General features: G+C 44.8%; 2 protein-coding genes, 3 non-coding genes and 1 pseudogene across 5 annotated transcripts; 1 reads left to right on the top strand and 5 right to left on the bottom strand.

The window, feature by feature from the left end:
- The first annotated feature begins 16,021 nt into the window (after positions 1 to 16,021).
- On the top strand, positions 16,022 to 19,940 carry LOC123065699 (transcription factor GTE1). The gene is made up of 9 exons (XM_044488937.1): positions 16,022 to 16,162; positions 16,523 to 16,731; positions 16,829 to 16,990; positions 17,756 to 17,833; positions 18,422 to 18,646; positions 18,744 to 18,836; positions 19,131 to 19,189; positions 19,307 to 19,457; positions 19,566 to 19,940. Exons 2-9 carry the CDS (start codon positions 16,585 to 16,587, stop codon positions 19,698 to 19,700), a joined length of 1,050 nt encoding a protein of 349 aa, XP_044344872.1. The 5' UTR covers positions 16,022 to 16,162; positions 16,523 to 16,584; the 3' UTR covers positions 19,701 to 19,940.
- Positions 19,941 to 20,214: 274 nt separating this feature from the next.
- Positions 20,215 to 20,322, bottom strand: LOC123072604 (small nucleolar RNA Z188). Its single transcript, XR_006435277.1, has one exon. It is a non-coding gene; the product is annotated as a small nucleolar RNA Z188 (small nucleolar RNA).
- A 1,255-nt stretch (positions 20,323 to 21,577) lies between these two features.
- LOC123046227 (60S ribosomal protein L36a-like) lies at positions 21,578 to 22,351 on the bottom strand (annotated as a pseudogene).
- LOC123072539 (small nucleolar RNA R66) lies at positions 22,292 to 22,363 on the bottom strand. The gene has a single exon (XR_006435214.1). It is a non-coding gene; the product is annotated as a small nucleolar RNA R66 (small nucleolar RNA).
- Positions 22,364 to 23,405: 1,042 nt separating this feature from the next.
- On the bottom strand, positions 23,406 to 25,130 carry LOC123065711 (pre-rRNA 2'-O-ribose RNA methyltransferase). Its single transcript, XM_044488944.1, has one exon. The coding sequence runs from the start codon at positions 25,048 to 25,050 to the stop codon at positions 23,563 to 23,565; it is 1,488 nt and encodes a 495-aa protein (XP_044344879.1). The 5' UTR covers positions 25,051 to 25,130; the 3' UTR covers positions 23,406 to 23,562.
- LOC123074020 (small nucleolar RNA SNOR75) lies at positions 23,408 to 23,494 on the bottom strand. The gene has a single exon (XR_006435826.1). It is a non-coding gene; the product is annotated as a small nucleolar RNA SNOR75 (small nucleolar RNA).
- Positions 25,131 to 72,089: the final 46,959 nt, after the last annotated feature.

Here is a 72,089-nt window from a genome sequence, read left to right on the forward strand (position 1 = left end):
AACAAAACAAGAAGGAAATACAAAATAGCAGAGAAAAACAAAGAAACAGAACTTGCGCTTGGTACGGTGTTTTGCTGGCCCGATAGTCACCCACTAGAGGCTGCATCGCATAGCCCTCCTGACAGGGCCGGCCCATGTAGCAAGCCGCATAATAGCGGTCTTTTCCTAAAGCGAGCCCGCGCATACTGAGTGCTCCTAATTGGCGGTTCTGCACCGGTTAGGAGAACTGGTGCTCACCAGCTCCTGTTAATGGGCCGAGCCAATAAAGATGTTGCGAACACTGTTAGGAGAACCCGCTTGCTAAAAAAAAGTCCTGGTTCGCTTCGATTTTTTATTTCCCAGGTCCACTCGGTTTGGTCGGTTCCTAGTTGACCTGCCGTTGTTCACCATTGACCAAAGACCACCCTGACTGTTGTCTTTTTGGATAAGTTCACAAAATTTCAAAAAAATGAAACTAAAAAACTTCATGAATTTGAAAAAGTTCATGCAATAAAAATCACAACAAATGGGAAAAGTTCAAAAATTTAATAGAAAGTTCAGAAAAAAATAAAGTTTTCAAATATGAAAATAATTCAGGAAATAAGAAGTTCATGAATCTGAAAAGGTTCACTAATTTGAAAGAAAGTCACAAAAACTGTTCATGAACTTTGAAATAAGTTAATAGATTTTGAAAAAACTTCCTGAATTTCAAGAAAAAAAATCATGGATACAAAAAATATCAATTTGAAATGAAAAAAGTTCAAGAATTTAAGGAAACAAATTCACAAAATGGAAAAACTTTCACGAATTTGAGGAAAAGTGCATGAATTCGGGAAAAATCATGTATTATAAAAAAGGTGAATACATTGTAAAAAAAGAAAGTGGAAAATAAAACAGGAAAAGGAATACAAAAAAATAACAAAATCATGTAAAACAGTAGAAATGAAAAAAATGGACAGGAAGCTTCGAGAAGCATAAAAAAACAGGGCTTAGAGCTTCCTAGAATCAGCAAGAGGAGCACCCGACCAAATCGCGATACTCTAGATGGGTCGGCCTTTTATTGAATTAAGCGATCGAAGGGGTTTGCAAATCGTACTAGAAGTGGCGCATAAGGCGCCAAATAGGATCAAAGGTACACATTGTAACTACTTTAGTAGTACGCTCATGTGCGAACCATTTATTGTAGTTGTCGCTGCTGCAGTAGTTCGTGTACTTTATCTTTCGTTTTTTAATAAAACAAATCTTTAAAATCTAAATATTACTTGATTTGTTTTCAATAAATATGAATATTTTTTAAAATCTTGAACATTTTATGAAATCATGAACTATTTTTGAAACATTAACATTTTTCAAAATCCTTGGCATTATTTTGAAAATATGATTTTTTTTTCAAACACATGAACATTTTTTAAATGCAAATATCTTTTTTAAAAGCAAAACGTTTTTTGGAGTACCTCCATTGTGTCCACTTCCGGCCACCTAGAGATTCATAAAAGTTAACCTTCACCAGAGCTTAACTTAATCCCGACATACCTGTTGTGGCTTGGGCGGGGCTTTCTTCAGCGTGGTGGCAATCTGCGGTGTTGTGCTTAGATGGTTGTGATGGTTCTTGTGATGGCCACTCTGGCCTGCGGTGCCGCCCTTGCCGCAAATTGCGGTGGCCGCCGAAAGGTCTTCCTAAGGTGCGTCTCATCAGATCCGATGTCCGATGCCAAAGGCTCATAGTGGCGATGTTGCGGGATGCAACCGAAAGGCTCCTTTGTTGGTTTTGGTGGTTCTCACTTCTTCCAGCTTGCCATCGACGATAAGATGCAACCTATGAACGATGGCTTCACACGGAGGGTATGATTGTGCAGGGACAACCATGGAATTTGCCACATGTAGCTGGTGGGATCGTGGAAAAGTGATGCTGACAAAACATTATCGACTTTGATCTGATGGTGCTTCTAGAGTACCAAGTCTCGAGCTCCGAGGTGAAAACACTATGTTTAACCTAAGTTGGTTTTACCTGGCAATGACAATGTTTTTGTATCACTACCTTTTTGAAGGGATTGCTCGGATATGCTCACACTAGTTATTCAGGGTGAAAACCCAGAGGATGGCTGGGATCCGGTCAGTGTAACCGATGAAACAAAGAAGAAAACAAAAGGAAGAAGATGAAAACCAAAGAAGGAAACAAAAAAGGGAAAACAAAAAACAGAGAAAATCAAAGAAAACTCAAGGGAAAATCGTAGTACAAACAAAACTTGCACTTGGTACAGTTTTTGACTGGCCCGATAGGGCGATACATAGCCCCGACGCCGAACCTCTTATATACCACAGGTTGCATGGCATAACGCTCCCGACAGGGTCGACACATCTATCTCGGTCCGAGCCACATACCAGTGGTCTGTTCCTAAAGCGAGCCTACACGTACTAAGTGCTCCTAATCAGCGCCTTCTGCGCCGGTTAGGAGAACCGACACTCACCAGCTCCCGTTAATGGGCCGACCCAATAAGATCTTGCAAATGCATTTAGGAGAACTCGCTCGCTAAAAAAAAGGTCCTGATTCGCTTGGTTTTTTTGTTTCCCGGGTTCACTCGGGTTGGTCGGTTCCTCATTGACCGGCCGCTGTTGACCATTGACCAAAGTCCACCTTGACCGTTGACTTTTTGGAAAAGTTCACAACACTTAAAAATATGAAAAATAAAAAGTTCACAAATTTGAAAAGTTCATGCAATAATAAAATAACAACAAATAGAAAAGGTTTATAAATCTGAAAAAACTTCTCGAATTTAATTAAAGTTCACAATTTTTTTAAGAAAACTTTGTGAATTTGAAAATAAATGAAATAAAAAGTTTCTGAATCTGAAAATGTTCGCTAATTTGAAAATAGATCACAAAAACTGAGATAAAGTTCATGAAATTGTGAATACATTAATGCATTTTAGAGAAAAGTTCATGAATTTGAAAAAAAATAATGGATTAAAAAAAGCATCAATTTGAAAAAAAATCAGGGAAAATATACCTTTTCCTTATTTTTATGTGTCCCGCGGGCCGAGGTGTCCAAGAATATTTGACTGTGGAAGGTGGAGAGGATTCAACCAAGCCAACTTTTACTTGAGGTGACACTGCGTTGGGTTCAACGTCCAGCGACCCTTGCCTGGGTGCGTGCACAGAACATTCAGCTGACTCATTTGGAGCCACATACATCGAACCTTCAGAAGAAGAATTGTTCCGTGCTCTTAACAGCACAGACGTAGACTCTGATCATTTTCGGAAGTGGTCTGAAACCCTGAACAGTAAGTCTTGGAGGGGGATGTCAAACCCCTGTTGCTTGCAAATTATGCCCAGTTGAAAGAAAAGGTCCAACGGCGCTTTGCTCTCTGTTCCAGGCAACAAGGTCAACTTGCAAACTAATCTTTCTTTCTACGAAACTAACCTTCTTTCTATAGGAAAAGGGTGTCAACGTCCTCTAAAAAAATGGGCAGGTTCAGAGAAAAGGGCTGAAGCGCCGAACTTTGATCTTGAGGCAGGTACGTATATCGTTGACATTTAACTTGGAGCTCTGGAGTAGTTTAATCTGGGAAGAGGTTCACCAGCTGAAGAGACGGGGCCTTTTTTGGTGTGGTATATTTCATGGAGTAGCAATCTTCCTTTGACATAAGTTGTTTGCAAGTTGGGATGTTGGATAAGGCAGTTGGCTAACCACTGAGCACCTTACGTGAAATAACTAAGTACTGTAACACACTGTTCAGATTAGCACTATATCCTCTTTTCAATGACAACAGTTATACTTTTCATCTGATTTGACGGCTAGCTACTCAGAATTTAGCAGGGATATGGTTCTTCGCCACAACGACTAGAGACAGGTGAAGCAATTCAGAAGAGAGATGCTCCCTTGCCATCCTTGCAAAAACTAATTAACAGAGGTGTGAAAAAAAGGAGTTTGGCATGGGTGTGTGGCAATTTGTCCGACCGGACGAGGGCTACGGCCGGGGGCGTAAACCCCGCGGCGCAATGCCCGTCCAGGCATTTTGGCCCGGAGATGGCTCCCCGCAGGAACCTTTCTCTGGAAAGATTCAGAGACATTATCATGAGCGTAGCAGATATTAATTAGCGGTTTATATGCCGGCGTACGCCGTGCTCGCCTACCGATGCGGTACTATTAATTAGCGGTAATTTCCTCAGTTTGCAGCGCGAGAGCTTTAGCCTAGATGGGCTGCGTCATGGAACTGGCCAGCCAGGCCACCATAGGTGCGCGCGGCCCAAGAGCCCACTCGTATGACACAGCCGCGAGCCGAAGGAGCAAAAAAGCCCTTGTCCACGGCGAGTAATCCAATGCGAACTGCCTCATCACATGTCGAGCTGAAAATCAACGAAAAGTTAACAGAAATGTATCATCGGGAGGAGATCATGTGACGGCAGAGGTCTAGGTTGGAATGGCTCTCACAGGGAGATAAAAACACAAATTTTTTTCACCTCCGGGCTTCTCTCAGGAGAAAAAAGAACATGATTAAAGCTCTCCAGAACTCGTTGGGTGCCGAAATAAATGATCCAGGAGAGTTGAAGGCCATGGTTAATGCTTTTTATCAGAATCTTTATGAGTCTGAGGGAACCCAGAATATGGATGAGGTCCTTGATCATGTACCGCGAAAGGTTACAGAAGAAATGAATGCTTCTCTTTGTGCGCCATATACCCGAGAGGAAGTAAAAACTGCTTTGTTCCAGATGTTTCCAACAAAGGCACCGGGTCCGGACGGTTTTCCGGCTCATTTTTATCAGCGTCACTGGGATATTTGTGGAGAGGAAGTAACACAGATAGTTCTGCTGATTGTCAGAGGGGAGGAGAGTGCACAATGCATAAACGAGACTATTCTTGTCCTCATCCCAAAGGTAACTAATCCCACAAATCTGTCTCAGTATAGGCCGATCAGTCTGTGCAACATGTTATATAAAATTACGTCCAAAGTGGTGGCGAATAGGTTGAAAGTTATCTTACCTGAAATCATCTCGGAGGAGCAATCGGCCTTTGTTCCGGGCAGACTGATCACGGATAATATCATAGCCTCTTATGAATGTCTGCATTTTATGAAACGATCCAACTCAAGAGGTAACAGTTCATGTGCTCTGAAGCTTGATATGATGAAAGCCTATGATAGGCTAGAGTGGTCCTATCTTAGAGCTATAATGGCTAAGCTTGGTTTCTCTCGACAGTGGATTGATATAGTTATGGGCATGATTACTTCAGTTTCTTTCTCGGTGATGTTTAATGGTGAGAGGCTCGAATCGTTTAATCCTTCGAGAGGGATCCGACAGGGAGACCCAGTATCCCCTTACCTGTTCTTGATTGCAGCAGAGGGCCTTTCGTGCCTTCTGAAATCCAGTTCTCAGTCATCAACCTTATTAGGTATTAAAGTGGCTCCTTTGGCGCCTACTATTAATCACCTTCTATTTGCAGATGACAGCCTGTTGCTTTTCAAGGCCAGTATGGAGGGAGCAGTTGTGGTGTCAAACCTATTGGACAAGTATTGCAGCGCTTCGGGACAGAGAGTTAATCATGATAAATCCTCAATTTTTTCCAGCAAAGGATGCCCTGGTCAGGTTAGAGAAGATGCGAAGAACTCTTTACAAGTTCATAATGAAACTCTCAGTGAACAATATCTGGGGATGCCCACTGATGTCGGTCATTCTAAGAATGGGACCTTCAAATACCTTCGTGATCGGGTGTGGGAGAAGATCAAAGGGTGGATGGAAAAACTTTTATCGGCAGCAGGGAAGGAGATTTTGATCAAATCAGTGGCACAAGCTATACCTGTCTTCTCCATGTCATGTTTCAGGCTCCCTAGAGGTTTGTGTGAGAGCATTACCTCGATAATTAGGCAGTTCTGGTGGGGATCCAAGCAAGGAAAAAGGAAGCCATGCTGGGTGTCATGGGATATCATGACACGACCAAAACACCTTGGAGGCTTGGGATTCAAGGATTTGGAAATTTTCAATTTAGCGCTCCTTGCAAGACAAGCTTGGCGCATTCTTACAAATGATACCTCATTGAGCGCTAGGATGTTAAAGGCAATTTATTTTCCAAGTTGTAGCTTGCTGGAGGCAGAGTTGGGATCTCATCCTTCTCAGATTTGGCGTGCGATTGTGGATGGCCGAGACATTATGACTCAAGGACTAATCCGGAGGATCGGGGATGGGACGAGTACGGCGATTTGGACACAGAACTGGATTCCTCGAGCTCACTTTAAATCTCCAATAACCTCTCTGGTCCCTAACCCTCCGCTTATGGTTGCTCAGCTTATAGACAACACGAATGCATCCTGGAATGAGAATCTGGTCAGGTCGGTGTTTACTCACTTTGATGCAGAAGAGATTCCTAAAATACCGTTGTGCACACGCACAATTCCCGATTTCTGGGCATGGCATGAGGAGAGCAAGGGAATTTTCACAGTACGATCTGCCTACCGAATGATCTTACGCACAAAGCTTAGTAGGGAGGGCTGGATTGAAGAGGAAGCGAGCACATCAGTGAATCAGTCCGAGAATAATCAGTGGTCCTCTATCTGGCATATCAAAGTTCCATCAAAACCGCGGGTTTTTATTTGGAGACTAGCAAGACAATCGATCCCATGTAAGGTTCTGCTGCACCACCGTAACATGGCTATAGATGAGACTTGTGCTCTTTGCGGCGCTCGGGATACTTGGAGACATGCTCTACTTTCCTGCCCTATGGCAGGCAGTGTATGGGCTCTAGCGTCGGATCATATACTGGAGCAACTTAGTGAGCACATGGAAGATAGTGCAAAGGACTGGATCTTTGCCTTACATAAAATTATGTCCCAAGATGATTTCGTGCGAGTAGTAGTAACTCTATGGGCAATCTGGGGAGCGCGAAGGAAGGCCATTCATGAAAACATCTTCCAAGCACCAGCGACAGTTCATGGTTTCATCAACTCTTACATCATGGAGCTTCAACAGATATTAGTAAAACCCTCACCTGCTGTTGCTCGCACCGCTCCACAGCGCAGGTCACTTTGGATTCCGCCGGCTGCAGGTTTTTCCAAGTTCAACGCTGACGCCGGTGTTTCAAGGCATGGTGTTGAATCTATTGGTGTCATTGCCAGAGATGAGGGAGGTACTTTCCTGGGTGCCTCTGCACTAGTCTTCAGGTTCATATCTGATCCACCCACACTTGAAGCCCTTGCTATATGGGAGGCTTTGGCTCTGACCAACGATCTATATACTCAGAAAATACAGGTGGCTTCCGATTGCAAAGTAGTGGTGGACGACATCCAGAAGCGTAACTTGACTTGTTATGGTGCAATAATTCAGGAGATTAGAGATATGTCTAGTTCTTTCATTTCTTGTAATATAGTCTATGAAAGTACGAGCTCCAATGTTGAGGCTCACAATTTAGCGAAGCATGCACTCACCCTGGGAGGTGGCCGCCATGTTTGCTTAGGCCATCCGGGAAATCTTTTATCCGTCCCTGTAAACGTTGTGACGAACTAATAAAGCTTCGCGGAATTGTCTAAAAAAAAGCTGTTGATGGTCTCTTCTAAAAAAAAAAGAGCTATTGATGGTCTCTGCGGTCCAATGACTTTGGAGGTAATCGCATGTAGGGAGGCTCTTGCACTAGCAGCAGACTTGCATATACAACAATTTGTCATCTCGTCTGACTCGAAACAAGCAATTGGAGACATCAACAAGGGGGCAAGAGGAGACTACGGAGCCATAATCACTGAAATCAAGATTCAAGCGACATCTTTTACTTATGAAAGTCGTGTTGTGAGCCATGAAGCACATAGTTTAGCCAAATCCACTCTTAATCTCGGTCAGGAACGTCATGTTTGGTATGGCCAACCCCATGATCCGAATTGTATCCCACTCTATGTGGTTTTTGATGAACAAAATTTGGTTGAACCCTAAAAAAAACTATTCAGCGCCTTAGGCATCGGCTAACCCCAACTGGCGCTCGCGCGCGCATTATGGGCTGGCTCATCACAGTTGGTTAAACCGGTTGACCGTTGACTTTTGAAAAGAACAAGAACTAATCTTTTTTTTGTAATTCGGAAAATGTTCAGAAAATTCAATAATTTTTTTTGCGAATTTGAAAAAGGTTCATGAAATTGAAAAAAGATCACGAATTTGAAAAAGTTCACAACAATTAAAAAACATCATAATTTTTTTTGGAGTTCATAGTATTTTTAAGAAGTGTGTGAAATCGAAAAAACTTTTATCATTTGAAAAAGTAACGGATATGAAAAAATATCACACATTTGAGAAAATTCACAAAAAAGACAAAAGAAAAAAACCTAACAGAAAACCAGGAAAAAGGGAAAGGGAAAATGGTTGGAAGGCCGAAAGATTCTAGAAGCTTCAGAAAACAGGATTCTAGAAACTTCAGAGGGAGGGGGCGATGGCTAAGAATAATAACTAATTGTCAGAGAATTACCTTCTATGGTAAGCTATGATAGACACCAATTTAGCTATGCATATATAAAATTTACCTACACACGCCTGTTCACAAAATATCATGTATCCATGCCAAGCAATTATTCTGATAGACCACCAAATCACCTGCGGCGGCGTATGTCCTCGCCGAAGGGCGTTGTTGGCCGTGGGTCACCATGTGCTGAAACAGAACCTCGCAAGTGCCCGCGCAACATCCGTCGTTCGTTGCATCCGTGGAAGTGTGCCGGTTCTGGTGGTGTCCTCGCAAGTGGTTCATCGTCATGCTGCCAGTTACCTGCGATTTAGTAGGGCGTCGTGAAGGGTCGTGCCTGGAGGAGTGTCGACGGGGCTCAGGGCCATGTGTGCAGCAAGCTAGGAGACACCTCCACCCTACACTGATGCGATGCCCAGGGCACCTCGGGCTAGAACGCATCCCATTGAGGAGTGTGGCTGGCTGCATCGGGGATGGCGCCGGGTATCACGAGGAGTATCCTTCGTCTGTTGCCTCTGATCTGGACGGGCTGAGGCGACTAACGGCGAAGGATCCAGTCCAACTGGAGGAGGTAGAATGTGTGCTCATGGAGAAGAGCACCTTCTTGCTCATGTGGCCCTTTGGGCTTCGGCGGGTCAGATGTAAGGGCAACGCCCACGGCGATGGTGGTCCCCTCTTGCCAGTGGCGTAGAGGTATCGACGTTGGTCAATTCGGTGTCGACACCAGTCGTGGCAAGCGACGGCGTGCACCAAGCTTACTTGAATTGCCTCAGGGGCAGCGACCTCGGGGTTGTGGTGGATGTTGCAGGTCCTTCCACACTTGTGTGGAGTGACAACGGCTAGATCCACACCGCATCATGGGTGGCCTCCCGACGGTAGTGTCGTTAATGTTTGGTGGGAAGATGTCCCATCCTTTTGCTAGCGTCATTCCGACTTGGCATTGAGTAATGGCTGGACGATTATCGGAAATTTGCCATCAAGATGGTGATTGGAGCATCGCTTCAAGATCGGAACAAGGGCTAGTCGCAGGGGAGCGAGGGTCGGCCATAGCCACGATCTCGGTGGGCAAAGCCTTCGGTGGCACGATGGTTAGTCGCGAGAGCGAGGCAAAGCAACATGTCTAGCTCCGACCTCGTATGCAGGGTGCGGGCTCCTACACACGAGCACCTGTCCGTCCGTGTGCATCCGTCACCATCTTGGGAATGAAACGAAGGGGATGGGACAAAGGAATAGTGGTCGCAAGTAGGGTCACTGGTGGGCTGTAGCTGACGGTGGAGCGTTGCCCGGGGCACGCCCGCAACCCCTCATATTACCCCCATATATAGTCTAGGTTTGAAGAGTGTCGGTCAATGAGGGGTCTAGTGGGTCAACTCTTTTTTACCGGGCACTGATCAGGCGGAAGGCCCAAACATTTAGAGAGGAATAGGGGTCCGAATGTTGATGCTCTAATCTTTCTATAGGAAAGGGATTTGAACGTCCTCTCAAAAAATGGGCACATACATGCAAAGCGGGCCTGAACTTTGATCACGAGGCAGCTACAGTGTGTCCATCGTTGACATCTAACTTTGAGCTTGTATATTTCATGGAGCACCGAACTTCTTTCAGCTCAGATAGATATAATTGCGTTGGCATGAGTGTGATTGGGGAGATCGTTTGATGGGATGGAGATGCAGTAGAGGTATGGCCTTTTTGCCAACTCCACAAGACTCGTCCAAATCTGAACTCTTTCGATGATTCGTTCCATTGGCATAAATTGGTTGCAAGTTGGGACGTTGGATAAGGCAATGGCTAACCACTGGGCAGCTTGACGTCAAGTAATCAGCCCTCCGTAAAGAAATATTAGTGCATTTAAAACACTAAAATAGTAATCTAAATGCTCTTATATTTCTTTTCAGAAGGAGTAATAAACTTGCCAGAGTAGCACCTATATGTATATATCCTCTGTTTAATGACAACACAAGTACTACTGACTTGCCAACAGGCTGGACAGACAAAAAAATCAGTAGCAAAGAGCTATTTAGAACCTAGAGCATCTCTAGCAGACTCCGCACAATACTCCGACCCGTAAAGTAACCGACAAAATACGGGTCCATGTGAAAAATGTTGCCTGATGAGACCCCGCAAACGCGTCGGACCCGTATTTTTTTGCGGGGCCTGACAAAATTCCCACCCAACCCGCGAAAACACGGGTTTTCCCCCTCGCCTCGTCGGTGCCTTGTATATAGCGGTAGCGGTTGGGGGGGGGGGATTTTAGCCTGCGCTTTTCCCCACCCACCGCCGCCAGGCCGCTGCCTACGATTCCGGCCATACCAGCCGTCGGGATCACGCCGGCAGCCCGCCACACGACCGAGATTGTCCTCCATCCTCCTACCTCGGCTGGCCGGAAAGTTGCAGATCGGCGGCTGTTTGTCGCGGCTGCCGGATTTGGCGTTCCGGCCGCCGGTGGCTGCACCAAGCCACGGATTGGTCGGGGAGCACCCCGCACAGCCCCGACAAAGCTCCAGCGCCGCATGCAGGTACTGGTTCTTTCATATAACATTGCTTCATGATATGTTCAGGATGTGGGTAGGAATGACAGTCTTTTCCTTTAATTAAAGATGAATGCACAAGTTTGTAATTTATTATTTGTATTTGTCCGAATTGTAATGCTAGTTGAGTGGGTAGTAGGAAGTTAATGATTCAGTTACCATTTTACTTTGCACTTAATTAATACTATAAAACTGTGTCTTGGTTTGCTTTTTATAATGACCTGCTGTAAGCTGCGTGTGGGTTAGTGTCAGACGAAGCAAGATGGATCCATGGCTGCGGTGGCAAGAGGTAATATATTTCACATGATTAAATTATTTGTAACTGTCTTGGTGATTCTCCTTTCACAATTATGTGTACGGGTTAGCCCGAATATACATATAACTTGGGGATTTTTTGCGTCTCTCCGAAGGTAATTTTAGATGAAATTCTTAAGAAGATTGATGGAAGAAGAGCCGAGTATAGTTGCATGAAAGTTGTTATTATTAGCACAAAGAAAATATGTCAGGTAGGCTTGACCAGGCCGTTGAACACTGATGTGGATGCTGAGGAAGATGCAGCTATAGCCATGATAGGGAAAACTCACTGAATCATATAGGTTTGAGACTGATGATACGATGGAGGAATTGAAAAAGTGAAATCCTTGTGCTTGAAAATCTGAGAAATCAGCAAGTTGAAGCCACGAAGGTGTTGATGAACAAAGATTATATGTGACTTAGAAACAATTCTGTAGAGAAAACAAAATCTTGCATCATGTCCAAAAACTTGACCTCTTTTAATATCATCAGTTAGTTCATCTTGCTTCGTTTTGTCAATGTCAGGCCAGATCTGAACTCAATTTATTTCCGAACAATAAACAACGGTTCTGTTCTAAGCATGTGTAACAATGAACCTGTAGCTGGGATGTAGCCCTACCACATCATGTGTATGGGTTGTATTGGCCAGGTCTGTAATGGCAGCAATATGCGTAATAATCTAGCATTTTAATTATTTTGTGAGCCTTTGGAGGTAATAGGTGAGCATCAATGTATTGAATGCCAAATGAAATTCAGGATCACCATGTGGGAATAATATTGAATACTGTAAGGGCATAAGGGAATGATTTAAGTTGGAGATGTAGTGCAAGCCACGTTGCTTGTCATGCATGATAATATCTCTCTTGAATGTATCAGTTGCGAAAAACACCAACAATTAGCAAAGCAATGTCGTCAGACGTAGGTAAATTGTATTGGACATCTGCATTTGATTGTGGACCCAATATTCTAATGGCTATGCACTGGTCAGGTTAGTCCTTTATTCGGTCCCTAGCAATTCTAAACTGTTATCATTACACAAAGCACATATTCTATTTTCAATTTCTTTGTCAGTCTCGTGATCATGGATATACAGTAGGGCAAATTTAGGCTTCTAGCCTGTTGGAGGAATTAATGAGCCTACCTGTCCGCTTATTCTTCCCACCAGAAAGCTGCATCACAGTGTTGGCATCTAAAACATCGGTGAACCAAGATTTGATCGACCACAGTAAGTAGCTGAAATTCCCAGCAAGAGTGCAAAGTCAGATTTAAACGGGAAAAACAGGTTGCAGAATATTTGTGTAGAGGTCAGTAATCTAGTGAAACCTTCAAGAGTATCGATGAATGGGGTTGTCCATTGGGATCAGATGGTGACCCTTTGCCGAACCATTTTAAATTGGTCCCTTTATTTGATGCAGGCTTTTCCCTTGTGTGTCACACAAAGTAGTGAGAGAAGAATTCATCTCCTGGTTTGTATGGCAGTATAGAAAACAATTATCAAGGAAACAGAAATCTCGTAAAGTAGCACAAGTAATGGTGAATTAACACTATTTGTTTTTGTATATAGTAACCGGTTCATTAATCCTTGTCTGCCTACATTGCGGCAGGACTCCACTTGGTCCGCTAGGGCAATGTAACTGGCACGCATCGCTTCCATGGGCTTGTAATCAAAATGTGTAGGCATTTTTACTCTACTTAGGTCCAGTACGTGTCATAGACAGATTGTATGAAATCTGAAACAAAGAAAAGGAAAGGAAGCAAACAAAATGGATGTGGCCGGTTGGAGTGAAAATCAAACAAATTCCTATGTAACAACTAAAATCACAATAATCAAGAAAACATATTAGATGATCAAAAGACAACCGTATGTAAGAATATTTGTGAGCATGATACATGTCCAGAAGCCATGGTTGTAATTGGGTGTAACGCACACACCCTCAAGCAATTTCAACACGCAAATCACAAGGAATGAGGATTGCAAAACTGCAAGGAAGAAATAGGAAGTCACTTCCATAGATACGAAGACATGAAGGAAAATTAGAGGGAGGAAGATGGATAGTCGGCAAGAACAAACCTAGGTAATAGGAATGGCTGAGAGAGACACTGAAGGTAGGAATGAAGAGATGGCGCAAGGAATAATATACTCCCGCCGTTCGGAATTACTTGTCTCGGAAATGGATGTATCTAGAACTAAAATACATCTAGATACATCCATTTCTGCGACAAGTATTTCCGAACGGAGGGAGTATGAAGCAGAATGGGATATTGGGGTAACGCACCAGGGCAAATTAATCACCATCATCACCCCTGAAACTAATTACCATCATCACCATTATCACAGGAGGTAGACAGTGGACCTTTAACGCGCAGTTTCAGCTTCGGTTACGGGATGGGAAGGGACGTGCAGTACAGTTGCAAGGCATGGAGAAAGGATGCAGGAGGAGGGCAGCCGACGATGGACGCCGACGGCGCGTACGGCCGCCGCAGTCGCCATGGACGAACGTTGCAGGGCACGAAATTGAGAAATAGTGAAGAAGAGATTGCAGATGAAGAGTACGGGGGGGTGGGGGTGTGAACGACACCAGTGCGGAGGCAGTCGCAGCAGCAGCTCGCCGACGGTGGAACGCCGGCGCATCGAGGAGGAAGGAGCAGCGGCTCGGAAGGAACAGATAAATTGTTCTCGTTTGGGGAGGGTGATGCTGGAACAAGGCGTACGACCTGGGCTGTTACCATCGAAATAAAAAGTTGTGGGCCTACGCGGCCCGATTACTGAGAGAAAACCCAACTAGCTCTGCGGAGCAGCGGCCCGCGAGACAGGGCGTGCAGCGCGTTAGCGATCAGGGACGACCAGAATTGATCTAGAGCGTATGTTCGAGCGATCCAACGGCTGAGACACTCAAATCGCTGTGAAGGCTCTTAACTAGCCTTGTTTATACTGTTTCTCAATGGAAACATGATCATTCTCAAAACACAAAATTGGAAATATAATTATCACTGCAGTGGTATCACCAGTCGACAAAAAAATGAAAATATTGCTGCAGGAAAATGGTTTCACACAAAGAAGTAAACATTGAGGTATCAATGAAAACAGCATATTTCTTTCACAACCGCAGCATAGTGAGGACACATAACCACCGGTTTCTCGAAACTCGATGCAAAATTGGCGCAAAAATGCCCGGGCTACACAAGTTTTCGCATATAGTGAATTCAAATTCCTGTAAAAAGGAAATGAAAAACTAGTACACACTTTTTTTTTGAGAAACACATGTAACTTTATTCATACTCATAACAATTACATGTACCCTGATTTGACTTAAGATCAAAAAGAAAATACAAAGTACTCCTATGACTAAGGATTAAAATGAAATCTCTTGAAAACACTTTCTTCGCGGTATTACATGCCGGAAGAAATACTTCAAAACTTTGGTAAAGAGGCTAAAATTGATCTGGAGTTGACATGGGTATATCTGCCGTCGAATCAGTATATCTTAAAAAAATTATCTAAAGATCCAAGGTGAAAAAAAGGAGTTGACATGGGTGGGCAGTCTGAGTTAAGTGGGCCAGTCCAATGGGGCTACGGCCTATCACCAGTTGACAAACAAACTAAAATATTTCTGCAGGAAAATGGTTTCACACAAAAAAGTAAACATTGAGGTATCAATGATAGCAGTATATTTCTTTCCAACCGCAACATAATGAGGACACATAACGACCGGCCTCGATGCAAAATTGGCGCAAAAAAGCCCGGGCTACACAAGTTTTCGCACATAGTGGATTCAAATTCCTGTAAAAATGAAATGAAAAACTAGTACACAATTCCTTTTTTCAGAAATACCTGTAACTTTATTCATACTCATAACAATTACATGTGCACTGATTTGACTTAAGATAAAAAAATACAAAATAACTCCTATGCCTAAGAATTACAATGAAATCTTTTGAAAACACCTTCTTCACGGCATCAAATCTCTGCCCCAAGAAATACTTCAAATACTTTGGTAAAGAGGCGACAATTGAACTGGAGTAACGATGTTGTCACTCTTGCACCCGCATGAACATTACCAATAATGATTTTTGCCTTGAGTCGCCCATCTGAAAAGATGAAAAACCTTGATCGGTGAACGTACTTGGACCGGGAATGATTTCCTAAAAATATAGGGCGTCGAATCACTATATCTTGAAAATTTATTCTCATAAACTATGAGAATCATTAGATGTTGACGAAGAAGATAGTGTTGAAGATCCGAGAGGACAAAAGGAGTTGGCATGGGTGGGCAGTCTGAGTTAAGTGGGCCAGTCCCCCAGGCTATGGCCGGGGCGTGAACCCCGCAGCACAAATGCCCGTCCAGGCCTGTCGGCCCGGAGACGCGCGCCTGCTCGTGCACAGGGAACGCCATGGTATAGGTAGTATATGCTTGCGGTGTCCAATTCCTGCCTGTCTTATTCCCTCTTTCTTCGTATAAATAAGCCCACGAAACGACACCCATGCCACAAGCCCCCTTTAGCCCTCCGCGGCTGGAGTGACAAGCGTGCGCCACCACGCTCGGCGGGTGCGACGGGCAGGTGGTGCGTCTATATGCCGGTCTACGCTGTGCTCAGGTGCCAATGTGGTACTATTAATTTAGTGTAATAGTAATATCCTTCTTTTAGAAGATCAGGGCGAGCTTAATTAAAGGGAGCTAGCCTAGATGGGCCGCGTAAAGGAACCAGCCGGCCAGGCCGCCTCGAGCGTGAGTGCGCGAGCCCACTCAAAGGCCTCGGCCGCGAGGCAAAAAGCCCTAAAAAAACCGCGAGCCAGGAAAAAAATAAACGCTTTCGTCCATCCCGTGGTCTGTCGCCCCGCATCATTCGAAGCGCAACTGCCGCCGCCGAAGCCTACCTCCTCGCGCCGCGCCACCTTCCGCCGCCAACTCGTCATCACGTGCCGGCACCAGAGGTAAGGCAGGTCCTCTCGATTTTATATATGTAGAGGGAGAGAGAGAGGTTGGGGGACGACGTGGTCGAGGATCCACCGCCGCCACGCGCCATCTGACCGGATCTGGCATGGCCGCTCTGCTGTTGGGAGGGCCTCGGTGGGGTAGGAGCGGGGGGAAGATAGATACGAGGAGCTCTCGGTGGGCGAGCTTCTGATTTGCGATTGGGGCCACTACTGATTCTACCTGCTATTGAGTTAGGGTTTGGCTGCTGGTGCTGCTGAATTGTGAGAAAAATTAGAGAGGGGAGGGCCAATGCGGATGTATATGATGATTGATGCTCCTACTGATTTTCTTCCTTTGCTGCTGCTATATGATATAAGGTTTCCTGGAGGAGATCAAGAGTGAAGGTACAGACGCTCCCGTGTCGCTCGCACAACCCTAGATGTCCGTGGTGCGAGGGGCGGCGGTGGAGGGAGCGTGGTCCCTTCCGGCGCCGATGGAGCCGACCGCCGCCGCGGACGGGCCTCAGGTGTCGGAGGTGGACTCGTTCCGGCGCCAGGTCGATGACCTCCTCTCCAAGACCGACGTGGTAACCCCCGCCCCTCCTAACCTCGGTATTAAACTCTGTCTCGCCTCGGCAGTGATCTGCAGAACTGACTCTGGTTGGTGTGGCATGTGTGTTGCAGCTGGAGAAGAGGGTGAACGAGGTGGTAGGGTTCTACAATAACAAGAAGCACAGCAGTGGAGGGCGCAAGGCTGGCGGCAGGTACGCGGCAAACGGTGCCAGGGACAGCCACGGCAATGGCATGCCCGACCTCATGCGCCAGTTTGCCGGTATCATTCGCCAGGTGATGATCTTTCTTCTGCTATGCTTTATCCCATGATTCATTATGTCAATTTATGCTGTTGCTTGTGTAGTCGTGTTTGCTGGCTTAGTCATGTTATATTCTTGCATCCTGGAGCATGTTCTACAAAGTCGGCTTGGTGCTAAGTTTGTAATTCGCAGGTTAATTTAGAACAATTTGCAGTGCTTTTTTCTATCTCACAGATCTTATTAATAAATATGGCGACCTAGATGCTTGTAGATATTGCCAGCACATACTGCCTCTGTTCTTTCCAGCAAGAGAGATTTCTGCTGGAAAATCAAGTTTTCTGTCTCAAGTTTCGAACACTCCTAAATCTGTGTTTGCTTCCATGAACAGGGATAAAGCATACAATCTAGTTCTTTTTGGCTGTTATTGGTACTCCATTCTCTATTTCTGGTCTTATAGCGTAGTGCATGAAATAAGACTAAAAAATTGGTCTCGAGCTTGTGCCAAATGAGATCATCTGAACGTAAACAATTCCTTGTGATGAATTTTAAAAGCAGCTTTTTATTGGTAGTGTATTTGAGATTGATTCGACCACTATATGTGGACAACCTTTTTTAATCTAGTTTTCTACGGCCTAATACTCAATACAAAGTTAATGGTTCTTGGGCACCTTCAAATTTGTATTGAGCTACTGCAGTTAAAATCACAAAATGTGTGATCTCTTTTCCCTATGAAAAGATTTCTGTTGATCTTTACAAATTTTGGCACTTGATCTTCTCTGCTATATTCATTTTCTTCCAGATTACATCTCATGAATGGGCACAGCCGTTTTTGCAACCGGTAGATGTCGTAGGTCTTCAACTTGATGACTATCACCAGGTAATATTGCCAGTACATTTTGGTCTAAATGTAAATCAGTTTTGATTATATTTTTGTGTTACCTGATGTTGGCAAGCAATCAGGATCTGAAAAAAGAAAGCAGGTTTTATTGATATCACCATACTCCTGAGTTGCTGCAGGATTTGTGCTTTTCTGTCTCCAACATACTTTCAGTTGACATGTTGTTGCATTTTATTAGAATATTTTCTATCTCAATGGAAAAACATAATCCTGTATATGCTTTGAAATCCAAATACTGTAAATCTATTTGTTTTATCGCTATTTTTTGCCTTCTTCCGTGTATATGAAATTGAAAACCATTGCTTGGAACTCCAAATACTGTAATCACCCCTAATCTATAGAAGGAAAATCTGGCATATTAGGCTATCTGTTTCTTATGTAACTATTAATTGGTTTGAGACTTGTTATTTACCTTCTTTAGTTTTCTTCGACTTGATGGAGCCCCTGAGTTGTTAGCACATATGTTTCTCTATATTTGGCATATCAATAAGATGGAGTTGCTTTGTTGGTTTCTTTACCTGGATCTTGGTTGTGGTGATTCATATATTTGGTTTCTACATTTTGCAGATTATAACAAAACCTATGGATTTCTCGACCATCCGGAACAAAATGGAAGGGAAGGAAAGTACCACATATAACAGTGTCCGAGAAATATATTCTGATGTTAGATTAGTTTTTACCAATGCAATGAAGTACAATGATGTAGGTCACCCTGTTCACATAATGGCCAAGTTCCTACTCGAGAGATTTGAGGAGAAATGGCTTCACCTTCTCCCTAAAGTTGAGAACGAGGTGGATATTTGTAGTCGCATGTATTACCATTTTTGTTCTGATATGGATATGTGCCATTTAGCGTTTGACAACAGTAAGTTGGGTCCTATTCTTTCAGGAAAGGGAACATGAAGAACCAAATGATGCTCCAACCAAAAACATTTCTCCAGAAGCTGCCATTGCAAAATTAGCTGAAGATACTGGTAATGAGGTTGGCCCTCTCATGTACTGTTATCTCTTTATTGTGTATGTATTGATTGAAGCACTATATACTGACTGGCTCATGTTTAGTATAGATTGTTCAGAAAAATAGGTCCCAGATTTTTTTATCAATGTGTTTCTGTTATTTTTTAGCTTTTGTCTGTTGATGTACCAATAAGAAATCCTTTCTTGACTAAGAGGAGTATACGCCTTGCATATTCACAAGCCAATTGCATACTGCTGCAACCCCTTGTGTTAGCTTGTTTGGTTAGATATTCAGCACCTTTTATTTCTTGTCTTGCAGCTGAATGAGATTAACAAGCAGCTGGAGGAGCTCCAGAAAATGGTGGTTCAGAGATGCAGGTTTGTGTTAGTTGTTCATGTCATGCACATCGATTTGACTGTTTGCTATGTATTTTTTTGCGGGGTGTGCGCTGACCCTAAAAAGGTCATACATTTGCTAAGCTCTTGATATTGCAGGAAAATGACCACGAACGAGAAGAGAAAACTCGGCGCAGGTCTTTGCCAATTGTCTCCAGAAGATCTCAACAAGGCGCTAGAGTTGGTCGCGCAAGACAATCCTAGCTTCCAAACTACAGCAGAAGAAGTGGACCTTGACATGGATGCTCAGGTAAAGTCTTTGTGTTAAGTGCTAACCAACCCCCAAGCACTGCTCCTCCAAGCATCACGCATTGGTTATCATGTTAACCAACCGTGCTTCATGTGTGTGTGGGTGCAGAGCGAGACGACCCTCTGGAGGCTGAAGTTCTTTGTGAGGGAAGCATTGGAACAACAGGCGAATGAAAACACGAAGAGGAAGAACGACATGTACAATGCTCTAGCCAAGACCGATTCGAAACGGATCAAGAGATAACTTTAGCGGCTCGGCCTTTCTGATGGTTCATGGTATTTCTGTAGAAAATAGGGCCATGTTCTCCCTTGTGTGAAGACATGTTGTATATATATACGAAGATGAATCTGCACTAAGATATGCTTGGTCGCACCGGTCTCCTGTGGCATGTGTAGCATGCTATTTGTAGCTATATACGTAAAATAAAGAGCAATGTTGAACTCTGAGAAACAAGAATTGTTCCTCGAAAAAGATAACATCAAATATGGCGAACTGTTTGTTTTGCTACAGAAAATTAACGGTGTGTACTCTGCACATGGCAGTGCGAATGACATGAAAATTCACCAGGAATCCTGACTCAAGAATAAAACAGAGGTGATTGATTTCCCGGTCTTGAGTCTAGATGCCCACTGGTTCACTTGATAGGGCAAATTTTCTAACTCATCAGCTTGCTTGAAGAAGGAATTTTTCTTGGGGGGCTGCACAAAGATAGTCAAAATATAACCCCCCAAAAGAAATGAATCCATGCTTTCGACATGCGTGCCTCAGAGTATTACGCTGCGGATATCACCAGAGCCGCACACTGGTCGTCCGCGGGCACACTCATCCAGAATTCACCGATGCTTTTGCATCATCATCGGCACGCCGAAATCGATCAAACCACGAAGAAAGAAGACATCAACTAAACCGAAAAGAAAAAGATGCCTCGAATCGGAGATCTCACAGGCAAGTCAAGAAGGAGCACAGCGACTGAAACTCACGCAGCTCGACCAGCGAAATAAAACAGAATCACAAATTTCAAAGCGGGATAAGAACTCGGGCAGGCAAAGCTGTGTCATTACAGTAGTAGTTACGTAGAAATCAGCAGGCAGCAGGGCTGCCAGACGGGAGATAGATTTTGAGGCTTTTCTCCTTGGTGCGAAAGCGAAACAAATGGTTGCAGCCGGATCCATCCACGCAACTCTGCCCAACTTGTGTCCACATGGTTTTAATCTGACGTTGCTGCAGCATAGTTTTATAACTAGACCAGTGAATGAAACAACTAGGCTGCTGGGTTCGCCGATTCATCAGGTTTGACCGGTAATTTTTTGATAGGTGCAAATAATGTTTTATGTACTGCTGGCATAATAGAGGCGACAGTTGAGACAGCAGATTTGGTTTATAATCTACACATGAGTCGAACATAGGTGAAATGGTTACGGTTCAAACCGCCATCAGGCCGTTCGGCTGTAAGCCTTATTTCCTTACCATTCGCCAAATACCTTTTTCGAAACTGCAGTGTTGCTATTTTTATAATTCACCAGAAATCCTGAACAAGAAAACAAGAGGATTGGTTTCAGGTGTTCAGTCCAGATGCCCATTGCTTTACACTGCTTAAGTTGACAGCACGGATTCTAACTCATTATTAGCTTGCTTAAAGAAGAAATTATTCTTGGGGGCACTGCACAAAATATAACCCCTGAGTCCTGACTGACTCATTTCTCCAAGGGCTGAAAGGGATATGTATATGGTCAACTACCATTAGGTAGTACTACTCTCATCCCAACGATCAAGCCTCTGTCTTGTCTGCACTTGGCAGATGGTGTCCCTGCGAAATACACAGTCATGCTTAGATACAATGAAACACCAGTGGCATGGAGTACCCTGCTGCGTCTTGGAAGCTCAAGGAGATCGACTCATCGACATGCCGGCTTGGGGATCACAACGCACAATGAATGTGCCTGTGAGAGAAAAATGACAGAATCATCGTTCCATTGAGCAGAAGGGGACAAAGAAATTAAAGATGGTGCGTATTCTGAAATAGCTCATAGTAACATATAGAAAAAGGTCAACAGTAGAAAATTATTCAAAATTTAGCAGGAGTTCTTGACCGCAACGACTATAGACAGTTGAAAGCAATTTCAAAGAGAGATGTTCCCCTTGCCATTCTTGCCTCCACCGACCTCAAAATTAATGCCTGCGTTATTGTTCAAGACAAAAGGTTGAAAGTGCAACACAGAAGGAAAATAAATCTTTAGTTCAAGAGAAAAGGAACAGATCTTGATGCTGCGCTGGGAGCAGTGCTTGCAGCTCTGGCACTGCAGCTTCAGCACAATATTCCTGGCGGTTTTCGCCTGAAAATGTCAAAAAATTAGCGTTGCACATCTGGCTCTAATCTTTATACCAGACGTTTACATCAACAGACACTATAAGTACATGGCATCATGACAATGAACTGATAGGAAAATCAGAAAAATACTGAACTACAGTATATATCATGTTGGCAGATCAATAGATCATCACACCCAACGATATACCTTCCTGTGGAATACAGGACACTTTTCTGTCATAAACGAAACTTTCCCTGGGCAGACAGGCTGTCTTACCCTTCTTGTACTCAGTGATCTTGTGAAGGGTGTGCTTGCTGCACTCCTTGTTCTTGCAGTTCCAGTAGGTATTCTTGGTCTTCGGAACATTCACCTATATAGCATTTGCAGTAAAAATAATGTTAAAATAGGGTTTGCTTGAACAGATACAGGTTCAGATGACACTGCGATAGCTAAAAAAACTCCAGAAACGAGCTCACCAAATGCTCAAAAAATACACGGAAAACCTCTGGTACAAACTTGCGTTAGGTCCTCAGAGACATGCCTATGGCTGCCATCATAAGAATAATCGGGTCTCAGAGATTCCATGCCATCGTAGGACCCCATAATTAAAATATCAAATATTAAACGATAAGGACTGAAAAGATATATCACTTGGCAAGAAAGAAGAATGCCTCATAGGTTCAGGTGAAAATTTAGAAGAAATTAATGACAACTGGTTATCTGCTCAGGGCAATGCATGCAAACAACGGACCTGTCGGATTAGCTTTAGGTTAGCTCGGTAAAGTACACAAGAAGGCTCAGATGTCAAAAGCACCAAACAAAATCACTGGATACTCCACAATATGGTCAACCACATTGGTTTTAGATGTAGTATCATGCAATGTGAAGTTGCATGAAGCACACCCTTCACAATGTCATTTGAATATATGGCACACTCAAAGATGCATGAATACAAGATATAGTCGACCTAACGACAGAATAAAAACTAAACTAGATTTGTTTCAGACATGACGAGGGATCCATTCCATCTAGAAAGAAAGGGCATCTGCCTGATAAGTATAAACTAGTACAGCTGCTTTTAGAACTAATGCTCATCTCATACGTGTAACTAGGAAACTAAAGCAGTATAAATCAAGTGCAAATACAAATAAGTATGCATACAGCTCATCAGTACACAGAAATGTAGTGTGCACATAATGAACATAACGGCAAAACCTGATTACAGTAAACAGAATGGACAGCAATTCAATCCTGTGCTTTTACAATCAGAAGCATTGAGTGTATCATTGGAAATAATCACGTGATTATCAAAAAAATGGACCAATTGTTCTTCATCATATTCCAAACTACTGTCAAGTTTGCTAAAATAATGAGAGAACATAACAAACAAACCCTGCGCATCTAGTTAGTACTTACTGTTTCTCTTCCTGCATCATGGAGATAAGATAACAAGGAGAAAACTGTTGTGAGATGAATCTTTCCTCAAAAAAAGCATGTGTGCTGCTGATTTGACATTCAGGATGAGTACGAGAAATTTATCTCCAAATAGATCAGAAACCAATTCTCTTCCTCATTATGCCAGCGACACAATTATATGAAAAGAAGTGGAGAAAACGGGCAAAGGAACAGAAGGAGCAAATATTCTCTCAGGCAAATGCCACAATTGTCCAAGTGGTTTGATAGAATGGATTACATCAGATTCATCATCTGTTTTCATCATCACAGAAAAGTATGAAAATGCACATAAATGATCTAATCTCACATAATACCTAGTTACTCATCCATGCCTTGCTAAACTAATTCAACTCAATGCAGGGCTCTGCCGCCGGCCTCTTCGCAGCTTTCCCTCGCATGCCCCCTTTCTTCTGGCCGGCGGCACCCATCTTCCCTTGCCCTCCCTTGGTGCCTCCTTTGCCACTCCTTCCCTTCTTCCTGCTTCTGCGAACACATCCTGACTGAACCACTGCTTTACAATCTTGCTCTTCTGTTGGCTTCTCTGTATCTAGACATAATAAAAGGGGGCTAGTCTCTTGGTCTTGATCTTCATTACAACCTTGATCCATGCCAATGTCGCCACCATCATCTTCACCTCCCTCTAACAAACCTGCATCAGCATCAGGATCGATTTGCTTGGCATGTTTGTGTTCTTGTTGTACTTCTTCACCCTTTTTGGTCACATAACGCACATAAGCTTCATCAAGCATCTCCTCCAGTTGGTGTTCTTCATCAGAATCCATTTCTTCCATTTCCTGTAAAAGCTGAACATCATCTTTGACCTTTGGTGTAACCTGCGAAGATGATGGCAGCGCTTTCCTTATGCGTGTGCGCCACTTCAAGATATGCTTGAAGCTATTTTTGTCCAACACCTGCAAATCCTCACAAAGGTATTTTACCTCATCTGTGGTGAGCTCATGGTTCTTGATAGGCAGAGATGCAGGATCATTAAATGAAATCTTAGTAAAAGAACCCAGAAAATCCCGGGGTTTCTGCACTTCGGACCATATAAAATCTGATGCCAGACCGACTTTCTCCAGTACCGTGACTCCAGGCGCATACCCGCCACGAGTTCTCTTCTTTGCATTCTTAGGATCAAGTACATCCGTAGGCATGCTCTTCTCTGGATCCACATTGAACAGGTGCTTGATATCCAGAAGCTCTGGTTGAATCTTTGCGGGGGCTTTGTACTTCAGGCAGATGATGTAAATTTCAGCGGATGTGCCGCGACTCGCTCTAGGTTTAGTCACCTCGACCTTATCAAACAGCTGCTTCAGGCAGAACATGATAGCACTGTAATCCTGAGACCTGAAGACCTTGGTGATGAAGGTGCCCTTGGGGGCGAGGAACACGGTGGCCAGGCGAACGGCGTCGATGACGAGCGCGGACTGCGCGGTGGCCTCCTGCGCCCACGCGCCGCCGACGTTGGGCGAGCCGTCATGGAGGACGACGTCGAAGGCGGCGACCCCCTTGGAGTCCATGAGCCTCCGCACGGCGGAGCGGCACTTGGTGGTGGTGATGTCCTCCGTGAGGGAGTGCGCGCCGCGGACGGGGCGGATGGGCACGAGGTCGACGCCGACGACGAAGGCGCCGACGGGGGCGCGGGCAACGGCCACCTGCATCCAGCCCCCCGGCGCCGCGCAGAGGTCGAGCACGGCGTGCGCCGCCGGGAGGAACCGGAAGCGGTCGTCGAGCTGCTGCAGCTTGAAGGCCGCCCGGCTCCGGTAGCCCTGCTCCTTGGCGAGGTGGTAGTACTCGTCCTGCCGCTGCTTCCCCTTCGCCTTGCCCATCGCCGCCGCCGCCGCCGCCGCCGAGTTCGATTCCTTCTGATACTTTTATCAAAAAAAAAAGCGCGTGATATTATATGGGCCTGGCCGATTTTGCTATGCCAGCGGCTCATCGTGTCGGCCCAGTGCAGGACCGGCCTTCCAAATTCGGACTGAGCCTTCCAAATCCTCAATTATGGCTGCTACGGCGTCGCCGATTCCGGCGCCGTGGTCAGAACTCCCGCACGACGTACTAGACCTCGTCATCGACCGCCTCGTGTCCTCCCCTCCACGGAGAGGCTTCTTCTCCTCGGCGTGGTCGCTAGTCCGACTTCAACAAGGTGCGAAGCTACCATCGTCGTTAGGTCTTTGCTGATCTAGCTCGCTTCCGTGCGGTGTGCCGTTCGTGGCATCTGGCTATGCGCCGGCACCTTTCGTCTTCACGGCAGCTACCTTGGATTGTCATGTTAGACGGCTCGTTCTACACATCTTCGGATGCTGTTTGCACCTCGCCGCCCCGGCTCCCCACCTTGCCCGGCAACACAACATGCATTGGCTCCACCGACGATTGGCTCGCCTCGACTTCACCGACGTCAAGAAGATGCATAGCTACTCCTTGCACAATCCGTTTACTGGCACCACCGTGCCACTCCCCGAGTTGGATGCTGTCGTCGGCGATGTTTACGAGCTTTTCATGGTCCGCAAAATGCTTCTACAGTCAACACCTTCTGACATCATCGCTGTCATGACCAATAACTATAATCACCCTCTCATCTTAGTCCAAACATGGAAGGGTGTGTGGTTGCCTGAGCCACAAACTGCCCCCTTCATCTACATCGTTGACATTGCTTTTCTTGGAGATAAATTATATGGAATTACGGAGGCGGAGGACCTTGTCTCCCTCGGTATAGATTTTGATAGGGATGGTATACCCGCCGTTACTAGCATCGAACGCCTCATTAATTAGACACCCACCAGGTTATTATCATTTCGGCATGTGGAGTGATGATGATGATGACTTTGAGTCCGGAATCAATGATGTGGGCAATAAGGACAAGGTCACGAATATTGATGAAGGCCATATCGAGGTACCAAGCAATGAAAATCCCGAGGAGCACACCTTAGATGAACTTCGAAAGAAAACCGGCGATGGCATGATTCTTGAAGGCGCAACATGCTGGTTAGATGATGAGGTGCCATATGAACCTAAGGATATCGTCACTCTCAATCGGCACTTGGTTAAGTCATGTGAGAAACTGCTAATGGTGAAGCGACAATTGCATTAGCCTTCTTATAGTATCAACTTCACCCGCAAGGTGGAGGTCTAGGAGGCGGATGTCAATGGAGGCGCACACTGGGTGCCGATTTCAGGTGGGCTGGGCAGTCAAGCGCTTTCCATCAGCAGATTCTTCTGCAAGTCCATTTCTACTCGTGAAGACGTGGACCAAGATGCTCTTCATTTTATTGACACGGGTGAGAAATATGATATGAAATCCCAAAGTCTGAGCCCCACCTCGAAAGAGATTGACTACCATGGGTCAACGTGGATATTTTCTCCCGAGCTAGTAGTTTAATATCTTTGTAACAATATATGATTAGTTAGAACGGTGACTGCCAACATATTTTCTCCAAATCAGTGGTTTAATAATTTACTATGTAACGGTATAAGGTATAAGATCAAGTTTTGTTTGGGTGTAAGTTCAAATTTTCATTTGTGTGAGAAAGGTTCACAAGGCTATTATGCTTTTAATATGATAGTAGTATATATAACAAAAGGGCGTTCGCTGCCGACCTGAAAAGGGTATTCTCTACCGACCTACTGCAGAAAGGACCGATTCACGAGGCTACAAAAAAGTCTTATATTTTGAGACAGGGATAGTAGCTTTGTAAGGTTCGAATTCTTCCTTTAGTTTCCTAGAAATCTAGCTAATAACCATGGACCGTACTCCTTCCTCCTATATATACCTACGTACCCCCAAACTACCAGATACTGAGCCAAAACCCTAATTCCACCACCGTAACTTTTTGTATCCACGAGATCCCAACTTGGGGCCTTTTCCGGAGCTCCGCCGGAGGGGGTATCGATCACGGAGGGCTTCTACATCAACACCATAGCCCCTCCGATGAAGTGTGAGTAGTTTACTTCAGACCTATGGGTCCATGGTTATTAGCTAGATGGCTTCTTCTCTCTTTTTGGATCTCAGTACAAAGTTCTCCCCCTCTCTTGTGGAGATCTATTCAATGTAATCTTCTTTTGCGGTGTGTTTATTGAGACCGATAAATTGTGGGTTTATGATCAAGTTTATCTATGAACAATATTTGAATCTTCTCTGAATTCTTTTATGTATGATTGGTAATCTTTGCAAGTCTCTTCGAATTATCAATTTGGTTTGGCCTACTAGATTGATCTTTCTTGCAATGGGAGAAGTGCTTAGCTTTGGGTTCAATCTTGCGGTGTCCTTTCCGAGTGACAGTAAGGGCAGCAAGGCACATGTTGTATTGTTGCCATCGAGGATAACAATATGGGGTTTATATCATGTTGCATGAGTTTATCCCTCTACATCATGTCATCTTGCTTAAAGCGTTACTCTGTTCTCTTGAACTTAATACTCTAGATGCATGCTGGATAGCGGTCAATGTGTGGAGTAATAGTAGTAGATGCAGGCAGGAGTCGGTCTACTTGTCTTGGACGTGATGCCTATATACATGATCATACCTAGATATTCTCATAACTATGCTCAATTATGTCAATTGCTCAACAGTAATTTGTTCATCCACCGTAATACTTATGCTCTCGAGAGAAGCCTCTAGTGAAACCTATGGCCCCCGGGTCTATTTTCCATCATATTAATCTTCCAATACTTAGTTATTTCCTTTGCCATTTATTTTACTTGCATATTTATTTCTCTTTATCATAAAAATACCAAAAATATTATCTTATCATATCTATCAGATCTCACTCTCGTAGCTGGCCGTGAAGGGATTGACAACCCCTTTATCGCGTTGGTTGCGAGGAGTTTATTTGTTTGTGTAGGTGTGAGGGACTCGTGCGTGGCCTCCTACTGGATTGATACCTTGGTTCTCAAAAACCGAGAGAAATACTTACGCTGCTCTGCTGCATCACCCTTTCCTCTTCAAGGGAAAACCAATGCAATGCTCAAGAGGTAGCAAGGTGTTATCCCGAAGGATCTCTCCCGGCCGCGGAGGGGCGGGCGAGGCTGTCGAAAAAGCGCCCGAGATTAATACCTCGGTCATCAAGGACATAGGGGAGGCGACCCCTATGACAACCGACGGGGGGACCCCAACAATCTGGGCCCCAGCCGAACATCATTCCGGAGACCAATGCGGTTTCGGGATCAATTGAGTGGCCCCCTTCAAAAGAGGAGGGAGGAACATCAGCTCCGCCAGTGACCTCCGCTAATCCGAAGGCGCCAAACGCTCTAGCGGAAGCACTGCGACGTGCTTCCATTGTGGAGGAGCACCGCACCTTGATGGGTGCAGTGGTGGAGAAGGTTCAGTCTGCAAAAAGCAGACTGAACGAAGCCTTCAACGGCCTACTGACTGGCTTTGAGGTATGCAACGTAATGTTCCAAACATTTTTGTTTCATATAGAGGAATATACCTGTATATTGACAATTGCCCCTGAGGCTCTGTCCGGCTGGAAAGAAACCGGACAGAGGATCCACATGGTATTCGGGAGTTTTAACATACTACTCTGTTGTTGTAACGGGCTTCCCTGTTGGCGGCGACCGCCCAGGCCGCCGAAGTGACCGTAATCAATCAAAAGCTTCGGGTGGCCGATGAAGAAATCGACCGCATTAACAAGCGGTTCGATGAGGCACAAGGTAAATGTGTAATTTTTTTACTTGAAAGTGATATATATCTTCAGAGGTTAACTCATTTAATGCTTTGATTATGATCATAGTTAGTGCAACCAAGGTCGAGACCCTCAAAGGTGCCCTTGTCCAAGCCCAGAAAGAGGCGAAGGCAAACAAGGCAGCCGCTGACAAAGCGGCTGCTGAACTGAAGACCGAGCAGGCCGCCCGCCATCAACTTGAAGCCCGAGTTACCGAAGTCGAGCAAGAGCTGAAGGATGCCATCAGTAAATGTGAGGATTTGGAGGAGAAGACTTCGACCCAATTGTCCGAACTTGCCAAAGCCCTCCAGGAGGCTAAAGAGGCGCGGGTCGAGTCCTGGAGTGCTCGCGAAGAGATCCGTCAGGCGAAGCAGATAGCGGTTGGTAAGGCCTTTCTCTTGCAGAGTATTTTTGGAGGTCAAAGATATGCTTTTCTCACTCGACTATGGAGTTCTCCATATGCGTTTGCGGATCTGCCGAGGAGCATCATCGATGCCGCACAGTTCTTTCGAGCTCAGGATGGGAATTCGACCGAAAAGCTATTCTGGTCGCAGTATCTTGCGCCGGAACACCCGACGCCCCTGAACGACCAGTTGAAGCAGCTGATGGAGCTGCATAGGGTGGACGGTTTGGCCATGAAGGATCTAATAGTCTAGCCGTGGCCGGCCGAACCCATTCTCAGTAGCTATTTCGGTTTGGTGAAGCTACTCGTAGACGCGCTGCCTCGAATTGATGTTGTGAAGTGCTCGGCCTGCATAGAAGGTGCCCGGATGGTCTTCGCCCATGTTAAGATGCAATGGGCAAAGATGAAGGCCACTGATGTGGCGACCGCAGGCCTGCCCGAAGGCAAAGATCATGGGATACGGAGAGATATTTCGTTGACGTCCTAGAAGGGGCAAGAATAATAGAGGGCCAATGCTCAAAGGACGCCATATTTGAGTAGATGTGTTCGGGTTGTAAAAACTATGTTATGGACCCGCACTCGTAATATATCTATGTGTTGCGCTTTTAATTACAAGCGATTTTTACCTCCTGTGTGGCCGTTTTACTTATAAAAGTTACCAGTCGTCAGCTTCATCCCCCACGTATATACTACGGGGGTGTTCGTCGTTTCGCGTGACCACACTTTATCCAACGTCTTGGTCCGTAAAGAAGGTGTCCGCGAGGTGAGCCAGGTAATCAGACTATGCGGCTTTATCAATTTTACTTAGCCATAGGAGTTTGACGATGGGGCTAAGTACTAGCCCCTAGTGCGTGTGCGGCAATCTGGATTATGGTGCCCTTATAGCATGGCCGGGCGAAGACCAGCCCCTCGTATAACACAGGATAAATCGCTAACGGTTTGTAGTATAAGACTAAGTCGCTAATCGCTAACCAGCTCTCGCATTATCATGACAGTCATTTTTCGACTTTTTCTACTGAGGTATTTTGACCGGACGAACCAGAAATACAATCGCAGTAGTTCTCCCTTTACTACCTTAGCCGAAAAGCGGAACGTAAGGTGGTAAGCACAGGAGCCGGGCAACCCAACTATCGACCAAAGACATGATTTGAAGCCGATGCATATAGTGCAACATTCGGGACGCTGAAGAGTATCCTATAGGTGTTCGGACTTGAAAACATGCAAAGCCGAATACAGCCCCGGTGTTTAAGGCTGGACTAAAGCACATGTGGCAATCTGAAGTAAGTAGGGAGTAGGGAATACAGATGACAAAATAAATCAGTACCAAACGAAAGTGGTGATCAACTGTTTCCTTTATATCCTAGTTAATACGTCGAGACGTGCTATTATTGATAATGCCATGAATATCAAGGCTATTTTACATGTTGAGAGTTTACACAAGGGAAAGTTTTACACAGGGCCTAAAAGCAGTGGTCTTGAAGATCCCAGTGGTTCCCTGCCGCACGTATGTGCCGTTTCTCCTTGGTGAAAAATCCTTTGAGAGGAAAAGTCGACGGTCATCTATAAGGGCTCATTCGGTTTGGAGGAAATCTAAACGTAGGAATTTGGAGTAGTATAGGAATTTGATAGGATGGCATTTGCCACCCTAAGGAATTGACTTGTCTCGTTCCTACGCGCAAAATGAGCTTTGAGTGGATGTGTAGTTTCCTCTAAAAGCATAGGAAATGAATTGTATTCCTACGAAATTCCTTTACGCATTTCCTACAAACCGAATGCATATATAGGAAATTTTCCTTGGAATCCTTGTTCCCACGTTTTTCCTATAAAAATCCTTCAAACCGAATGAGGCCTAAGAAAGGGGAGCCTGGAAAAGAGCCCTTGTACGACCGTAGGGTAGGTAGGTTTTTAATGAACCTGTAGTATAAGAAAAAGATAAAAAAGAGAAAGAAGGTTTAGGTCCAAACAGGGTCAAGCCTTAAACACCGGGGGCTATAGAACTTTTCTGTAGTATGCCTCCGGCGCTGCCCAAGGTATTTTAAGTACGTAGTTATGCACGCGCGGTACGTATGCCGCAATCTTATGGGGCGATCGGTGGAGGCTGGACTGCTATTTAGGCTCTGGATCCGCTGAGCTATCATGATGTAGTGCGGATCAGACTCGCTTGGTAGTGTCAGGGGTCCTGATGACTGGTGAGTTGTTTGATTTATGACGCCGTTCTGTACCTCGGCTACAAGGGCCGCGGTGTGCTCCTCAGTATGGAGGGAGCACTCCATATTTCCACTGACTGCGATGACGTCGTGCGGTCCGGGCGCACAAATCTTGTGCGGCGAATTTTTTCTTGGCTTGCTGGGGAAGACCATAGCTCTCACTTTCCATACCGGTGTTCTATCTAAAATGTTTGCGATGAAGAGCAGCATAAATCCTGTTCGGCACATTTTTCCTTGGCTTACTAGGGAAGTTATCGGTTTGTATATGGGTGTTCTATCTAAAACGTTTGAGATGAGTGTTTTAAATTAAAAAACCATTGACATTTTAAAAAAAGGTTTGATAAGTATGTACATTCAGAGAGAAAAACACAAGTTCATTCAAACCATATCTTTCATTCGGTCACACTGTGACTTTATATTCATACACTCGAGATAAAGTATTAAACCCCCAAAGAACTAATTCCGGCGGCGGCAGACGCAGCGTGCCGAGCCGTCGTTGCCGTTATTGTCCTCCCGGACGCTGTTGTTGAAGTCTTCAAGGCAGCACAAAATGTTTTTCCCTTGGAAATCAAATATCTTGTCGTCATGTGATCGATGGGCAGGGCGCGGGAGGACGGCAACTCGCGGCGCTGTGAGGTGGCGGTCGACGGCGGCATCCCATGACCCAGAGGGAGGGCGCGCACGGGCACGAGCGCGGCGGGTGCATGGAAACGCACGAGGATCGGCGACACGAGCTCACGCGGGTCCGCGACGACCTCACTGACGCCCGCGGCTTCCAACTCTGCGATAGTTCTCGACGACCAGCCTGTCAATGCTACGGGGATGGTCGCTAGCACAAGCGTGGGGATGGGAGCTGGGACAGGCGCGGGGGCAGCAACCATCGCGGCCAACTCGTTCAGGGTCATGTCCATGAGGCCCCATTCCTCCTTATTTTCTATCTCATCCGGCTCGGAGTCGATTTCACTAAACTGGAATACCAATGGCAGATGATCCTTCTGCGCCATGGCATTGGTGGAGGTCTTCAGGAGGGGAATGGAAGGCGAACAGTATGGCCGCCTGTATTAATCAGCGGCTCGGGCGCCATTAATGGAGAGGACGCGAGTAAGGCGGGCGGTCATGGAAGTCAAAGGGCTCGCTTCCCAATGAGCCTCGCAGCGTTCAGGTCGTGTGCTTCTCGGTGAGCCTGCACATTGGAGGACAACTTGCATGCCTCCTGGTCAGCCTGTGCAGCGGACTGCGCTCGCACGCCTTCCATCTACTCAAGCAGCTGTCCGCACGGCACCTTCTAGCCATTAAAAGTGTGACGCGTGACGTCACGTGAATGGTTAACAGCACACACAATTTAAATTATATAAACATTTGAGATGTTAAAGTGGCAACTATTTGTTTCAAAATGCCTTCGTTGGTTGTTATTCAAGTGCGTCTTCTCTCAAATTGGACACAAAAAATACCACAGCATGTCGGGTGCCATTCCATGAAGCATGCCAAGTTTGACGAATTTCAAACGAGTTTTAGATTTACTAGAATTTAAAAATAAAATATCTCACTATTTTGCCGGCAAGCAACGGTGCCATGGTGTTTGAAATTTATTCTCATTTCTTGCATGAGACCTAAGCATGCATCCAAGGACACACATTTGAGTTTTCAACCTATTTTTCTGCATTGGAGCCTATGCATGTAGTTAAAATTTAAATTATACACATGAAATATCTAGAAAACTCAGTTAATATATAAAAATTTCCAAACGAACCCCAAAATTCTAATTTTTAACACACTTCTGTTGCTCTATGTTGGCACTAGGAAAAATTGAAAACAAGAAGAGGCAACGAATATAGTTTCATCCATGAAGGATGCACATATATTCCCTACCAGAACCATGAGGCTTGTTGTGACCAGAACCATGAGGCTTGTTGTGAGAAGTTCTGGTTTCTGAGAAGCTTATACCTAAACCTGCACCAAATGGGACAATTTTTTTATCACGGCATGTTGATGTCGTTCCATGAGAGCATGCCAAATTTCATGAATTTCAAACGAGTTTTGAATTTACTAGAATTTTAAAATCATGTATCTCAATGCTTGCGGCCGAGCGACGATGGCAAGGTGTTTGACATTCATTCACATTTCTTGCAAGGGACCTAAGCATGCAACCAAGGACAGACATTTGATTTTTCAATCCATTTATATGCACAGGAGCATATGTTTGTAGTTCAAATTTGAATTATGCACATAAATGCATAGAAAACTTAATTAATGTATAAAAATGTCCAAACAAATCCGGAAAAATTTCAAAAGTTAACACAACACTCATGTTGTTCTATGTTGACACAAGAAAAAAATTTAGAAGTAAGAAGAGGCAACGAGTATGGTTTCGTGAGACCCTTGCCATCCTAGAACTTTCGATGGAACAGGCCCTTACCCTTCCTCGGTTCGGGTGGAGCCACCCCCCCTTCCCCCGAAAATCAACACGGATGTTGGTATTGAAAGCATCCTAGAGAAAGGGGCATTTGGTGTTACTCGTTCGTTGACAAGGTTTCTAGGGGACTGGTGTAAGCCTCATGATGGTGTCACGGATCCTCTGATTGCCGAAGCGCTCTCTTTGTGTGATGGTGTTATTTATGCAAAACCTAGAGGGCTTACCAATGTCGTCGTGGAGATGCACTGCTTCGAGGTAGTAGACCTCTGAAACACTCGCCACAACTCTCGTTTTGTTGTGGCACCTTTTATTTTTGCAAATTAGGGATTTATTTTCTTGTTTTAGCCCTTTTATTATTCAACATGTTCCTAAATCTTCTGATTTCCCGGCTCACCTTTACGCAAAGCGAGCTTATTCGCTGCAAGTGACCGATGCTTAAATTGATGATGTACCTCCTTTCCTGATCAGTAGCCTAATGACTGACTATGCCAAGTGTGCTTTCTTTAAATAAAGAACCCCAAATTCCAACACCAAAAAGAGAGAGAGATAGTATCCTACCAAGCATCATCTGTTGGTGTTCATTGGCTTCTCAGTGTATCCTAAGAGCATCTCCAACAGACGCTCTACGAAGCCGCACGCTAAATTTTTTTACAGTGCCAAAAAAACGTTTTAGTGCATCGGGTGACCGAGTATCTCCAGCAGACGCTCAAAAATGTATTGCCCAGCTAGCAACAGTAGCATCTCCAACAGGCATCCAAAATTAACCACGCGCGCCCGTACCTAGCTCGCCTCCATGGTCATGGCCATGCCCCGCCGTCCGTGGCCGTGGCTGTGCTCCGCCCCACCATGGCCGACCGCCGCCGTGGTCGCGCCGCCCGCCGCCGTGGCCGCGTTGCTCCCCGCCCCGCCACCGTCGTGGCCGTGACGGCACCCTGCCGCCCGTGGCCGTGGCCACGGTTCGCCCCGCTGTGGTCGTGGCCGCGCTCCTCCCCGCCCCGCCACCTCCGCGACCGTGGCCGTGGCCGCGCCGCTTGTGGCCGTGGCCACGCTCCTCCTCGCCCCGCCGCCGTCGTGGCCGTGGCCGCGGTCCGTCCCGCTGTGGCAGCGCTGCCCGTGGTCGTGGCCATGCTCCTCCCTACCCAGCCGCCATCGTGGCCGTGGCCGCGACCGCGCCCCGCCGCCCGTGGCCGGCTGGAGGGCTGGCGCGCGCGCACGTGAGGAGGCCGCCGGCGGGCGCACATGAGGAGGACGACGGCGGGCACACGCGAGGAGGCCAACGGCAGCTGCGGGCGCACGGGACACTTTTCACGTGCGTGAGAAGTTCAGCGCGCCGGAGCTCAGGCGCTAAATATACGGTTTGCGATCCAATTCCGTCCGGCGCGCTAAACACTTTTTACAGGATGCTTTATTATGTAGCGCACGCTGAAGTGTTATTTTCAACTCCGCGCGCGTTAAACTTGCGAATTTTTGAGCACGGCGCTAATATTGAGCGTCTGTTAGAGATACTCTAAAGCTTCACATGACATAACTTTGGATAAATGATAATAAAATCATTTCATGATAAATAAAATTAGGAGTTGCCCTACTCAGTTCCCTTTTGAGCGTTGAACGCGGTGGCCAAGCGAACGGCGTCGATGACGAGCGCGGACTGCGTGGTGGCCTCCAGTGCCGACGCGCCGCTGACGTTGGGCGAGCCGTTGTGGGGAACGACGTGGAAGGCGCGACGCCCCTGGAGTCCATGAGCTTCCGCACGGCGGATCGGCACTTGGTGGTGGACTGGTGGTGACGTCCTCCGTGAGCGAGTGTGCGCCGCGGACAGGGCGGATGAGCACGACGTCGACGCCGAAGATGAAGGCGCCGACGGGGGCGCAGCCGACGGCCACCTGGACCCAGCCGCCCGGCGCCACGCAGAGGTCGAGCACGGCGTGTGCCGCCGGGAGGAACAGGAAGCAGTCGTCGAGCTGCTGCAGCTTGAAGGCCGCGCGGCTCCGGTATCTCCTTGGGGCAAGGTGGTAGTACTCGTCCTGCGGCTGCTTCCCCTTGTCGTCGATGGGGTCGGCGCGGCAGTGCTCGGTTTCGGCACGCTAATTGGAGTCCGACTCAAACTCAGGCGTGTTCGTTCGCGTTGGGGCCCGTTTCGGTGCGGGATTCCCGTCAAATTCGGAAGCAATCTATCCTTATATATACGTAGGGTAGTACTCGCGGTGCCCCGACTACACGCTTGACACAACACAAACCTACCCGATCCACAGCCGCTTCTGTCTATGGCGACGTCGACTCCGGCGCCGTGGTCAGAACTCCCGCAAGACATACTAGACCTCATCATCGACCGCCTCGTATCCTCCCCTCCACGGGGAGGCTTCTTCTCCTCGGCGTGGTCGCTAGTCCAAGGGCTCCTTGGTTCCTCCGCTAAACCCGCTGACTTCAATAAGGCGCGACGCGACCGTCATTGGGTCTCCGCCGATCGAGCTCGCTTCCGTGCGGTGTGCCGTTCGTGGCATCTGGCTATGCGCCGGCACATTTCGGCTTCACGGCAGCTTCCCTGGATTGTCATGTCAGACGGCTCGTTCTACAAACCTTCGGACCCTATTTGCACCTCGCCGCCCCGGCTCCCCACGTTGCCCAGCAACACAAGATGCATTGGCTCCACCGACGATTGGCTCGCCCTCGACTTCATCGACGCCAAGAAGATGCATAGCTACTCCTTGCACAATCCGTTCACTGGCATCACTGTGTCGCTTCTCGAGTTGGATGCTGTCATTGGCCAAGTTTCTGAGCTTTTCGAGGTCCGTAAAGTGCTCATGCGATCAACGCCTTTGGACATCGTCGCTGTCATGACCAACAACTGGAATCACCCCCTCATCTTAATCCGTCCAGGAAAAGGTGTGTGGTTGCCTGAGCCACAAAGTGCTCCTTTCGTGGACATCGTTGACATTGCTTTTCTTGGCGATAAATTATATGGAATCACCGAGGCGGAGGACCTTGTTTCTCTCGGTATAGAATTTAATAGTGATGGCATGCCCACCATTACTAGCACTGAGTGCCTCATTAGGCACCCATCGGGAAATTCAAGTCGCAGTGTGTGGCGCGAAGTTTACGATAACTTTGATTCCAGCAACAATGATAAGGGCGGTAAGGATGAGGTCACAAATAGTTTTGAGGACCATACCGAGGCAGTGAGCGAGGACTCTGAGGAGCGGGCCTTAGATGAACTTCGGAATAAAACTGGCGATGGCATGATTCTCGAGGGTGCTACATGGTTAGATGATGAGGTTCAACATGAACCCAAGGATATCATCACCGTCATTCGATACCTGATTGAGTCACATGGGAAACTGCTCATGGTGAAGAGACAATTGCATTGGCCTCAATATAGTATCAACTTCACTACCAAGGTGGAGGTTTACGAGATGGATGTCAACGATGAAGTGCACTGGGTGCCGGTTTCAGGTGGGCTAGGCAGCAAAGCACTTTTCATCAGCAGATTTTTCTGCAAGTCCATTCATACTTGTGAAGACGGAGACCATGATGCTCTTCATTTTATCGACAGTGGTGAAAAATACGATATGAAATCCCAAATTATGAGCCCGAGCTGGAGAGATATTGATCTCTATAGGTCCACGTGGATATTTTCTCGGGAGCTAGTGGTTTGATAATCTTTGTAACAATATATCATCAGTTAGCTAGGTGATCCACCGGATCTTTTCTTAAAATCAGTGGTTTAATAATTTCTATAACACCATTTATTTATTTATTTGTGAGAGGCGACAAGGCGTCCTTTTATGCATGAAAAGTGTACACAGTACATACTCGACTTCCATCAGATCAATTTCCATGCTTCATGCAAAGTTGATACATTTCTCAAACGATCAACAGCCTAATGAGTTCTAATGAAATATACATGCCGCCCAGAAGCTATGTATGGACAAAATTGATGCATATATGTAACAATATAATTGGGTTCATCAGAACTAATTAATGTTTGTTTTTATGAAAAATAAACATTTGCACTTGTTCTTCAGTTAGTTGGGTTGTTAGATTGCTCCTTCTCTTTCTGTTGATTGATCATATGAACAAAAGAGCATATGGCAAAATTCTCTGCAATCCCTTGCTAGCATTTGTCTCTCTGAACTGTTTTTGACTTACAGTGTTGTTTTTTTTAGAGAAAAAACTTACAGTGTTGTTTGGCTCATCGCTCTGCTTCAAGCTCTCACTGATGGATTTGCAGTATGCTTGAACTTGGACGTGTCCAAACCAACAGAGTTGTGAATGAGCTCTGTTAGCTATGCTATATATATTTGACCATTTCTAGACTGTCTCAGCTCATGCCATGAGCTAGGTAGCGTGTCACTGTATTGTGTATGTCTATTCCTTCTGCCCTTTTCCTATCTGTACGTTTGGAGAAAAATGCACACGTGTTCTTTCTGCATTTGACAATTCCATTTAGGCGTAAAAACCTGGCTTTGTTTTGTTCCTTTTTGTTTTCTGTATAGTTTTTGCACTGACCAGTGAATTGTGATGTCCATGAATACTATTAAGGCCTTGTTGAACTTTGCCTTTTCCTATCTGTACATTTGGAGAATAAGGCATACATGTTGTCAGAGTGTCGCTTCCCAGGTGAGCTGAGGTGATAACTGAACCCTCTTATACTGTAGAACAGATTCAGTATTTGCCTATATTTTCATGAGCCCAAGGATAGTTTTTTTCATAGTGTTGTGGCTGTGGACAGTTGCCGAAAAAAGAAAAAGACGATGGATGAGACTACTGCAGCGAGATACATCGGCCAACCTTGTGTTAATTGCCTGTTTTATGCAAAACTAAAACAAGTCAAACTAAAATGCTTTGGTACATGAGATTGGCATATGAAGGATAACACTACAAGTTGGCACACCTAGCAATTGATTAATGCTTTTTGTTTTGTCTCTTTGCATAGTGCCCAAGTAGTGTTCATTAGTACGGCGGCAAATTATTTCCTGATATTCCTTATAATTACCGAGAAAGAAGAGATAGGACCAACGAAATTAGGTGCTTCTCTACCTCTCTATCACTCACATTTTATTTTCCTAACATGTGGATTTTGTAAAGATGATATGTGTCATTCCCTCCTCTCGTTTTAATTTCAGCATGCTTCTCTCCATGGTCGTCTCTATTTAGTATGTAGAGTTCAACTAAACCATAGCGAATGTGGAGGTTTATTTTTATCTATGTTTGTACCCATGCAAATCTTGAATTGTTTACTTTGATGGTTTATTGACCGTCAGAATATAGCGTGTTGTAATGCTCACAAAATTGAATAGAAGCCCTTCTGATGTCGAATTCAGATTAAATCTATAGACTAGCTCATTCAAGTATTATAGGGGAAACCAATTTTGGTTTTTTTTGTAAAAAATAGTCGGATAGTGATCTTAATGAAACGTTTTTTTTCATACAAGTCGCTGGTATAATTTGCACATGGCAAATAAATTTGTATCACTATCTATTTTATCAGGTAAAAACATTAACATATTACTAGCAAAAATGCCCGTGCGTTGCAACGGGAGAAAATTTAACTTCCCTAGCATAGACTAAGATATAAACCATTATTTAATTTATGATCCACGACAATTATTCCCAAGATGAAAAAGAATTATGCTTTCAATCATACTGTCTTTGCAAAATGATCACAGTTCAGTTTGCGGCTTCATAGTTTCATTCTCACCTCATGCCACAATCAAATGAGAAGAAAAAAATGTTTCGGAATAGGCCCATCTTGACCGACGTAGGGGGAAAATAGAAACGTATTATTTTTCGCTGCTCCACAATTGAATCGAAGAAAGAATAAGTGTGGAGCAGCCTAGCTCGGCCCACACATGAGAGAAACATAAAAGGTGTGTGGTACATTGGTAGATAGATGACGGCCGAAACTATAACTAGACGGAAGAATTCTTCCTTCCTTTAATATTAGTATATATATAAAAGGGATTAGCGTAACAAAGTGACAGGAAATTTACATCAGGGCAAAATTTCAATGACCTCATCAAGGCGATGACGGAGTTTGCAACATCTCGTTCATGACCATGGATGGCACGGATCATGTTGTGTGCAGCCAACAACAGCAGTCAAACCATCAACAAAATCTAGGAGGTTAACGACATCTTGATGAATATTGTTGTAAGTAATTGAAAATTTTCTTACAGGGCACGATGATTATTTTTTGAATGGATGAAATTTTTCATAACTTACATTTTTTTAATAGGCACACATTGTTGGAATGGGTGAACATTTGTTGAAACTAATGAACAATTTTTGTTTGACGAACATTATTTTTCCATGGATGAAGATTTTGAATCAGCGAACATTTTTTTGAATCGATGAACTCTTTTGATATTCATGATCATTTTTTATTTTTGTGAACATTGTTTAAAAAATTCATGAACATGTTTTGAATTGCAGAATTTTGTTAAATTCATAAACATTTTACTACTTCTGGAATATTTTTCAGAAATCACATTTTCTTAATTTGGAACTTTTCTGAAATCCCAAATTATTTAAAGAAAAAGAAAAGAAAAAACGAAATAAGAAAATAGTGGTGTCCCTCCCGGCTCATGGGCCAGCCTAATAGGGCGCATGGTTTCTAAAACATTTTTCAGTATTCACACTTTCTCTTGAAATTTGAAACTATTTGAAATCCCAAATTATTTTAAATAAGGAAAAATAGAAAAATAGAAATAAGAAAAAGGGAAGCCCCGTCCCGCTAATGGGCCGGCCCAATAGGGCGCGCAAGGAGGAGCCTATAAAAGGAAATATTCCTTTGTGCTTTCGAACAACACTGTGGGTAGGTGGACTGGTTGTTCCATCTTTACCTAATACTCCCTCCATTCCATAATGTAGTGCTTCCTCTATCCTCGTGCTTCAACTTTGACCGTAAATTTAACTACCAAGACCGATGGCGGCGGGAGCAAAAGTTATATTAGTGAATTCGTATTCGAAAGAAGTTTTCAATTATACAATTTTTTATCCCGTCGCAGTCGGTCTCGTCGGTTAAATTTATGGTCAAAGTTAGACCTCGGGAAGCGCGAACGCACTATATTTTGGAACGGAGGGAGTAACTAGTAGAACGCCCATGCGTTGCTACGGGCTATAATGCACATAAATAAATCAAAAAATTATTAAGGTCGTCTTTACGGTCAAAACTCATCTCTTCATCATACATCTGGACGTGTTCGGATATCAAAAGGGTGTGCAGCAGGCTCCCAAAATTCAACCATCTAGATAGTCCATGCTCCCCTAAATCTAGACCATATGTGAAGGAGAAATATAGTTGTCTAGAGACTATCTACATTGTCATCTCCAACGTGTGGGCTGAACATAAAAATCCCCCTCCCCCCCACGCAACCTTCCTTTTTCTTGTCGGACCCTCCCCTTCCTGCTCGATTTCCCGTTGTAGCGGAATATTTCTCGCTAGAAGCCTCTCATGTAGAACTGGATAATGTCCACCTCACATTCACCCTGGCCCCCTCTCTCCTTCACACCGTACTTTCCCAAGAACCGGCAAGGAGTACCTCACCGATCGTCCGGCTCGATCCCCTCCCCCTGTGTTCATGTCGATACGCCACCGCAATCAGGGGACAAGGCGTGCGCCGCCGTGACCTCCCCCCCCCCCACAAGAAAAAGCTTAAAAAACAGATCTGATGTCTCTTGATTCCAGAGCCATTGGCATGTTGTAAAATATAATTGCATGTTGTGCATTACCAACGCTTGCAGGAAGCACCACTAATGCTGTAGCGGCCCACTTCTAATTTCGTTGTCTATATATGAGTATATCGTAAGCAAAAAAGGTGACATACATTTAAAAACATAACAGAGATAACCATAATGGTCTAGCTGAGGGTTGGACAAGAGATCCTGGAGCAACCCTAGTGCATGTTCCATTTGAAAACAAAATCGTAACTATCTGATTAGACTACTTGCCAAGAAATTAATCATCTGCAATAAGAGAATTAGCGCAGAGAGTAACAGATGTATGGATGCTTTTGTCGAGATTTAGCTTAAAAACAAGTTAGAAGAAATATTATCAATACACATACTGATCTTCATTGTAATTTCACATGTTATTCAATGGAGCCTATAAACAAAGGAAGAGGTCTGCAAAATAGAAGGAACCACAAAATGCACAACTATATCACATCTCACAAGCGAGCACGTGAAAATCCAATGGGCTGAAACTATCAAGCAACATGGCAGAAAAAACTTTGACAATCCATGTGCTAAACTAATCAGAAGACATGCTAGCATATTACCTGCAGAAGTGGCTGTGGCACGTTGTATGAACAATCTGATAGCAGATAACCTAGAGTGCAATTAACGAAAATTTATAGTTATTCCAATTGCTTGATTGGCTCACCAACGAAAGCAACAATCTGCTCCCAGATCATAGCAGCAAGTTATTTAATATATCATGATAAAAGATCTAATAAAGTTGTGAAATCCTCAACAATCAAGGCTCCTTTCATATGCTACAACAGGACTCACTTATATTCAGTACCCACATTAGACAAAGAACTCGAGCACCTATTGGTCAAGAAGGAAGAATGCTACATTCATATTAATTCAACACATCCAAAAGTTGAATTTCACATGTTATTCTTCTAAAGATCAACTTGCTCCATATAACTTATGAAGTGTAGACAAAGCTTGTAGTAGTGATTAATTCCATACATGAGACATCCGAAAAGCATATGTTTGGGTTCTATGCATTGGAAATAGAAAGTTTGAGGACATCTAGAAGAATTTGTACTCCCTCCGTCCAAAAATACTTGTCATCAAAATGGATAAGGGATGTATCTAGAACTAAAATACGTCTAGATACATCTCCTTTTATTCATCTTGATGACAAGTATTTCCGGACAGAGGGAGTATGTTGTTTGGAAGTAGTCCTGCATATTACAGAAGAGCCTCATGCTAATGCAACTGTAGTTTAGAAAACAGGGTCCTGGAGGCATGACGCAATAAAATGTAAAGCATAGAAACAAATTACAACATGGTAAAGAAACCAAGAGATTTTCCATGATTTTAAAAAAGTGTTCAGGGGCGACAGATGGTGTCGGCCTCGGCAGCCAGCAATCCAAAGGTGTAGCATGGTGGGGTAGGTGATGACGTGTGGCCTCAGCCAGCGTAGTGCAGCGGCTGATTGTAGTAGCAGCAGACGGATCTGTTGCCTTACCCGTAAAAGAAATGGCCATCATATTGACATCTAAACTGCACAACACTAAAATATGTGAGCCTGTGGAAAATAAGTGCAAGCAAAAGTATCAAGAACTTTGAAGTTTGCTGCAAGAAAATTGATAACATTAAATGCAAGTTCCTCTAGAAGGCTAGAAACGTGTTAAGTTTTGGATTGTTAATATCGAATGTAAAAGGTCCAAGAATATACACAACTGGGCACTGGCACACCAAAAAACATTATCATTATCTAAAAGAACGAAAAGATAAACATTGTAGGGAAAAGGGGATTTCTAATATCCTAATATTAGAAATATGAGGAACATTGATGCAATCCTCCAAAAACTGGTTGACCCCAAATTTTCAACGGATGCATGTTTGACATGGAGACACCTTCGTTCCAATATGTTGGCAAAAAAACGGCATAGTGGGAAAAATTGATCAGGCTAAGGCAGAAGGATGCAGAGGCTGCTAAGTGATTCAGAAAAAAATTATCCTCATTGAGGATTGCATACGTAACTGGATTGAGAGGATAGAGCACAAACGAGTAAAAACCAAGATTAAGAATTTAAGAACACAAATACTCCAAGAAAATGAACCAAAGCATGAGTAGATAGTTGATGCCCTGCTCGGCTTGGTCTATCTATTCACGCAAGAAATTATGAACATAGAAAAATTAAATTAGACCCAGAAAGTAAATTTGTTTTACTTTGCTTTCAAAAAAAATGTTATACTTCCCTAGATCTTAAGCACCCTGTTTTATCATGACCATCTCCTGTAAAATTCTGTGCTCCAGGTTCACCATGACATGACCCAATTAAAGCTCCTTCTTGTCCTTACTCTATTTCTTATCTGGCAAACCACCTCATCTCCCAACTGACTAATATCTGCAAACAATAGGCAGAACAAGTTATCACCACATGACACAGGCAGAAGAAAACACACAACTTAGTCCTAGTCGATGAAGATGCTAGATTTTTGCACAAGTGCCCACGTACCTTGGTGTAGAGTGGACATTGTCATACTTGAAGTGATGCCTGGATGGCATGCTTGCAGCTGCCCATGCAGCTCTGGCCACTGCTTGCGCCGCGCTCGCTGACGCTGCTCTGCCACTGCTGCAAGCACCAGCCGCACGCTCCGCCGCGAGCAGCCGACCAAGATGTTGCATCTTTGCACGAGTGCTGCGTTCAGGTGTGCAGTTCATCTAGTAAATTAAATACATATAAATTATCACTCAACAACATATGGGCAAAATTCATCAGTTCGTATACTTGCAATGAGGATTCTGGGGTTTGAAACTATCTTGCCACTTCACACTAACGGCTGGGGAAAAAGAGAGTACCCATGCAAATTTTTAGTTCAAACTCATGATAGCAAAGAAACACCATGAAAGATAAAATAGGTTCATTATTTACCAGTTCAGGGCACGGCCATTTGTCTGTGAACAAAAAAAAATTGGCTTCAGGCCGTTGTCGACCATGGTCGTGGGTATGCTCTAAATCCCTTATATCACCAAAACTGAGACATTAGCACCATTCTCGGATAGTCAATGACTCCGAAACTGTCAAAAAGTGAAGACGTTCAAACAAATGTGTTTAGTCCCCCCTCCCTTTTGTTCTGCTTTTCCCTTCGATCTGTACAGATTATTCCTCCCAATCTAAACCCCTCTTTCAATCAACTAAGCAGGAAGCCATTTGAAGTGCGAGGAGAGAGAGAGAGAGAGAGAGAGAGAGAGAGAGAGGGCTCCAGGATCGTACCGAATTGCACCTCCTACCCAAGGCACACGTATTCTAGGACATGCGCTGGGCCTCAATGGAGATCGTGGGATCAACAATTGTCCTCCATGATGTGTGCTTCTGGGCAGGCCTAGACCAAGGGACGACGGTCATCTCTCTTCCTCGGCGGAGAGCTCGGCCACTCCCTATCTGTCTCCCGTCTGGCATAATGGATCGGGACGTCGGCGACAAGGCGGTGGCGAGCCTGGCGACCGCGGCGCGCTTACCGCGCGTTGGAGTGGATAGGTCGCGGACGATGGGGCAGGTGCTGGCGCTAGGAGATCCAGGCGGTGCTGCCGGCGGTCGACGCTGCCGCCACACCGAAGCCCCATCGGGCAAAGAGAGGTGAGGATGCTAGGGATTGTGGGACGAGGGATGGGGCGTGCGTTGGGTCGTTTTTTTTCTGAGGGAGCGTTGGGTAGTTTTCTTCTTTGTTTTTTTTCTTGTATGCGTGGGGCGTCGACTTTCCACAGGAAAAATCGGTGGGAGGGGAGGGCTATCTACGGGGGCTGATGGAGTACGAACGAACGAACCAACGATGTACGGACTGCTTCATTAGAAATTAGGAGTACTAGTAAGTGTGCCCGTGCGTTGCTACGGGTGACAGTGCAGTTAAACGAATGACGTTTTTGAGATGAAAAGCATGAATAGTATCATGAGGTGACACTAAGACCTACACAATTTTATTCAACCACCGATAGGGTAGGCGCATCAATTAGTCCTGTTTCAGTTTGATATGTTGATGTCCAAGAGCAGAATTTTAGTTCAGGGATTGCTCGGATCTGCTTCAACTCCATGCTTAACCAACTACGCGGATCGGAGGCCTCTCATAGTATAATTTGGTGAAGTTGCCGAAGCTTAGCTTTGTGAAGTCGAATCACATAGCTTAATATGTTTACGACGACAATGCCATCGTCAAGTGGCATAACTTAGTTCTGAATCCCCCTTCTGAAGAACCCAGTCGAAGCGCTATTCATGATGCCGCCGTTGTTCCCTTCTCACAAGCTCGCCACCGCCAAACCGCCAACCCTCCACCTCACTCTATTTAGCTCGCCACCACTCCATTGCCTCCCTCTCCTACCGCCGTCCTCCTCCCTTCATCACCCTCCTCCTCCCCAGCGTCGCCCTCTTCCCCGACACAAACCACCTCCCCGCCGTCGGCCTATACTACGCTCGTGATCAACCCCTCAAGCAACAGAAGTTAACCAACATGTCCAAAATGGTGCATCTCCTCCACGGATGCTGGAGCGCCGTGCTGAAGCTTCAATATTTATAGACATTTCAGAATAGGCTTATATGTATGTTTCTTGCCCTCAAGTTGCCGCCCAATGAAATATTTTAGCATTGTTAACTTCAGCTAGAAATATAGTATATCTGCTTTGGTAATAGCTCATCTAAATAAATGATGTTTTTCACTGGTATACTCTGCACGCAATCTTTCATCAACCTCCCACACATTAATATAAAATCACTGCCATTTGACATTCAATCACCAATTGTAATGAAACTTTTTATTCTATTTTTTGCTGGCTCTACAGGGAATATCAAGGTCACGGCTACCAGATTTTTAGTTAACATAATGTTACAATAAAGAAATTTAAGGATATGTTACAAACTTCAATGTCACTACATTTACAATCCATATGTGATAAACAATAGTGGCTCGTAGCTCGTACATGTACAATATCCGTGTTAGAAGGTCCAGCACACTTTCCTGCTTCATCCTTACTATAGTTAAGAGAATAGACATACAATGTGTTATCCTTGCAATATGAGAGGCAAAGTACAGACCCACAACAGTATTTCAAGTAGGCATAAGAGAGAATATATTGCATTACTTCTATAAGGCTGCTCCCAGTGCTAAGCTTGACATGTAAGTAGAAAATTGATGTGACAACTTAATCAAGGAGTAGAGAGAATCGTCTGGTAACCCCATGGAGAAACTATACCAGCGCAGGTACCTAGGAGAAAACAGAGTTAATACGATCCCGTGCGCTGAACCGAATGGTCGCCCCAACTCCCCCATGCACAGCCCCATCCGCCGCTTCTTCCTCGCCCCGCGCCGTCGCCCCATTGCATCACTTTGTCCTCGGTCTGCAGCGCTGCCTCGCCTCTGATTGTCGCCCGGAGCCGCTATCCCATCCCCGATTTTAGCTTGCATCATTGACCATCGCCCGGAGAAGGTCGCAGCAGCACCACTGGCTCCTCCGGTAAGTCACCACCTGGTAAATGGTAAGGGCAAGGCTGCATTGTGAAAGTCCATCGATTCTGTGTTTGATATAAACTGTAGTCGTCCATTGATTACATTTTTTCACAAGTCAAGTCCATCGGTTCCGAGTTTCTTGCCAAATTCTCATAAACTACAGTATGTCGATTTCTTTTAAATATCATGCCCATCTAATTTGAGTGTTGGTGAAAGACTGTTGCATATATATAAGTCTGTCACAATCTTTTTTACAGAATCAAACTGAGTTGAGTCCAGTTTAGAGTTAACAAGAAAAATTCAAAGAATCATTGTTTTTAAGGCGTCCTCCCTTGGACGCTTAGGCGATAAGGCGCCCTGGCAGCGCCTTACAAATATGCCCGCCTTAGGCGCTTAGGCGTCGCCTAGGCGCTAGAGCGGGTGGTGCTCGCCTTAGGTCACCTTATCGCCTTAAAAATGGTGTTGAATATAACCCTATATTTTGTAGAACCAAACTGAGTTCAGTTCAGCCCCAACCGAGTTCAGTTCAGTTTAAAACCAAAAGCAATTTTAAAGTATTGCTATCTAGTCATACAGATTGTCAAGCAGCAAGTTTTTGACACAATCAAACTGAATATTATTGATCTTATGGGAATGCACAAGGATGTATTGATCTGAAACCAATGATTCGATCAGATGAGGCTATGATGTATTGTAGATTTACAAGAAATTGGTTCAGACTGATAGAGTTCTGTTAGGATTTACAGAATTACTCTGTTTTAAGAAGCTGAAGCAAAATTTGAGGTACTGCTATTTAGTCATACACAAATTATCAGGCAACAACTATTTTGAAGGAATTAAACTGACTACTTCTATAAGAAACTTACTTGAAGTAGACACTTGAAGAAACATGTTTCCTGTAATCTTGAAGTAGGCAAGCACCTAAAATAAACTGAATATGAAGCTCTGCAATTCCTTCATTGGTCCTGACATATTGGATCCTTCGCCATCCTGGGTTCAGGGCTCTTTCTTTCCAAGAAATTACAAAAAACTTCTTACTTCAGTTGCTTGTTAGCTGGCATACCATGTGTCATCTCATTCCAACAAACGCTGGAGGACTAATAAACATAGTCCTGGTCTAGTTGAATTGGTTTCTGAAAAGGAAAATCATAATATTAAAAATTACAAGTTGTCCAGATAGAAAGATTAGTTTAATTTGACGATTTGACAGAGAGTTACAATACTGGAGAAACTGGGGATTTCCAAAGTCAACTAGCACCAAATAATAAAGCAAAATCAGGTTATACATCCACTTCTTTCTATTATGGAAAATCTATGCATTCTGCAAAACACTAAAATAACCACAGAATTTGCACAATTAGAAACAGCAAGCTTCTGACACACTAATCAGATTATCCCTATGGAGCTCAAACTTGTAATTAGAAATACTGGACTGGTACAGACTACAGTAACCATCTACTTTTGTCAATCATTACTCCAAGATCAAAATGTGATAATCATAACATTAGTTTGCTTCATGGAAAAATTGAAATATTTGCTTGTACTCTGGTGATAGCTATACTCGTTCCTAAGATAACAAACATGTATTTTGACAAACAGATGAGTATTTTTATCCACTTTTTTGTGATCGGATGGTCCATTGAGCAGGCAGGCAGAGGCATACATGGGCTTTGTAGCGCTGGCCTGATGTAATGTAAAGATAGAGGTGCCAACTGTTAGTCACCTGCGAAAGAACATGTGTTCATCAGAGCCTAGACTCCTCTTTTCCCAACCTCTGTAGCAAATTCAGGTTGGAAAATTCGTGAAAAATTCTCCAGTCATCATCTGCATGAGTTTCTTCATTGCTTGCATCTGTATGTATACAGACTGTCATGGAGTAACTCCTCTCTCAGTGCATAAGAGAATGAATTTCAGAAAAGGGCCATTTGGCGATGACTCATGTGAGTTGTGTTCAAGCCACTTGACCAATGGTGCAGCTAAAGCATGTCTGGAGAAAGTAACCACATAGAGATATAGGTCATACAGAAAAAAAATTCAAGCCAAAATTTTAAGATGAAACATGGTAAGCACGATGAGAGTTTTTTCAGTTTTCTTCCCTTAGGGGGCTTACCAGCTTTTTGCCGCAGCAGCCTACTACCATGACTCATGGTAGCAGGAAAATTTCAGTACCACTAAAGTGCAAACAAAGTATTCGCACAACTGGAGCAAAGAAGATCACAAGATGGAAACAGTGATCATCATTATAGATAAAAAATAGGATGGTGAATAAAATAATTCTTTCTCCTCAATCTGACATAGCAGAGCATGAGTACACCCAAATAGTTACGTAATTTGCCTGCTTTCCGTACTACCTAGATAATTAGATTTTCTTGAGGGAATATGTAGAAATTAGAAAACCAACATAAAGTAAACTGACATTGTTCTTACCTTGCAAAATTGAGGTGCATCAGTAAGAAAACTGAAACTTGTTACCATGTTGCTTGCACAAGTAGCAGGCTTCCTAGGTTTGAATCACCCTAAGAAATCAATGGGTAAATTGCAGCCACTGCTCTGTTCTGCTCATTGTGCGGGAGGGAGAAGTGGTTAATACACTGACATAGGGACGGATTACATCGCAAATTCGACAGCCAACAATGACAGGGCCACATCTTTGAAGAAAAACACATCCACGATGTGATCTTTACTCCCTTATAGCCAGTGGAGAAAGTACATGGATAGCGCCATCACCATCACAGACGCAGGGTTCATCCCCAGCACCGGCGGAGCTTTGTCCAGGCTGCAGAGGCAACGACGCGAGGTTCATCTCCGTCTCACACAACTAGGCGTCTACCGGCGGGCGGCATGCCCTGTCGAGCCGGCCCCGGTGCTCCGTCAAGGCTACTATTAGTGCAGTAGCAGGTCGCTGCGCACCTGCTCGCTTGCTTCATGCCCCTGTATCGCTTCTCGACGTAGTATAGTTGTCGCCTACTCGATGTCGCTATTTGCACCCTGCACACACACACCAGCCACCAATTAACATATATGTATACACACAAGCAGCCACGTACCGCATCCTCTACAGACCCAGGATAACATCTTCTACACACCCTGAATTGACGATGTAGCAACAATTCTATAGTCAAATTTCATCAAACACTATGTTTGCCTCGAAATCAGAATATTATGGTAGGGGGAGTGGGATCCAGGGGCTGGCGAGTAGGGGAGGTATACCGGGCGGCAAGTAGGAGGAGTGTGCTGTCAAGGGGGCTGGGCGGCGTCTTCAGCGGGGCTGTGGGACGGATGCCGATGAGCAGCTCGTCTGTGCTCCCTGCATGTCCGACGAGCAGCTCGTTCGTCCTCCCCGCATGGACGACGAGCAGCTACGCGAGGTGCGGCGGATTCTCCCGATCTCGTCCAGATTCGACGATGGCGGAGCGAGGACGGGCACCGAGGAGAGGATGGACGGGGGCGCGACGGCTAGCAGGGTGACGGGGCGTGTGGGACGGACGCCGATGAGCAGCTCGTCTGTGCTCCCTGCATGTCCGACGAGCAGCTCGTTCATCCTCCCCGCATGGCCGACGAGCAGCTGCGCGAGATGCACCAAGGAGAGGATGGACGGGGGCGCGGCGGCGGAGGGATGGGTCACGGCGGCTAGCAGAGTGACGGGGCACGCGGCGGCGGAGGGATGGGGCGCGGCGGCGGAGGTAACCCTCGTGTTCTCGTATGGGCTGTGATGGCAGGGTTTTTTTTTGCAAAAAATGGAACGTTATCCACAATTTAAGTAGGACTGCGGGTTAATTTATCAGAAACGGGGGGACTTTTCTGCAAAAAAGCCTGATGACGAACCACCAGAAGCAATCGCTGGTTTATTATTAGGGAAAGAAGTAGAGAAGATAAAACAAATTGGGTTTTTTTTCGTCCGTCATGATATTTTTCAGAAAAGTTCCTCTATTTTAGAGAATTCAGCCTGCAGTCCTGTTTTAAGTCAAAACGAATCGTTTTTCCGTATTTTACACAAAAGTCCCTGTGTTTTTTTGAAATCAACCCGCCGTCCGGATTTAAGTCACATCCGAACCGTTATTTTACGTTTTTTGAACCCCCCCCCTGACGTTTTAGGTAATTCGTCCATGGATCATATTTAAGTCAAACAAATATTTTTTTAAATCATCCATATCTTTTAAACCGTAACTCCGATTTGAACATGTTATATATGAAAGTTGATTAGAAAAATATGTAGAATATGAATATGAGATTATTTTTACCTATTAAGTATTTTTAAATATTATTTTGGAATATATTTAAATCAAACAAATGATTTTCTAAATTATCTGTATTTTTTAAACCGTAACTTCGATTTTAACATATTATATATTAAATTTTATTATAAAAATGTGTGGAATCTAAATATGATGTTAATTTTACCTGTTAAATATTTTTAAATATTATTTTGGAAGCAAACTTATAATTTCTAGCGCAAGATCCATTTTTCTTTCGTACCGGCGGCGATCCGGATTGCAAATAAACACCCCACTATAACCATATAGGGAAAAGAAAACATCGATAACTACACATGCATACCTCTGAAAAATGTTGCAGGGGAAAACAACAGATTTCTCATCGCGAGAGTGAGAGAGAGAGAGAGATGCCTTAGGATTAACCATATTCAAACACGTTTTTTTGTTGTTTTGTGTGAACACCGAGGCCATCGCCAGCGAGGGTCAGAAGGAGGATAAGCGGCAACACAAATATGATGCCTCGTAAAAATAAAGGAGATGGACCTATTGAGTGATGGTTGTTAGGTTAAGAGCGTGTGTTATGTTTTTTCTCCCGTTGCAACGCACGGGCTCTTTTGCTAGTAGACCAAAAAATAGTGGAGAAACAATCCGTCCTTTAATATTAGGTATAGGTATAGATTTGAGGTGCACCTATCGGTTGTCGCAAAGATGTGCATATGATGATGCATTGCCGACCATGGAGCACGGCAAGGCTTCAGGATGTACCGCAACTTAGGGACTTGACACACTGCCACTTGCTCCTACCACCATGCAAGTGGTTGATGCTCTGGTGTTGAACTATTGATTAATCCACTTTTTTCTTTTATCTGTGTGATGGTGTCCCTGAAGGAAATATGCTCTGGAGGCAATACTAAAGTTGCTACTTATATTTCCTTATATCATGATAAATATTTACTATTCATGCTAGAATTGAATTAACCGGAAACTTGGTACATGTGTGAATACATAGACAATCAGAGTGTCCCTAGTATGTCTCTACTTGACTAGCTCGTTAATAAAAAATGGTTAAGTTTTCTAACCATAGACATGTTGTAACGCCCCATATGTAACTTGCCATATTTGTATTCCAACTCTTGCCATTTTCGGCTCTAAGTTATGATATTCCCTCGTGGTTGGGTTTTGTCTTTGTTTTGCATTTTGTCCATGTCATGCATCTCATATCATGTCATCATGTGCATTGCATTTGCACGTGTTTGTCTCATGCATCCGAGCATTTTCCCCGTTGTCCGTTTCGTGATCCGACACTCCTATGTCCTCCGACGCCCCCCTTTTGCCTCTTTTCGTGTGTGGGTGTTAAACATTCTCGGAGTGGACCGAGATTTTCCAAGCGGCCTTGGTACACTACCGGTAGACCGCCTGTCAAGTTTCGTGCCATTTGAAGTTCGTTTGATACTCCAACGGTTAACCGAGGAACCGTAAAGGCCTCGTGTGTGTTGCAGCCCAACACCCCTACAAAGTGGCTCAAAACCCATCTAAACCCCCTCCATCCTCTCGGCCGTTCGCTCACGATTGCGTGGCCGAAAACTGCACATCATTTGGACTCTCCTAGCTCCTTCTATGTATAAATAGGTGCCTCCCCTCCGAATTTCACGCAGATGAAACCCTAGATCTTCCCCTCTCGCCCGCTGGACATGTCCGTCCCGGACCAGACGTAATCGCACCGTCGCCCTCGCCCAGTCTGGTGCTGCCATGTGTCGCCGCCACTGCCACCAACCGCGCCGGCCCGCCTGGCCCATGGCCGGCCCTCCCGTGCCCTAACCCGGGCCGCGCACCGCCGCCCGCGCCTCGGTTCTGCCGCCGCCGCCCTTCGCTGCCACCAGACCTCGTCAGCTCCAACCGTCGCTGCCACTGTCGCGGAGCTCCGCCGCTTGGGAGCCCGCAGCGCGCGCCGCCGCCTCTTCCTCTTCCCTGGCCAGATCCGGCGAGGATCCAGCCGGATCTCGCTGCCCCGCCGTCTCCCTCCTCTCCGGCGGCTCCTCCAGCGCCACTCCGGTGAACCTCGGACTCCACGCCAGATCTGGATCCGGAAGGTTGACTCCCCCCTTTTCTCTAAGTCCCTTTTCTGTGGTATTTTTAGCCCATTTTCATCATGCCGTAACTCTGTCACCGTAGCTTCGTTTCGTGCGTGTGGCATATCAAATTGTTTGTTAGGATGTCCTCTTCATTTTGTTCCATTGAACCATGCTTGTTTGAGTCCATCTTGATGCCCAAATGTCTGTTGCAAGAGTGCTATAAAATGTTAGTTCCTATTTCTTAGCAGATCTTGAGCTTTTGTCATTTTTGCCATGATTATTGTGTGCTGCAAATGAGCATGATCTCTACATGTGTTTTGGGCTAGGCCATGCCATCTTTACATGGGTGTATACCATGTATTTTTGTGATCAAGGTGGTGACTAGCATATGCATGCAAAGTAGCTCTCGTGATGTTGCTGATTTCAGGGACTTAGAATTCTACCAAGTCTTTTCCCTGCTATTATTTTTATGCCATGTATTCATGTTGCTACAGAGAGATCCATGCCTCTTTTGAGCATGTTCAGTAAGGATGATTTGGGCATATGATTGTGCTCTATCCATCCATGTCCTTGTTTGCATTTATGGAGTACCCTAGCATGACTCAATCTTGCTCTACTTTTGCTATAAAATGTTTCTGGCAGATTGTTTACGTGTTAATCAATTTTGCCAAGGTTGTTGTAGTTGATCCATGCATGCTATGAGATTGTTCTTTCCATGGTTAGCTACTTGATCATGTCTTCTTGCTGGGAGTATTCTTAGTTTGTCATGCAATGCCTTATGTTGAGTGCATCGAGCTCGCAAACATGCCTACGTAACTCTGTTTTTGCCATGTCCAGTTTTCTGCTAAGTCGGAATCTGTTAAGGAAACTTGCTATGTTTACATGGGTGTCATCATATCTTCTGATCCCTTTTGGCTTATGGTCAGTAAGGGAATTTTGTTATATGCTTTGAGTAGATCACTGTCATGTGCTTTGTTGCTATGTTAGAGTGAAGTAGCTTAGTTTCTTGTTGCATTTTAGATGCCATCGTGCTGTTAATCGCATAATCGTGCCATTCTTGTTTTGCTTGCCATTTGCAAACCGTGCATCCGATTCCGGTGATCTTTATATTGATTTCGACCGAAATCAACTCATCTTTCCAGTGGCGCACTTGGTTTGCCAAGTTGAGGCATGGTTCAATCTTTTCCTTCCAGAGCACGCATATGCATTGCATATTACATCCTGCATGTCATGCCATGTTTTGCATCATGGTGCTTGTGCATTGCACCGTGGTTGATTGTGTTTCCCTTGCTTGTGTTCTTGCCTTGGGTAGAGCCGGGAGACGAGTTCGTGATCGAGGAACCCGTTGAGTACGCTTACAAGGATCAAGCTTATGTCAACTCGGAGAACTTTGCAGGCAAGATGACCATACCATCGAAATCACTTCTATCTTTGCTTGCTAGTTGCTCGCTCTATTGCTATGCCTATGCCACGATACCTACCACTTGCTATGTCATGCCTCCCATATTGCCATGTCAAACCTCTAACCCACATTGTCCTAGCAAACTGTTGTTTGGCTATGTTACCGCTTTGCTTAGCCCCTCTTATAGCGTTGCTAGTTGCAGGTGAAGATTGGAGTTTGTTCCTTGTTGGAACATGTTTATTGTTGGGATATCATTATTATATCTTGTTTATTTTAATGCACCTATATACTTGGTAAAGGGTGGAAGGCTCGGCCTTATGCCTGGTGTTTTGTTCCACTCTTGCCGCCCTAGTTTCCGTCATTCCGATGTTATGTTCCTTGATTTTGCGTTCCTTACACGGTTGGGTTATAATGGGAACACCTTGACAGTTCGCCTTGAATAAAACTCCTCCAGCAAGGCCCAACCTTGGTTTTACCATTTGCCACGTAGCCTTTTTCCCTTGGGTTTCACGGACTCAAGGGTCATCTTTATTTTAACCCTCCCGGGCCAGTGCTTCTCTAAGTGTTGGCCCAAACTGGGCGATGTCCGGTGCCCCCTGGGCAACCAGGGTCTATGCCAACCCAATGTCTTGCCCATCTGGTGTGCCCTGAGAACAAGATATGTGCAGCTCCTATCGGGATTTGTTGGCACATTCGGGTGGCTTTGCTAGTCTTGTTTTACCATTGTCGAAATGTCTTGTAACCGGGATTTCGAGTCTGATCGGGTCGTCCTGGGAGAAGGAATATCCTTCGTTGACCGTGAGAGCTTGTGATTGGCTAAGTTGGGACACCTCTGCAGCGTTTTGAACTTTCGAAAGTTGTGCCCCGGTTATGGGCAGATGGGAATTTGTTAATATCCGGTTGTAGAGAACTTGAAACTTAACTTAATTAAAATGAATCAACGGCGTGTGTAGCCGTGATGGTCTCCTTTCGGCAGAGTCCGGGAAGAGAACACGGTCTCGTGTTATGTTTGAACATAAGTAGTTCAGGATCACTTCTTGATCATGATAGCTTATCGACCGTGCCTTGCTTCTCTTCTCGCTCTCATTTGCATAAGATAGCCACCATATATGCTAGTGCTTGCTATAGCTCCACCTCACTACCTTTTCCTACCTATAAGCTTAAATAGTCTTGATCATGAGGGTGTCAGATTGCTGAGTCCCCGTGACTCGCAGATTACTTCCAAAACCAGATGCATGTGCCGATGATGCCAGTCCAGGGGATGCGACCGAACTCAAGTGGGAGTTCGACGAGGATTCAGGGCGTTACTATGTTTCCTTTCTAGACGATTAGTAGTGAAGCTCAGTTGGGGCGATCGGGGATCTTATGCATTTGGGGTTGTCTTTATTTTGGTTCGGTAGTCGGACCTTGATTGTATTCTAGATGATGTAATGCTATATTTATGTATTGTGTGAAGTGGCGATTGTAAGCCAACTCTTTATCCTCTTTCTTATTCAATACATGGGATGTGTAAAGATTACCCCTCTTGTGACATGCCTACTATGCGGCTATGCCATGCTCCGACACATGGGAGATATAGCCGCATCATGGGTATTACAAGTTGGTATCAGAGCCGACCCTCGTGGTTACACGGATGTTTGGGGACAGGTGCGTGGTCATGTTGTTCATGACGTTTGTGACCCGTCGTGGCACATGGCATGGTACATGTACCGGACTGAATGCACAGACGTATGTGCCAAGAGGGAACGTTCCAGTGGCCCGATGAGGACGTCGGCTCCTCTGAGTGGGGGTGTATGTAATGGCCTGGCTTATTAGGGATGATAGACTACTCATATCAATGAGGAATTCCTTCTTTTCTGGGAGCCCATTTGGACAGAACTCCAAAGTTAAGTGTGCTCAGCTTGGAGTAGTGTCAGGATGGGTGACCGACCGGGAAGTTGCTCCTGGGTGCGCACGACTGAGGACAAAGTGCGCAGAAAAGACTAGTATTGATCTGTGGGGCCAGTCTAGATCCTGCCAGGAGTAACGACCACCGGCGGGTGTGTCCGGGGCGTTACAAGTTGGTAATCAGAGCCTTCCCCGACTTAAGAGCCCCCTGCTTGATCGAATCGCCGGTGTTGTTGAGTCTAGAAAAATGTTTTGAGTCTTTTAGGATTATATATATCAGAGAGTAGGATTCTTTTTACTCCTCAGTCCCTTCGTCGCTCTGGTGAGGCCTCCTGACGTAGAGTTTTGACTCTTCTCTTCTCAAATTTCACGAAAAAAATTAGGATCACGCGGGTATCTTGGAATCGTTCCGATGGTTTTGTGACGAGAACATTGTTCTTGGTGCCTCCTGACATTTAGGGGTTGTGGAAGTGGCCCGGGGAGTTGAGCTCTGAGGTGTTGTTGTCACAATTTTATCGTTCCAGTTCTGGAATACCTGAGTCCGCCAACATCGAAAATCTCCTTCATGCAGTTGTTGGTGAGATAACCTCGACGCCACCCAGTACTAGGGTGGGAGTTCGGGAGTATTGTCATAACTTGTATAACAGATGCTTTTCGAAGGTTGAGGTAAATGATTTTCGAAGGTTTCTTGGTTATGTGTTGAAGGATGGATACAACTGGATGTAGGATTTGCTAGTTTTGGGTGAGATATTATGCTTCCCCTGTATCCCCAACACCTGATTGCATAATCGGAAAATTTCGGGAGTTTCATAGGTGGGAATTCATGTAGCTCTAGCATTTCTTTCCGTAGATATTTGGTTTGTGATTGGGTAATCGTTACCAAGTATTTGTTCATATCCATACCTTGTTGCTTTATTCATCTACCTCTATCTAAGTGGCTTCTCAATTTATGGAAGTGTGATCATTTACTTTGGATTTCATTCGTTCATTTTTGTTCGAATGTTAAGGCTACATGTTGCAATTTCAGTCCATTGATTCAGCTTGAATATATGTCTGTCAAGATGCTAATGGATGTCACCCTCTTCAGGATGGCTCCTCCAAAGGGTCAGAATCCGGAACCTCCGCCACCACCTCCACCTCCGGAGGCATGGCAAGCTGTGATGGCCGCCACCAATGCTAACACGCGGATGCTTTTGCAAATCTTGCAAGAGCGCAACCAAGGAAATCGAGGCCATGGCAACAATCAAGTTCAGTTTGCTACCCTCAACCAGTTCCTCGCAAACTAGCTGAAGTCTTTCAGTAACTGTGTCGAGGCCACAGACGCTGACAATTGGCTCGTGGATATCTGCAAACATTTTGAGTGTAGCAACGTCAGGCCTGAGGACTTTGTCAAGTTTGCTTCGTTCCAACTCAAAGACCAAGCTGCTGAGTGGTATCAACAATACAAAGATTCCAGAGGAGGTCGTGTGATTACCTGGGATGATTTCTGCCGAGACTTCAAAGCTCACCACATTCCTCAAAGTGTTGTTGAGAGTAAGCGTGAGGAGTTCCGCAATCCGAAGCAAGGCAGTATGTCTGTTTACCAATACAACATCATGTTCCAGAGGCTCGCTCGCTTCGCCAAACAAGACGTCCCTGATGAGAAGAGCATGATTTATCAATTCAGAGGTGGCCTCAGAGAAGATCTGCAACTAGCTCTCGTGCTTTTTGAGCCGAAACAGTTTGATGAGTTCTACAACATGGCACTAAAGCAAGAGGCTGCTCAGCTCAAGTACGATGCTTCCAAGAAGAGAGTTAGGGATGCAACTCCTTCTTCTTCTTCAACTCAAGTGGTAGCTAAGCAGCAAAAGTACTGGTTGCCTCCTCCTCCTCCGTTCCGTCAGCCTTATCAGCAGAAGAGCAAAGGTGGCAATGGATCTTCCCACCCACCCAACCCAGGCTTTTAGAACAAAGCTTCGTCTCATGCTCCAAGGTCAAGTGCTCCTTATCACCGTCTGCTCTCAGAGGTTACATGCAACAAGTGTCAGCAGAAGGGTCACTATGCAAACAAATGCTTCAACCAGAGGTGCCTTCCGCCTCCTCCCCCTGTGAGATCTGCCAGCAATGTAGTGGTCAAGCATAATCCCAAGTCTGCAAAGGTCAACATGATGAACGCAGCTCAGGAAGAGGACTCTTCAAAAGTGATCGTGGGTAATCTTCCTGTTAATGATATTCCTGCAAGAGTTCTTTTTGATACTGGTGCATCTTTGTCATTCATATCAAAGCCTTTTGCATCCATGCACGATGTGCGTACTGTCGATTTGCCTAAGCCGATAGCGGTTTCCTCTCCGGGTTTGTTCATGAACACCAAAATGATGGCTCCGGATGTCTCTATCAAGATGTGAGATTATAAATTTCTGTCCTCTCCAATGGTCCTTGGTAACTCAGATATTGATCTAATTCTTGGCATGGACTGGCTTTCTAAGCACAAGGTTCAGCTTGATTGTGATGCCAGACAGATTCAATTGACGCACTCATCTGAGGATGTGATCATCTATGCCACTCGTGACGATACCATTCGACTGTTTTCTCACAACGAGAAGGGCGAGTTGAACGCCATCTCTCAGATTCCAGTTGTTTGTGAATATCAAGACATCTTTCCAGAAGAGCTTCCAAGAATGCCTCTGAAGGAAATATGCCCTAGAGGCAATAATGAAGTTATTATTTTATTTCCTTATATCATGATAAATGTTTATTGTTCATGCTAGAATTGTATTATCCGGAAGCATAATACTTGTGTGAATACATAGACAAACTAAACGTCACTAGTATGCCTCTACTTGACTAGCTCGTTAATCAAAGATGGTTATGTTTCCTAACCATAGGCATGTGTTGTCATTTAATTAACGGGATCACATTATTAGGAGAATGATGTGATTGACATGACCCATTCCATTAGCTTAGCACCCGATCGTTTAGTATGTTGCTATTGCTTTCTTCATGACTTATACATGTTCCTATGACTATGAGATTATGCAACTCCCGTTTGTCAGAGGAACACTTTGTGTGCTACCAAAAGTCACAACGTAACTGGGTGATTATAAAGGAGCTCTACAGGTGTCTCCAAAGGTACATGTTGGGTTGGCGTATTTCGAGATTAGGATTTGTCACTCCGATTTTTGGAGAGGTATCTCTGGGCCCTCTCGGTAATGCACATCACATAAGCCTTACAAGCATTGCAACTAATGAGTTAGTTGTGAGATGATGTATTACGAAACGAGTAAAGAGACTTGCCGGTAACGAGATTGAACTAGGTATTAAGATACCGACGATCGAATCTCGGGCAAGTAACATACCAATGACAAAGGGAACAACGTATGTTGCTATGCGGTCTAACCGATAAAAGATCTTCGTAGAATATGTGGGAGCCAATATGAGCATCCAGGTTCCGCTATTGGTTATTGACTGGAGACATGTCTCGGTCATGTCTACATTGTTCTCGAACCCATAGGGTCCGCACGCTTAACGTTACGATGACAATTTCATTATGAGTTTATATATTTTGATGTACCGAAGTTAGTTCGGAGTCCCGGATGTGATCACGGACATGACGAGGAGTCTCGAAATGGTCGAGACATAAATATTGATATATTGGAAGCCTATGTTTGGACATCGGAAGTGTTCCGGGTGAAATCGGCATTTTACCAGAGTACCAGGAGGTTACCGGAACCCCCCGGTAACCTAATGGGCCTTAATGGGCCTAGTGGAGGAAGAGGAGAGGAGGCCTAGGGGCTGCCGCGCGCCCCTCCCCCCAAGTCCGAATTGGACAAGGAGGGGGGGGGGCGGCGCCCCCCCTTTCCTTTCTTCTCTCTCCTCCTTCCCCCCAAGTCCTAATCCAACTAGGGAAAGGGAGGGGAGTCCTACTCCCGGTAGGAGTAGGACTCCTCCTGCGCGCCTCCTCCTAGGGCCGGCCGCACCCCCCTTGGATCCTTTATATACGGGGGCAGGAGGCACCCCTAGACACAAGTTGATCTCTAAGATCGTTCTCTTAGCCGTGTGCGGTGCCCCCTTCCACCATAGTCCTCGATAATATTGTAGTGGTGCTTAGGCGAAGCCCTGCGACAGTAGAACATCAAGATCGTCACCACGCCGTCGTGCTAACAGAACTCTTCCCTGACACTTTGCTGGATCGGAGTCCGGGGATCGTCATCGAGCTGAACGTGTGCTAGAACTCGGAGGTGCCTTTGTTTCGGTGCTTGATCGGTCGGGCCGTGAAGACGTACGACTACATCAACCGCGTTGTCATAACGCTTCCGCTGTCGGTCTACGAGGGTACATAGATCACACTCTCCCCTCTCGTTGCTATGCATCACCATGATCTTGCATGTGCGTAGGAATTTTTTTGAAATTACTACGTTCCCCAACAGTGGTATCAGAGCCTAGGTTTTATGCGTTGATGTTATATGCATGAGTAGAACACAAGTGATTTGTGGGCAATATAAGTCATACTGCTTACAGCATGTCATACTTTGGTTCGGCGGTATTGTTGGACGAAGCGGCCCAGACCGACATTACGCGTACGCTTACGCGAGACCGGTTCTCCCGACGTGCTTTGCACAAAGGTGGCTAGCGGGTGTTAGTTTCTCCAACTTTAGTTGAACCAAGTGTGGCTACGCCCGGTCCTTGCGAAGGTTAAAACAGCACCAACTTGACAAACTATCACTGTGGTTTTGATGCGTAGGTAAGAACGGTTCTTGCTAAGCCCGTAGCAGCCACGTAAAACTTGCAACAACAAAGTAGAGGACGTCTAACTTGTTTTTGCAGGGTATGTTGTGATGTGATATGGTCAAGACATGATGCTAAATTTTATTGTATGAGATAATCATGTTTTGTAACTGAGTTATCGGCAACTGGCAGGAGCCATATGGTTGTCGCTTTATTGTATGCAATGCAATTGCGCTGTAATGCTTTACTTTATCACTAAGCGGTAGCGATAGTCGTGGAAGCATAAGATTGGCGAGACGACAACGATGCTACGATGATGATCAAGGTGTCGCGCCGGTGACGATGGTGATCATGATGGTGCTTCGAAGATGAAGATCACAAGCACAAGATGATGATGGCCATATCATATCACTTATATTGATTGCATGTGATGTTTATCTTTTATGCATCTTATCTTGCTTTGATTGATGGTAGCATTTTAAGATGATCTCTCACTAATTATCAAGAAGTGTTCTCCCTGAGTATGCACCGTTGCGAAAGTTCTTCGTGCTGAGACACCACGTGATGATCGGGTGTGATAGGCTCTATGTTCAAATACAACGGGTGCAAAACAGTTGCACACGCGGAATACTCAGGTTATACTTGACGAGCCAAGCATATACAGATATGGCCTCGGAACACGTAGACCGAAAGGTCGAGCGTGAATCATATAGTAGATATGATCAACATAGTGATGTTCACCAATGAAACTACTCCATCTCACATGATGATCGGACATGGTTTAGTTGATTTGGATCACGTGATCACTTAGAGGATTAGAGGGATGTCTATCTAAGTGGGAGTTCTTAAGTAATATGATTAATTGAACTTTAATTTATCATGAACTTAGTCCTGGTAGTATTAGCATATCTATGTTGTAGATCAATAGCTCGCGTTGTTGCTTTCATATGTTTATTTTGATATGTTCCTAGAGAAAATTGTGTTGAAAAATGTTAGTAGCAATGATGCGGATTGGATCCGTGATCTGAGCTTTATCCTCATTGCTGCACAGAAGAATTATGTCCTTGATGCACCGCTAGGTGACAGACCTATTGCAGGAGCAGATGTAGACGTTATGAACGTTTGGCTAGCTCAATATAATGACTACTTGATAGTTTAGTGCACCATGCTTAACGGCTTAGAATCGGGACTTCAAAGACGTTTTGAACGTCATGGACCATATGAGATGTTTCAGGAGTTGAAGTTAATATTTCAAGCAAATACCCGAGTTGAGAGATATGAAGTCTCCAACAAGTTCTATAGCTAAAAGATGGAGGAGAATCGCTCAACTAGTGAGCATGTGCTCAGATTGTCTGGGTACTACAATTGCTTGAATCAAGTGGGAGTTAATCTTCCAGATAAAATAGTGATTGACAGAATTCTCTAGTCACCATCACCAAGTTAATAGAACTTCATGATGAACTATGATATGCAAGGGATAACGGAAATGATTCCCAAGCTCTTCGTAATGCTGAAATTGATGAAGGTAGAAATCGAGAAAAACATCAAGTGTTGATGGTAGACAAGACCACTAGTTTCAGGAAAAGGGCAGAGGGAAGAAGGAGAACTTCAAGAAGAACAGCAAGCAAGTTGCTGCTCAAGTGAAGAAGCCCAAGTCTGGTCCTAATCCTGAGACTAAGTGCTTCTACTGCAAAGGGACTGGTCACTGGAAGCGGAACTACCCCAAGTGATTGGCGGATAAGAAGGATGGCAAAGTGAACATAAGTATATTTGATATACATGTTATTGATGTGTACTTTACTAGTGTTTATAGTAACCCCTCAGTATTTGATACTAGTTCAGTTGCTAAGATTAGTAACTCGAAACGGGAGTTGCAGAATAAACAGAGACTAGTTAAGGGTGAAGTGACGATGTGTGTTGGAAGTGGTTCCAAGATTGATATGATCATCATCGCACACTCCCTATACTTTTGGGATTAATGTTGAACCTAAATAAGTGTTATTTGGTGTTTGCGTTGAGCATGAATATGATTTGATCATGTTTATTGTAATACGGTTATTCATTTAAGTAAGAGAATAAATTGTTGTTCTGTTTACATGAATAAAAACCTTATATGGTTACACACCCAATGAAAATAGTTCATTGGATCTCGATCGTAGTGATACACATATTCATAATATTGAAACCAAAAGATGCAAAGTTAATAATGATAGTGCAACTTATTTGTGGCACTGCCGTTTAGGTCATATTGGTGTAAAGCGCATGAAGAAACTCCATGCTGATGGGATTTTGGAATCACTTGGTACTTGCGAACCATGCTTTATGGGCAAGATGACTAAAAACTCCGTTCTCCGGAACAATGGAGCCAGCAACTGACTTATTGGAAATAATACATACTGATGTATGCGATCCGATGAGTGTTGAAGCTCGTGGCGGGTATCATTAGTTTCTGACCTTCACATATGATTTGAGCAGATATGGGTATATCTACTTGATGAAACATAAGTCTGAAACATTTGAAAAGTTCAAAGAATTTCAGAGTGAAGTGGAAAATCATCGTAAAAATAAAAATATGGTTTCTACGATCTGATCGCAGAGACAAATATTTGAGTTACGAGTTTGGTTTTCAGTTAAAACTATGTGGAATAGTTTCACAAATTCGTGCCACCTGGAACACCACAGCATAATGGTGTGTCCAAACGTCATAACCGTACTTTATTGGATATAGTGCAATCTATGATGTTTCTTATAGATTTACCAATATCGTTTTGGGGTTATGCATTAAAGGCAGCTGCATTCACGTTTAAAAGAGCACCATCTAAGTCACCATCTAAGTCCGTTGAGACGACACAATCTGAACTGTGGTTTGGCAAGAAACCAAAGTTGTTGTTTCTTAAAGTTTGGGGTTGTGATGCTTATATGAAAAAGTTTCATCCTGATAAGCTCAAACCCAAATTGGAGAAATATGTCTTCATAGGATACTCAAAGGAGACTATTGGGTACACCTTCTATCACAGATCCAAAGGCAAGTTATTCATTGTTGAGAATGGATCCTTTCTAGAGAAGGAGTTTCTCTCGAAAGAAGTGGGTGGGAGGAAAGTAGAACTTGATGAGGTAACTGTACCTGCTCCCTTATTGGAAAGTAGTACATCACAGAAACCGGTTTCTGTGACACCTACACCAATTAGTGAGGAAGCTAATGATGATGATCATGAAACTTCAGAACAAGATACTACCGAACCTCGTAGATCAACCAGAGTAAGATCCGCACCAGAGTGGTACGGTAATCCTGTTCTGGAAGTCATGCTACTAGATCATGATGAACCTACGAACTATGAGGAAGCGATGATGAGCCCAGATTCCGCGAAATGGCTTGAGGCCATGAAATCTGAGATGAGATCCATGTATGAGAACAAAGTATGGACTTTGATTGACTTGCCCAATGATCGGCGAGCCATTGAGATTAAATGGATCTTCAAGAGGAAGATAGACGCTGATAGTAGTGTTACTATCTACAAAGCTAGAATTGTCGCAAAAAGGTTTTTGACAAGTTCAAGGTGTTGACTACGATGAGTGTTTCTCACTCGTATCTATGCTTAAGTCTGTCCGAATCATGTTAGCAATTGCCGCATTTTGTGAAATCCGGCAAATGGATAAACAAAACTGCATTCCTTAATGGATTTATTAAAGAAGAGTTGTATATGATACAACCAGAAGGTTTTGTCAATCCTAAAGGTGCTAACAAAATGTGCAAGCTCCAGCGATCCATCTATGGACTGGTGCAAGCATCTTAGAGTTGGAATATGCGCTTTGATGAGATGATCAAAGCATATAGTTTTATACAGACTTGCGGTGAAGCCTGTATTTACAAGAAAGTGAGTGGGAGCACTACAACATTTCTGATAAGTATATGTGAATGACATATTGTTGATCGGAAGTAATATAGAATTATTCTGCAAAGCATAAAGAAGTGTTTTGAAAGAAGTTTTTCAAAGAAAGACCTCGATGAAGCTGCTTACATATTAAGCATCAAGATCTATAGAGATAGATCAAGACGCTTGATAAGTTTTTTCAATGAGTACATACCTTGACAATATTTTTAAGTAGTTCAAAAATGGAAACTGTCAAAGAAAGAGTTCTTGGCTGTGTTACAAGGTGTGAAATTGAGTAAGACTCAAAGCCCGACCACGGCAGAAGATAGAAAGAGAATGAAAGTCACTCCCTATGCCTCAGCCATAGGTTCTATAAAGTATGCCATGCTGTGTACCAGATCTATTGTATACCCTACACTGTGTTAAGCAAGGGAGTACAATAGTGATCTAAGAGTAGATCACTGGACAGTGGTCAAAATTATCCTTAGTGGAATAAGGAAACATTTCTCAACTATGGAGGTGACAAAAGGTTCGTCATAAAAAGTTACGTCGATACAAGTTTTGACACATATCTGGATGACTCTAAGTCTTGATCTAGATACATATTGAAAGTGGGAGCAATTAGCTAGAGTAGCTCCATGCAGAGCATTGTAGACATAGAATTCGCAAAATACTTACGGATCTGTATGTGACAGACCCGTTGACTAAAATTATCTCACAAGCAAAACATGATCACACCTTAGTACTCTTTGGGTGTTAATCACATAAAAATGTGAACTAGATTACTGACTCTAGTAAACCCTTTGGGTATAGGTCACATGACGATGTGAACTATGGGTGTTAATCACATGGTGATGTGAACTATTAGTGTTGAATCACATGGCGATGTGAACTAGATTATTGACTCTAGTGCAAGTGGGAGACTGAAGGAAATATGCCCTAGAGGCAATAATAAAGTTACTATTTTATTTCCTTATATCATGATAAATGTTTATTGTTCATGCTAGAATTGTATTATCCGGAAACATAATACTTGTGTGAATACATAGAGAAACTAAACGTCACTAGTATGCCTCTACTTGACTAGCTCGTTAATCAAAGATGGTTATGTTTCCTAACCATAGACATGTGTTGTCATTTAATTAACGGGATCACATTATTAGGATAATGATGTGATTGACATGACCCATTCCATTAGCTTAGCACCCGATTGTTTAGTATGTTGCTATTGCTTTCTTCATGACTTATACATGTTCCAATGACTATGAGATTATGCAACTCCCATTTGCCGGAGGAACACTTTGTGTGCTACCAAACGTCACAACGTAACTTGGTGATTATAAAGGAGCTCTACAGGTGTCTCCAAAGGTACATGTTGGGTTGGCGAATTTCGAGATTAGGATTTGTCACTCCGATTGTCGGAGAGGTATCTCTGGGCCCTCTCGGTAATGCACATCACATAAGCCTTGCAAGCATTGCAACTAATGAGTTAGTTGTGAGATGATGTATTACGAAACGAGTAAAGAGACTTGCCGGTAACGAGATTGAACTAGGTATTAAGATACCGACGATCGAATCTCGGGCAAGTAACATACCGATGACAAAGGGAACAACGTATGTTGTTATGCGGTCTGACCGATAAAAGATCTTCGTAGAATATGTGGGAGCCAATATGAGCATCCAGGTTCCGCTATTGGTTATTGACCGGAGACATGTCTCGGTCATGTCTACATTGTTCTCGAACCCGTAGGGTCCGCACGCTTAACGTTACGATGACAGTTTCATTATGAGTTTATATATTTTGATGTACCGAAGTTAGTTCGGAGTCCTGGATGTGATCATGGACATGACGAGGAGTCTCGAAATGGTCGAGACATAAATATTGATATATTGGAAGCCTATGTTTGGACATCGGAAGTGTTCCGGGTGAAATCGGCATTTTACCGGAGTACCGAGAGGTTACCGGAACCCCCCGGTAACCTAATGGGCCTTAATGGGCCTAGTGGAGGAAGAGGAGAGGAGGCCTAGGGGCTGCCGCGTGCCCCTCCCCCCCCCCAAGTCCGAATTATACAAGGAGGGGGGTGCCCCCTTTCCTTTCTTCCCTCTCCTCCTTCCCCCAAGTCCTAATCCAACTAGGGAAAGGGAGGGGAGTCCTACTCCCGGTAGGAGTAGGACTCCTCCTGCGCGCCTCCTCCTAGGGTCGGCCGCACCCCCCCTTGTCTCCTTTATATACGGGGGCAGGGGGCACCCCTAGACACAAGTTGTTCTCTAAGATCGTTCTCTTAGCCGTGTGCGGTGCCCCTTCCACCATAGTCCTCGATAATATTGTAGTGGTGCTTAGGCGAAGCCCTGCGATAGTAGAACATCAAGATCGTCACCACGCAGTCGGGCTGAAGGAACTCTTCCCCGACACTTTGCTGGATCGGAGTCCGGGGATCGTCATCGAGCTGAACGTGTGCTAGAACACAGAGGTGCCGTAGTTTCGGTGCTTGATCGGTCGGGCCATGAAGATGTACGACTACATCAACCGCGTTGTCATAACGCTTCCACTGTCGGTCTACGAGGGTACGTAGATCACACTCTCCCCTCTCGTTGCTATGCATCACCATGATCTTGCGTGTGCATAGGAATTTTTTTGAAATTACTATGTTCCCCAACAGCCTCCTCACCGGCCAGTTGAATTCGTCATTGATCTTGAGCCTGGCACGGAACCTGTTTGCAAACATCCTTACAAGCTTGGACCAAAAGAGTTGAAGGAGCTGAAGAAACAACTCGATATACAAGAGTGTATGGGTCTGATCCGACCGAGTTCTTCTCCTTGGGGTTGTGGTGTTCTTTTTGTCAAGAAGAAAGATGGCACGGACCGACTTTGTGTCGACTATCGTCCATTGAACAAGAAGACCATAAAGAACAAGTACCCACTTCCCAACATCAATGAGCTTTTCTAAAAACTCAAAGGTGCTCAAGTATTCTCCAAGCTTGAACTCCGTATGGGCTATCATCAGATTCGCATTCGTGAACAAGATATCCCCAAGACAACATTCAGACCAAGCTATGGTTCATATGAATACACTGTCATGTCTTTCGGCCTTGTCAATGCTCCTCCAACATTCTCTCGCATGATGAACTTCATCTTCAACCCCTACACAAATGACTTTATCTTGGTCTATCTCGATGACATTTTGGTCTTTTCCAAGAACAAGGAGGATCATGCCAAGCACTTGAGATTGGTACTCGACAAACTCAAAGAACATCAATTCTATGCGAAGTTTTCAAAGTGCGAGTTTTGGCTCGATGAGGTTCCCTACCTTGGGCATATCATCTGCGCCAAGGGCATAGCTGTTAATCCTGAGAAGGTGTCTGCAATTGTGAATTGGGAACCGCCGCAGAATGTGAAGCAGCTCCGTAGCTTTCTTGGGCTCGCAAGCTATTGTCGAAGATTCGCTGAGAATTTCTCTAAGATCGCGAAGGCTCTTTCCAACCTTCTCCATAAGCATGTGAAGCATGTGAAGAGTGTCCCTAGTATGTCTCTACTTGACTAGCTCGTTAATCAAAGATGGTTAAGTTTTCTAACCATAGACATGTGTTGTCATTTGATAAACGGGATCACATCATTAGAGAATGATGTGATGGACAAGAACCATCCGTTAGCTTAGCATAATTATCGTTTAGTTATATTGCTATTGCTTTCATCATGACTTATGCATGTTCCTCTGACTATGAGATTATGCAACTCCCGAATACCGGAGGAACATCTTGTGTGCTATCAAATGTCACAACATAACTAGGTGATTATAAAGATGCTCTACAGGTGTCTCCAATGGTGTTTGTTGAGTTGGCATAGATTAAGATTAGGATTTGTCACTCCGTGTATCGGAGAGGTATCTTTGGGCCCTCTCGGTAATGCACATCACTATGAGCCTTGCAAGCAATGTGACTAATGAGTTAGTTACGGGATGATGCATTACGGAACGAGTAAAGAGACTTGCCGGTAACGAGATTGAACTAGGTATGTAGATACCGACGATCGAATCTCAGGCAAGTAACATACCGATGACAAAGGGAACAACGTATATTGTTATGCAGTTTGACCGATAGAGATCTTCATAGAATTTGTAGGAGCCAATATGAGAATCTAGGTTCCGCTATTGGTTATTGACCGGATATGTGTCTCGGTCATGTCTACATAGTTCTCGAACCCGTAGGGTCCGCATGCTTAACGTTCGATGACGATTTGTATTATGACTTATGTGATTTGATGACCGAAGTTTGTTCGAAGTCCTGGGTGAGATCACGGACATGACGAGGAGTCTCGAAATGGTCGAGAGGTAAAGATTCATATATTGGAAGGTTACATTCCGACACCGGAATGGTTCGGCTTGTTTTGGATGAGTTTCGGAGTACCGGGGGTTACCGGAACCCCCCCGGAGGTTAATGGGCCACCATGGGCCTTAGTGGAGAAGAGAGGGGGCCAACCAGGAGGTGGCGCCCTCCCCCCCTTGACAATCCGAATTGGACAAGGGGTGGGGGCGGCGCCCCGGTTTCCCTCTCCTACTCCTCCTCTCTTTTCCCCTTTTCTACTCCGGAAAAGGAAAAAGGAGAGGGGAATCCTACTAGCACTAGGGAGTCCTAGTAGGACTCCCCACACTTGGCACGCCCCTAGGGGGCCGGCCTCCTATCCTCCCCCCTTTATATACGGAGGCGAGGGGGGAACCCCAAAGTGATGTAGGGTGGAACCCTATACGGTCGATCTTTCACGAAAGGAGCGGATCCCAACGAGGAGCACGAAGAACACGAGGGGTAACATGAGGGAAAACATGAGAGAATCACTCAAACCAACAGGATTAGGTCACACATATGCTAGATCCTCGAGACACAAAGAGATACACAATCCAAATCAAACAAAGGACGATACATAAGGTAACCGGTTCTTCTCCATGAGGAGGCCTTGAATCCGCGAGGGATCTTCCCTTGAGGGGTCTTGTATCCAAGGTGGATCTTCTCAGAAGAGGTGACGGTCCCTCACAATGGAGTAGATCCAAATGGATGAGAGAAGCTCTATCTCACATATGAGCTAACACAACGCTAACCCTAAAAAGAGGGAGGAGGAGGTCTATTTATAGTCTTAGTGGTCAAAGGGGTACATGGGCGTCGGCCCAACACGAAATCAACACATAGACGTCGGACGTCCATCAGTTACCGGACGTCTGGTGGCTCGCGAGGGTCCGGACGTTCGGTGCTTGTCGAATGTCCGTTGTTTTGGTTTGGGTGTGCTTTGGTCGAACGTCCGGTCGGGGTCGGATGTCCGGCGCGTCGATCGTCCGGTGGTCTTCAGAAATCCGCTGATTCGGCTCGGGTGAGGTGGTGCATGGTCATCCGGTCCTGGACAGATGTCCGCTCGCTGTAGCCTGTGTTGGCTGGGACTTGGGTCAGCTGGGTCTTCAAGAGCTGGATGCCCGGTTCCGATCGGTCGTCCGGTGGCTGGAGCTTCTTCCAACTCTTTCTATTGTCCCTCATCCTTGGTGTTCTCGCCGTCCTGTCTGTTGGGTGTAGCCGATCCATGGCTTTCCTCCAAGTACCTGATCACACATAGGGTCTCCGCATGAGGTAGTAGCCATGTCTCATATGTAGGAAGTGGAAGTTCGGATAGGAGTGAGTTGACCTTATCTTTGATAGCCTTTGCTCGGGCTCTTGTCATTGGTCCAAGTGGTGTCGTGGGAGACGTAGGTAGGTCCATGGGGATGACCTTGGGATGCTCTTCATCATCTCCCCCCCCCTTGGCAAAGATCCGACCTCTTATCGAAATCTTCATCACCATGGTAGGGCGAGAGATCCTTGACGTTGAAGACGTCGCTCACGTTGTACTTGTCGCGCGGGTGGTCGATCTTGTAAGCATTGTTGTTGTTGTTGTAGCGTGCTAGCACCTTGAAGGGTCCATCGGCTTGTGGTAGAAGTTTGGACTTGCATTCATTGGGGAAGCATTCCTTACGAAGGTGTAGCCACACAAGATCTCCAATGTTGAATATCATGGGTTGCTTGTTGACGTTGAGCTTGGCCGTGATTCGTTGTACTTGGCACTCGATTATGTGCCTTGTATCTTCATGCATCTTCTTGAGATAGTTCACTCGGGCACTCGCGTCCATATTGGCGCACTCTTGTAGTGGTAGAGGAAGAATGTCCAATGGGGACAATGGGTTGAAACCGTAGACGACCTCGAAGGGGGACTTGCCGGTAGTCGAATGTATTGCGCGGTTGTAGGCGTACTCGGCGATCGGTAGGCACTCTTCCCACTCCTTGATGTTCCTCTTGACCAACACGCGTAGTAGAGTGGAGAGCGTTCGGTTCGTCACTTCCGTTTGGTCGTCAGTTTGTGGATGGTTGATGTCTACTACACAACCTTCTTCTTGTAGACGTTGTTGGGCCTCCAAGTGCAGAGGTTTGTAGGACAGTAGCAATTTTCCCTCAAGTGGATGACCTAAGGTTTATCAATCCGTAGGAGGCGTAGGATGAAGATGGTCTCTCTCAAGCAACCCTGCAACCAAATAACAAAGAGTATCTTGTGTCCCCAACACACCCAATACAATGGTAAATTGTATAGGTGCACTAGTTCGGCGAAGAGATAGTGAAACAAGTGGTATATGGATAGTAGATAAAGGTATTTGTAATCTGAAATAATAAAAACAGCAAGGTAGCAAGTGATAAAAGTGAGCGTAAACGGTATTGCAATGCGTTGAAACAAGGCCTTGGGTTCATACTTTCACTAGTGTAAGTTTCCTCAACAATACTAACATAATTGGATCATAAAACTATCCCTCAACATGAAACAAACACTAGTGCAGAACCGGGCAATAGCA

Source organism: Triticum aestivum, chromosome 1A (genome assembly GCF_018294505.1).
Source record: "Triticum aestivum cultivar Chinese Spring chromosome 1A, IWGSC CS RefSeq v2.1, whole genome shotgun sequence".
Lineage (NCBI taxonomy): Eukaryota > Viridiplantae > Streptophyta > Magnoliopsida > Poales > Poaceae > Triticum > Triticum aestivum.

Coding starts and splice junctions, on each gene's coding strand:
- LOC123065699 (XM_044488937.1), top strand. CDS start 16,585: ATGTCCGTGGTGCGAGGGGCGGCGGTGGAGGGAGCGTGGTCCCTTCCG. Junction 18,647..18,743: donor TCCCTAAAGTTGAGAACGAG/GTGGATATTTGT, acceptor CTATTCTTTCAG/GAAAGGGAACATGAAGAACC. Junction 19,458..19,565: donor ACCTTGACATGGATGCTCAG/GTAAAGTCTTTG, acceptor GTGTGGGTGCAG/AGCGAGACGACCCTCTGGAG.
- LOC123065711 (XM_044488944.1), bottom strand. CDS start 25,050: ATGGGCAAGGCGAAGGGGAAGCAGCGGCAGGACGAGTACTACCACCTC.